Source organism: Garra rufa, chromosome 6 (assembly GCF_049309525.1).
Source record: "Garra rufa chromosome 6, GarRuf1.0, whole genome shotgun sequence".
NCBI lineage: Eukaryota > Metazoa > Chordata > Actinopteri > Cypriniformes > Cyprinidae > Garra > Garra rufa.
This window is the reverse complement of record NC_133366.1, coordinates 15,312,552-15,384,640: the sequence shown is the minus strand read 5'-3', so window position 1 is coordinate 15,384,640 and position 72,089 is coordinate 15,312,552. Positions and strand designations below refer to the sequence as shown.

The following is a 72,089-nucleotide window of genomic DNA, read 5'->3' as shown; positions in this document are numbered from 1 at the left end:
AGAAATAAAGAAGCCACAGTACATTGAAAAACATTGGTGTAGAAACAGTTTTCACTCAGAAATTGCTTGTAAATTTCAGTTGAGTACAAAGAATCGACAGGTAGCACATTAAACTGGGCATAAAGTTTTGAAAGATTGAAATGGTCTTTTCTTGTTAAACATGCTTCAATAATCTCCAACAATACAACTTTGAAAAATCATTTTTACAGTGCCCTTTGGTCCTCCACCTTTATATTTAGGGCCAGTTTTACTTAACAGGGCAAATTAGTGCGAGGAAATTTTGACCAACGTAATATACCAAGCGCATCGCAAATCAGCATAGTCGCAAATAAAGAATGAAGAAATGAAGCCACAGTACGTTAAAAAAAAAAGACGGAGGCCAAAAAAGTTAAGGTTTGCTAGAGGTTTTGATAGTCCTCCTAGTGACTCTTATGGTGCTTTTCCACTACACAGTACCAGCTCGCCTCGGCTCGACTCGGCTCGGCTCTGTTTGGTTTTCCACTGTGTAAAAGTTGTACCTGTACCGGCTTCCAGGTACTTTTTTTCGTACCACCTCCGGCGAGGTTCCAAGCGAGCTGAGGCGAGCTAAGGCGATACTAAAATGTGACGTGAAAACACAGCAGACTGCTGATTGGTCAGAGAGAATCGTCACTATTCACTTCGTCATCATTGCACGCGCCAGCAATAGTATCCAGAATAACCCCGCCATTTTTAAAAAGTTTGGCCAGAGATTGCGTGACATATCCAATCCATTACATATTATGGCAACTCGGAAGAATACGCCGTGGTCAAACGAGGAGGTGCAGACAGCGGGTGTGTGTCGCGTAGAAGATTACGTCACGGCAGTTTCCTGCAGCGTCGCTATGACAACCAGGTACTATTGTGGAGGTACAGGTACAACTTTTACACAGTGGAAAACCAAACAGAGCCGAGTCGAGCCGAGTCGAGTCGAGCCGAGGCGAGCTGGTACTGTGCAGTGGAAAAGCGCCATTAGTTGAGGGTTCCAAGTCATCTTTTATTTCCTGAGGAAAATAAAAAAAAACATGGTTTGGCAAACAATATGTTCAAATAATGTGTTCTGGCATTCCAAATAAATTAATACATGTTGAAAAAATCCTGTCCCTTCTACCACATGCTCTTCATTCTGTGTGGTGCCTCCTCCTAGCAGCAATAATTGCAGCCATTTCAAGCGCAAACTAGTTTAATACATGCTTTTTGGGGCATTAAATAATGGCGCAAATGGCAGTAATTTGACAAGCACAAATGTTAGTAAAATGCATTGCATGATTCATTTGAATACTCTCCTCAAATTAATTTTGCGTCTGAAAGGGAAACTCCCACAAGTGCATTTTTAATAAGGTCAGTGTCCACGCCTTTCCAGCATTAATTCTTCACTGCACATCTTTAGTAAAACCTGACAGTACAATTTTAATGTTACTGAAACTGGGTTTCAGTGTTTCAGTACAACAATCTGATTAAAAAGCTTGTGGTTTCTGTTCTAAAAGATAGTAAACTGCATTTTTAGCATTTTAGATAACTTGCGACAAGTAGACTACCCGCCCTTGAAAAGCGGTGGCCGTGGTTAAGTAATTGCTGTTGTAAGGTCATTATCTTTACTGGCTGCATATGTTTTCTCATTTTGTGGACTGGTGAGCCAAGCTAGCCCTCATGATCTTTTTAGCCTTACTTGGTAAGCCATTAGTTATGTTTATGCAATATTGTCCCTCCTTGGTTGCCCAAACCACATAACGCAATGAAAGATTTGTGCAACAATAGAACAGAAATGTAATGCAATTCTTCCTCCAGGTATTCCAGTGATCGATCATTTTATGCCTAGATTAACTGGTCATATTGATAGTCATATTTAAGATACTTGATTGTCCACCCAAAATTACCATGTCAGCTCTTCAGTCAAGTCTGAGAGTGAGTCATTAGTTGTCTTTGTGAAGGGCAGTTATGGTGAAGAGGGTGTGTTCTTGTGCGTCTCTACGAGCTCAATGAGCGTGGAATGTCACACAGGGCAGAGGAGATTCATTATGAAGCCAAAGCTATTGTGTGATGTTTGAGTCATACAGAACAAGTTGTCCACGCCTATGATGCATGACGCGATTTGCTCTAAGATGTCTTTGTTTAGAGCTGTATGTGTGTGTTTGTGTATTTAGGTGTGTTTGTGTGTGTGTGTGTGTGTGTGTGTGTGTGTGTGTGTGTGTGTGTGTGTGTGTGTGCACCTGGTATTCATCACGTTGTGGGGACCAAATGTCCCCACAAGGATAGGAATACCAGTAGATTTTGACCTTGTGGGGACATTTCTCAGGTCCCCATGAGGAAACAGGCTTATAAGTCATTCACAATGAGTTTTTTTGAGTAAGAAAAAGTGTGCACAATCTCCTGTGAGGGCTAGGTTTAGGTGTAGGGTAGGTGTAGGGCGATAGAAAGTACGGTTTGTACAGTATAAAAACCATTACGCCTATGGAATGTCCCCATAAAACATGTAAACCCAACATTTTTTTTCTTTGGGCACAAAAAGTATTCTCGTAGCTTTGTAAAATTACGGTTAAACCACTGATGTCACATGGACTATTTGAACAACATCCTTACTTTCTAGGTCTGAAAAAGTTCTCTGCAGGGTCAGAAAGCTCTCGCATTTCATCAAAAGTTGTGTTCTGAAGTTGAGTGATGGTTTTACAAGTTTGGAATGACATGAGGGTGAGTAATTAATGACAGAATTTTTATTTTTGGGTGAACTCATCTCATTAAAGAAAGCCAAAGCCTCACATGATCTGCTGAATATACTCAGTTATCTTGTATTTTTGCACAGTAAATTCAATCATAGGTGACATGATTTCTGCTTTGGCAATTTTCGACATTTTCACTGATGAAAACGAGTTAACTAAATAAAACTTGTTTTGAATGGCAAAAACTGTGACGAAAATCTATTACATTTTCGCCAACGAATAAAAACGAGAAAAATATTTATGGAGGGATGATTTGGGCAGAGATTCATTCAGAACGAATCTTCTGCGTGTTTAGGTGGTTAGATGCGTACACTGTAGCATAGTAAATTGGGTCCTTGAAATCCTTGAAAAAAATGTTGTGAATCTGAAAAAAATTTCAAGGCCCTTGAAAGTTTATGAAAATAAATATACATAGCTACAGGTCCTGGAAAGCGCTTGAATTTATTTTGTGTTATTAAGGTTTTTTTTTTGGAAAAAATTCCATAATATCAGGGCTCGAAATTAACTTTTTTACTTGGTAGCACTGGTGCTCCCAACTTCAAAAAGTTAGGAGCACCAAAAAATTTTCAGGAGCACCTAATTTCTTTTTAGTAATGCGCCGATCTTGATTCTTCATGGTCGATTCTGATTGCAGATGTTTTACAAGCAAATGGGCTAATTCTGAAAGCCTTTTTTGTATATTTATTTTACATCTTAAGCAAAGGAACAAGAATGAATGAAAATATGAGTACATGAACAAGATGTTTGTTTTCTCTATTATAGGTACAGCCATTTAAATTAGAGGCAACCACTGCATTTTTAAACAATCTACAGTAGGCTATAAACAACAAAAATAAACGACACTTCTTTCTTAGTCGTGTAGACAATAAATGCAGGCATGATCAAAGTGAGCTACTCTTTCAATATTCAAAGTGCAAATTACCGAATTTTTCAGATACAGAGACCCTATACAACTTATTAAAGCCCACATACTAATAACAGCTTCGATATTTTATGTAGCCGAATTTGCACGCATTGAGGAGTCGCTCTCTAAACGTGGGGTATTAAAATTGCTTTTGAATGCGCGTGCGCGTTTTACTTTTGGTTTCGTTTTAACGATCCCACAAAACTCTCGACGGTGCGGAGCGTGCATTCTACAATACAAGAGATTACTTTAACAAAACCATTTGAAAGTGGGAGGACACCAACGGGATTTTCAAAAGTGTGTCACGAGTGGAAATTACTCCCCTGCGTGAGTGGAACTCTGCTGCTGAGTTATCATTTGATGTGAATGTATGCCGAGTTGTACAGTACATTGAGACGGAGGCGGCAGAATTGTATCTGACAGAATGTACGCTGTAGACGCTGTAGATTTCTTCAAAAGCAGATTGTGGAGACCTTTTAAATTGTCCACAATCAAAAGAGAGAACGGCGAACCTGCCACTGCATCAGCTCACAGCTGTCTGTGCAGTAGTTAGGCTAGCGAAAGTTTTGTAAGGCCAGGCAAGGCAAGGCAAGTTTATTTATATAGCACATTTCATACACAATGGCAATTCAAAGTGCTGTACATAAAAGGAATTAAAATCATAATAGCATAAAAATCATAAAAATTTAAAATAATAATCACAACAATAAAAACAGAGAATTTAAGAGCATTTAAGATGATTTAAAAAAATGATTATACATAAAATAATGCAGTCTGTTCGGACGTAGCACAGTGCTCATTCAATAAATTCACAACTGAACAGATGAGTTTTGAGTCTGGATTTAAATGTGGCTAATGTATTAGCACATCTGATCTCTTCTGGAAGCTGGTTCCAACTGTTTTGTGTGAACCCTTGATACTACTAACTGACTCGATCCTAGTGATCTGAGTTGTCTGTTAGGTTTATATTCAGTGAGCATATCTGCAATGTATGTAGGTCCTAGGCCATTGAGTGCTTTATAAACAAGTAAAAGTACTTTAAAATCTATCCTAAACATAACTGGAAACCAGTGTAAGGACCTGAGGACTGGTGTGATATGCTCTGATTTTTTGGTTCTAGTCAGAATCCTGGCAGCAGCGTTCTGTATGAGCTGCAGCTGTCTAATGGTCTTCTTGGGAAGGCCGGTGAGGAGACCATTGCAATAGTCCACCCTGCTGGTGATAAAGGCATGAACAAGTTTCTCCAAGTCTTGACAGGAAACAAAACATCTAATTCTTGCAATGTTTTTGAGATGATAGTATGCTGATTTAGTTACTGCTTTGACATGGCTACTGAAACTGAGGTCTGACTCCAGAATCACACCCAGATTCTTGACTTGATTTTTTGTTTTTTGACCCCTAGCATCAAGGTACGCATTTACCTTATGAACTTCATCTTTGTTTCCAAATGCAATGACTTCTGTTTTTGTAAAGAAATTAAAGTAAGTCGCTCCACAACAATTTCTCGCACTCGCACAAATGCTTCCAAATATAATTTTAGGTCGCGTAGATTAAATTTTGGGAGCATATGCGACCAAAACAGTCGCAATTTCGAGCCCTGAATATTCCCTCCACACGAAACTACTACGATGGTGCCTCAACATTTCACAGACACACCGTGAAACATTGCAAAAATAGGCTGAAACCGGTGAAACGTGATGCCTGGAAAATGCAAGTTTTAAGATATTTGACTCACCAAAGAAGATTAAAATGAATGTCTTGCCAGGGGTCCAAAGGACCATCATTTGGCTAGATGCAGAGCCCGTGGATAGGATATATCTTAAAACTTCTGAGCTCTTTTCAATAAAATCCATGTAAAAGTTAATATCAGATAATTTTAGAATACAGGATGTACCGAATATTCTTCAGTTTTGTGCAAAACATAGTTGTGTTTGACACATGAATACTGTAACAATGTATCTTACAAGGTAAGACAATGTAACCTTGCTCTCATTGGAAATGTGTCCCCACATTAACTCCTTGAATGGACCTGGAAAGTCCTTGAAAGGTCCTTGAATTTAAAGTTAACCAAGGTGTGGGAACCATGTATCTATCTAGCGGGTCATAAGCTAGCATACACTTTGCTGCAAAACTCATAAAATGATAAAAAATGTCAATATCTGAAAGTAAGAGAGGAGCAGATAAATGGATAAATATGATGACGCAAAAGAGAACTTAATTCGGTACGATTTTCTGAGCGCAAACACCGAAGCATGAACAAAAGTGCTTCTCACACAATGCATGAGTACTCTTTCGCGTGGCATGAATGGAGAAATACACACAAAATGATGTTGAATTGTCTGTTATATGATGAGTATTCATATAAACACAGCTGGTTACATCTTAAGTGAACATAAACAGTTGGGAGAATATCAGACATGTATCAATACATTGCATCCGTGCAGCCTAATTCAGTTGCTGTTGTTTGTGGCAATGATGTTAATCAAGCAACAAAAGAAAGACAGAAATTTACTTTAGTAGCCCTAATAAAGATGAATCTAAAATTAGTTATATAAATATATATTTCAGCTTGAAAGAATGAAGCATGAGGTAATCAAGTTGTTACAAAGAATTAAATTAGCCTGTATAACCATTGGTATTCCATTGTTTCTTTATGAGTGGTGGTTTTATTTCATTTTAATGTAGTGGCATGTTGTGTGTCACAGCAGTTAAATCTGTGTCTATCATGATAAAACCCTAATATCAAACCTGTATATGAGTTTGGTTTTTTTAGAAAATGCTTAATAATAAATGCATTTCACTATAACTAAACCCATTCGATTTTAGCCGAGTAAATCTACTGTGGATTTAGTCAACTAAAATCTTATGATAAAATTAAAACTAAAACTATGCCAATTTAGTCAAGACTAAATTAAAATAACTCTGCTTCATCCACACCAGTAGGTGTCAGTATAGAGTTTGAAATAATGTCTTTCCAGAGTGTATTTATAGCAATTCCTTCAAGTACATCAGATCTGAAATGTTGTGACATTTGCAATAAAAACTGACATTACAAATTCAATGCTCCTGAAAACTGCATTGATCAAAATTACAGTAATATTGTGAAATATTCTAACTTGCTTATTTTAATATGTAATTTATTCCTGAGATGAAAGCTGAATTTTCAACATCATTACTCTAGTCTTCAGTGTCACGTGATCCTTCTAATGCTGATTTGCTGCTCAAGAAACATCGCATATGTTGGCTGCTTAATATTTTTGTGGAAACCACAATACGATTTTTTGATGAATAGAAGGTTCAAAAGAATAGCTCTTATTTGAAACACATTTTTGATCAATGCAATGCGTATTGCGTACTTAAATAAAATTATAAAATTCTTTAAATGGTAGTGTATATAAAATAATGCAAATGTTCACCAGCCACTGGAATGGGGAAGAGTATTTTGCACATGGTGTGAAAGGTCATCAATGAAGAATGTAGGTGATTGTACAGACAGCGAGATTGAGGTTTGGAGGTTTGGGTTTGAATGCGTGTGGGGGAAGGGAGTGTGTGATTGACACTGTGCTAAGAGCTACAATAACCACACTTATGCTGCTCATCAGGAGAAGAAAGAGACAGATGCAGCAAACACAGTGCTGTTATTGTATTCAGTGACTACACACACAGACAGGCACACTCAGTTTTTCTATGCCATTACCAAGATGATAAGGCCTTTTCATCTCATATTATTTCTATATCCAGTGTCCAATTTTTTTTAGCTTTCTGAGTGAATATGTATGCTTCAAATCCATTTTAAAGGGCCGAGGGCTAAACTGGAGATGATTTAAAATGTTACAGTGACAGTGAATTAGTCATATTCTAATGCTGTTTTGCAAACCATGAAATCTGAGGTTCTTATAGCAGTGACTTTGAATTTTGGAGATTGTTGTGGCTTGCTGCATTGTGGTTGTGCTGCACAGACGCTGCATTTTTCTCTTGGGTGAAGAGTGCAATTTTTGCGCCACTACCGGCACTAAAAGGAAATGCAACAGTAAAGATGCAAATCAGAGAAACAAATGCTGAATACAAAAAAAAAAAAAAAAAAAAAAGAATGATGATGGCAGTAAACTATTCTGATGTGAATGAAGATCGTGCTTAATCAGTTTTATTAAAGGTCATTTTCAGAATGTCTCTCAATCCTGCTGCCTTTCACAGATTACTGCTAGGTTCAGGATGTTGCTGTTGTGTTTGTTTGTGACTGCACTGCGTCGACTGACCGGAGATGAGAGTGTGTTTGTGTTTAAGTGTGTGTGTGTTTTCTTGGTCAGGGGGGCCTGGATTCATGCGCTTGTTAATGGTTCTTTTGATTGGACTTCTCCTCTGATATGAATGCTGCCGTTGTCCACAGTGTGTGTTTACTTTGTTTAAAAAGGTTTCATCTTGGACTTTATTTTTAGCTGTGGGTTATCTTTCTGTTTTTATTGCGCACTCCCTCATGGAAGAATGAGTTTAATATATGTGTGTGTGTGTGTGTGTGTGTGTGTGTGTGTGTGTGTGTGTGTGTGTGTGTACCTGGTATTCATCACGTTATGGGGACCAAATGTCCCCACAAGGATGGGAATACCATTAGATTTTGACCTTGTGGGGACATTTCTCAGGTCCCCATGAGGAAACAGGCTTATAAATCATGCACAATGAGTTTTTTTGAGGAAGTAAAAGTGTGCACAATCTCCTGTGAGGGCTAGGTTTAGGTGTAGGGTAGGTGTAGGGCGATAGAAAGTACGGTTTGTACAGTATAAAAACCATTACGCCTATGGAATGTCCCCATAAAACATGTAAACCCAACATCAGCGGTAAATGCCATCAGGTGCGTGATTTCACGTTGAGCCGTATATACTACACACAGCCGTTGTTTACCGACGAGCTGCGCAAATCAATGTTCATTATCAGTGTGAATGTGCGCAGCTCGTCAGTGAACAACGGCTGTGTGTAGTATATACGGCTCAACGTGAAATCACGCACCTGATGGCATTTACCTCTGATTACAGAACCGGCTTTACTGACAAAACGCGCAAGTGATCGGCCGATACGTATCGGTGCATCCCTACTAAAGACATAATGCTACAAAAGATTTCTGTTTCAAATAAATGCAGTCCTTTACTGAAATCCTGAAAAATCTAACACGGTTTCCACAAAAACTATTAAGCAGCACAACTGTTTTCTACATTAATAATAAGAAATGTTTCTTGAGCAGCAAATCAGCATATTAGAATGATTTCTGAAGTGACACTGAAGACTGAAAAAAAAACCTGTAGTACAGATAAATCTGCTTCGACTTTCCAGAAATATATTTTAAAATATATTAAAATATACTTATTTCAAATTATAATATTATTTCACAATGTTACTGTTTCACTGTGTTTTTAACTAAATAAATACAGACTTCCCGAGCATAACAGAGGTTAAAAACATTAAAAAAAATGCTACTAACCCCAAACTTTTGAATGGTGGTGAATTTAAAGTTTTAGGCACTTGTTAAAAGGTTAACAAGATCCACAATAAGATCGGTCTGTCAAAAGAACAGTATTTTTAAGTATGTACACTACCAGTCAAAAGTTTTTGAACAGTAAGATTTTTTTTAATATGTCTCGTTTATATAATCCGAAGTACAACAGAAACAGTAAATTTGAAAAATCTTTAATATTTAAAATAACTGTTTTCTATTTGAATATATTTTAAAATGTAATTTATTCCTGTGATTTCAAAGCTGAATTTTAGCATCATTACTCCAGTCACATGATCCTTCCGAAACATTACAATAATTGATTTGCTGCTCAAAAACATTTACTATTATTATTATGCTTTTTTTAGGTTTCTCTGATGAATAGAAAGTTCAGAAGAACAGCTTTTATCTGAAATAGAAATCTTTTGTAACATTATAAATGTCTTTATCATTACTTTTGATCAATTTAAAGCATCTTTGTTAAATAAAAGTATTAATTTCTATAAAAATTAAAACCTCCCAAAACAATTTATACTGACTCCAAGCTTTTGAATCATAGGTTTTTTCATAATGGCTGCATAAGGTTTTATTTACCTTTCTATTCATCAAAGAATCCTGAAATTAACTTTTTAACTGTTTTAAATATTGATAATAATAATGATAAAAAAATTCTTGAACAGAAAATCAGCATATTAGAATGATTTCTGAAGGCTCATGTGACACTGAAGACTGGAGTTATGACACTAAAAATTTAGCTTTAATCACAGGAATAAATTACATCTTAAAATATGTTCAAATAGAAAGCAGCTATTTTAAATAGTAAAAATATTTCAAGTTTTTACTGTTTTTGCTGTACTTTGAATCAAATAAATGCAGGCTTGGTGAGAAGTTCTTTAAAAAACATAAAAAATCTTACTGTTCAAAAACTTTTGACTGAGAGTGTACTAATTTTCTGCTATTCCAGTGGTTTCTATGTAACTGTCACAGAATTGTTTTATTTTTTCTCTGTCAGTCTGTTATTCTGTTATGGTCTGTTATGGTTTCACATAACCCCGCCCCTAAATGGCACGTCAAAACAAAATGAGCTGTGGTTTCTTCCTGTCTAGTTGGCGGTTCTTGGCCAGAATAGCTTTCAGTTTAGACCAGACCTGTAGATGTCTGACTATGTGAAACTACAGAAATAGGGTTTATTTCTGTTCTAAACGACATTTATCTGTAATTTATCCATGAACGTGTGAGTGTTTGTGTATTTCTCTGTCATCCGTCCATTATACTATACTCTAAATATAATGCAGCATTCCCTCTCTCTCTCTTTAATGGCTTTAGTTGTGGCTTAGCTGCTCCGTTTGTGTCTGTGGTTTGTTGTAGGATGCATAGACAGCTTGTTGTTGCAACAGTACAAAACACACAGTTCACAAATGCTGTACAGTCATTTTTCGTCTTGGTTGTATTCAAACAGCTTGCTTTGCACACAAGCTTGCTTTGCTCGTCATCCCCTATTTATGAGAGTATGAGGTGGCATTGATCTAAGACTGGAATACCCTCAACAGCTTTTGCCCCGATTTACAGTCTGGACGTTGTGTCAGTGCTAGTTGCCAAACTCAGACCTAGTCTGCAGATTTTAGGCAACTGGAGTTGACAGATTTTCTCAAGGAATTTTCTGTTGTATGATTAGCACAGGCTTAGATTTAATTGTATTTATTTATTTATTGCATCAGACTATGAATCCAACCAGTTAGAGGAACTCAAACATGTTTGATGTTTTGAGCCAATTTTAGTAGGTCGGAATTAATCAGAATGAAACCTAAACTGTGATATGGCTTATTGTGATTATCGGATTGCAAAGGCTGCAATTTTAGGGCTGTTAATAATGATTTTTATTTTTATTTTTTCAGATTTTTTGATTAATCTAAGTAGGGATGCACCGAAATGAAAATTCTTAGCCGAAGCCTAACAAAATTAAACACTTGGCCGAAGGCCGATTATCGAACACGGTTTTTCGATTTTTTTTCCCCCATGTATTTTTTTTTAAATTATTATTATTTATTTATTAAACATTTTTTTATTTATAACTTTTTACAATAGAGCCCGAGATCTGCCCATATAAACGAAAAAATAAAATAAAAATAAATAAATAAAATAAAGGAGTACTAAAAAACAAAATAAATAGATAAAACTCCCCCATGTATTTTGACAATTTTTTTCACCATTGCATAAATTAAATAGCCAAAATGTGCATTTTACAGTTTTGTCTTGCCTTAAAAAAAAAAAAAAAAAAAAAATCTATTACAAAACAACAATTTAAAAATATTCATTTAACACTGAACATTTTCAACATTCTAGTAGACATTATAGCCTACTAGCAAAGCACAATTTAACTTAAAATGAATAAGTAAATAGTAAAATAATATTCTTTGGGCATTTTTAAGACCCCCCCTTCTTGGATCATGCATTTGCTTTTAAATGTACAAATAAATGCAGCCTTGCTGAGCAAAAGAGAATGTTATAATAAATGTAATAATAGAGCTGTTTTAATAATTGTTATCATCATTTTTGTCTTACTTTTTATTTTATTTTACAGAACAACAGTAAAATTACAATACTAACATTTATGAATGTTGACTTTTATTTTGGCAGAAACCCACAAGAAGACCGCAGTACTACTTTACTATTTTCGGATCATTTTGGTTGCCAAACATTCGGTGCATCCCTAAATCTAAACATTATTTTCCTTTTGGTAAATCTATCAATTATTTTCTGATTAGTTCATTAATCCTTTGTAAACTGTAACTTCTGCCATTAATTTTCAACGGTTTATTCATTTTACTAGAGTAAAGTTACTAGAATTCATTTATTATTAATACAGATGTCAAATTTGTATGAGGACAAATGTCCAAAAGAAATCCAGCAGAACAGCGACTAGTACTGATTATAATCAGAAATGGACTCTTTTATTTAAGGTACATGTTAATTTTGCTTACTCAAGTAACACTTGTTGTTCACAAGTGTTGATCCATAAGTTTAGTAAGTACTGTATCATTCAACATGATTTCTGTGGTTGTTTATTTCACGCTGTTGTTGTAAAGAGCAAAAGATGATTAGTTTACATTTGCTCCAAGCAGCTGCTTGAACTGAGGCAAATACTCTTTAATGTCACACCTCATCAAAGCAGGTCAAAACGGTATTTATAGTTTAATTTTCATGATAAAATTGACTGAATATGAAAGACAAGACCGAAATAGCTGCCCTCAGAAATAACAGCTTGACAGCCGTCACAATACTAGAGCCCTCTCATCATAATCATTGAGTGATTAATTAGTTAATCACAGCAGCCATACTTGAAATCTCAATTCTTTTTTTCAATTACTTATTACCCTCCTTTCCACAGATTAACCCAGTCCTGATAAACACGTCTTTAAGGAGGCCTGTCTACGTCCACGGCGCCAAGACCCCTGTAGCATCCTTCCACGTCCCCACGTCACTGCTTGACTTTTCCTGTCCTGGGTTCCTCTGTCATGTCAAGCCCTAGCAGCAGCCCAGAGAGAGAGGGAGGGATGGCAGGTTCCGTTCAGCTGGAGGACCTCAACTCGCCTCCCGGACTGGAGACTGACCCTCCTTTAGCTGGCAGTCCAGTGCTCAGTCCGGATTCCAGTTCCCATGATGCTGCGCTCTCCGCCCCGGCAGCCTCCCCGGCTGACTCAGAGAACCTCAGTCCAGATGAGCTCGAGCTTTTGGCTAAACTGGAGGAACAGAACAGGTAAAACAAGTGCAACATACTGTACATGCAAACAGTTTGCCAATATTTTTTGTCCATACGGTGGAAGTCAATGACCAAAACTATTTAGTTACCAGCATTCTTCAAAAGACCTTTTTTAAAGGGATAGTTCACCAAAAAAATAAAAATACTGTCATAAATTACTCACCCTCATGTTGTTCCAAACTCATAAGACCTTCGTTCATCTTCAGAAAACAAGATATTTTTGATGAAGTTCAAGAGTTTTCTGACCCTGCATAGACAGCAATACAACTGAAACATTCAAGGCCCAAAAAGGTAGTAAGGACATTGTTAAAATAGTCCATGTAACATCAGTGGTTCAACCATAATGTTATGAAGCTACGAGAATACTTTTTGTGTGTAAAGAAAACAAAAATAATTACTTCATTCAACAATTTCTTCTCTTCTGTTTAACAATGTCCTTGCCACGTTTTGGGCCTTGAACGTGTCAGTTGTGTTGCTGTATATGCAGGGTCAGAAAGCTCTCGGATTTCATCAAAATATCTTAATTTGTGTTACAAAGATAAATTAAAGGAACACTCCACTTTTTTTGGAAATAGGCTCATTCTCCAACTGGGAGTGTAGTTCCTAATCTTATCGGCCTAGAAAATAGCAGCTTTACATTATCCGCCGGTATTAGTACACGATATAACTACAGAAGAGTCAAGTTTTAATTAGGACAAATATTGAAACTTGTTGGTCATTTTTGAACGTGATGCTATTGGTCTAATAGGATTCAATGATCTATGCTAAGCTATGCTTAAAGTGATATCACCATAACCGGAGAACGGCTGAATGGATTTCAAAACGGTAAAACTCAATTTATTAACTCAGGGGGAGTTGGAGAATGAGATTATTTCCAAAAAAAAGTGGAGTGTTCCTTTAAGGTCTTAGGGGTTTGGAACGACATGAGGGTGAGTAATTTCATTTTAGGGTGAACTATCCCTTTAACATTACACAAAAGAAAAAAAGTCATACAGATTTAGAACGACACTTCACGATGCCATAGAAGAACCTTTTTGTTTAAATGGTTTCATAAAGAACCTTTAACATCTGAAGAACCTTTCTGTTTGACTAAAGGTTCTTTGTGGCGAAAGAAGGTTCTTCAGATTATAAAAAGGTAAGAAAGAGATGGTTCTTTAAAGAACCTTTAACTGAATGGTTCGTTGTGGAACCAAAAACGGTTCTTCTTGGCATCGCTGTGAAGAACCTTTTAAAGCACCTTTATTTTTAAGAGTGTGGAGTTCACCAAAAAATTGAAAAACATGTAAAAAACCATGTAAATTTTTCTCACCCTCGTTTTTTTTTTGAAAATTACATTTTTTTTTTTGAATATCCAGGCTTTCCAGATAATGAAAAGTAATGAGGACCAGAATATCAAGTACCAAAATGACAAAATTTTGACCTCATAATTCTTAATCAAAATATCATATCGCAATCTTCCAGTCAAACAACAGACTCATCTCTGGTGACGTATGCTGGACTTCTGCAATAATTTAGTCCACTTAAATTCAGTTTTTTACAATTGACGGCAAGCTCACATTCAGATCTGCCTCCATCCAACCAACAACCAATGGTTAGAATGAATTCCTTGCTTTACTTTTTTTTATTCATTGATAATCCGTTCACTTGGATATATACAGTCAAACCAAAATTTATTCAGACGCCTTTAAAATTTCTCACATTATCACAGTTTATTTGCTGTAGTTTAGAAAATTGTAATAAAATATGACAGGAACTCGAGAGTTAAACTGTGTCAGAACAAATTCATTGTGATGTAAGATAACTTTGATAAAAATGTATGAATTAAAACCGGGTCAAGTCAAAGTCTCAAATCAAATTTTTGGTCCCAAATAATTATTAGTTTTTCTAGTAGTCCACTGCATGAAGAATTTTTAGGTATAATATGTCACAGTTTACATTATTTTTCTATCCTCACTTACATAAATGAACTACAGTGTCTTGCACCTACTAAAAAATATATAAAAAATTATATCTGATGTCTGAATAATTTTTGGTTTGACTGTAGCATAAAGTTGTTGCCACTTTTTTTGTCATTATTCCCTGGAAATTGCTGTAGCTTTTCTTGGCATGACCATGAGAGAAGTAACAATGTCAGGATTGTTCTTGGGAAACTGATTTTATTTCAATAATTGAGTTGTTTTAGTATTATTTGTCCACAAATCTGATTTAACCAGTTCTAGGGTAAACTTATTAACTCAATGGTCTGGTCTCTGCGGTTAACAGCTTACTGAACAGGAAGAATGACAACCTACATTTTTTATTTATCACACAAAGCTATCATATGACTTATATAATGCATATAGACTTTTAATAGATCCAGTCCTCATTCACTTTGAATATATTAGAAAGTAGTGGCCAGGATGCTTTTTAAAAAGCACAATTTGCATATAATGGAAAAAAGTTGTTCCAAATCTGTCTGGAAACATGTGAGTATTTGAAATGACATCAGGGGTGAGCAAATGGGCAACTGCGCAGAGCAAATGTCAAGCGAGAATCAAAGCGCAACACGCTATGTGCGTGTGATGTGCAGACACGCACATAGCATATTGCTCTTTGATACTTGATCACTCTAAAGGTAGCATCGCCTCAACAAAGGGAACACTTTGCACGCTTGAGACAAAAAGCTACGTGTGTGTGGTTTATCATTTGACCTGTGAGTGGCAAACTCATAGCAGTTAAGCTTCTCTTCCTGTAACAGCTGATATGCAACAAGCTTTCACTATAAATCAGTTGTGGTGGTTACCTGGCAATAACAATAGCAGTTACCAAACTGAATGTAAAACTTTAATGGAACATTTAAGAGGACCGCAGCTGCACTTGAGAAATTTGTTTAAACATTCTCTGTGCTTCTGTCAGACAGATCGCCAGGATTCCTTACGATTTCACAAAACATTATTTATATTATATTGTACTATTATTCAGCCGATATAGTCTGACTGGAATACAGTATTTTGAATTCAAGTGGTGGTGGAGTCAACAGGCTTGTATAAGGAAGTATTTGTATTGTGTTTAGTGGTCTTTGCCAAGACAACCATCACTTACTATTACTCATTCTTAGACTAGGAATTTGAACAAACTTTGTGTCCCACAGAGTGTGTGCTGTGGACATTTGACATACTTTAGGAGTGATCAGACTTACATATTCATTTATGGTTGCCGTCTAGATGATAAAACAGAGAAAAATACAGTATCTCATCCACTAAAGGTCACAGTTACCATTGCTTGATGAAATTTCGCAAGCGAAATTCAGTCATTTCAATTAGGGATGCACCAAATGTTCAGCAACCGGAATAAGCAAAAAGGCCAAATAAATTATACCGAACATTATGACATGACGCGATCAAATAGAGGCACGCACTAATGCAGCAAACATGTCGGCAGTGTGGAAGCATTTAAAACTGTCCGAGAAAGATGCTAAAATCATTACAAGCACAGACAGTGACAGACTGATTAGAACCGTATCGCATGTTATGATGAGAAGAGAAAGGGCCCTAAAATCTTACATTCAAAGGAGGAACCTAAGCCATATCTAGGGGCCAGAATATCTTAGAGCTGGCCTCATAGGTGGGCCTTTTGACATTGAAACTATTTAGCATTGCAACTAGGGCTGGGTTATTAGATTTCTCAATTTTTCTTGATTCTCAATTTAATGAACGGTACTGATTCTTAAATCCCAACAATTGTTCTTTTAGTCTTGGCTGTTTTCAGTTGATGTGTGAACAAAACTTCACTGCACATTACTTGTAGCGCACATCTCATCCAGTAAATCACAGTAAGTTCTGTGCTTTGTTACTTTTGAGATAAGAAAACTTCATCTAATGTTAATTTAATAACAAAATTTAAACAATGTCAAAACAATGAATGTTTTGGCCGTCTTGAATGGGCTGTGACAGATCACTGTAGCGTATCACTTCAAGCAAAGTGACAGTACAGCAGTTTTCTTTAAAAAATGAAAAAAAGTGTTAAATGATTTTTAACTCTTATTAAGTCTTATTAAAGGATAGTTCTTTTATATGTACACTGCCGCTCAAAAATTTGTGATCTGTAAGATTTTTTATATTTTTCATAAAAGTATCTTATGCTCATCAAAGTTCCATTTATTTTATAAAAAAAAAGAAAAGAAAAAAGAAAAAAGTAGCTAATATTATGAAATATTATTGCAATTCAAAAAAACAGTTATTTATTTTATTTTAATATACTTTCTATGATGCAAAGCTGAATTTTCATCAGCCGTTCAGTCTTCAGTGTCACATGATGCTCCAGAAATCATTCTAACATACTGATTTATTACTTTTGCTATCAGTGTTGGAAACAGTTGTGCTGCTTAATATTTTTTGGAACCTGTTTTACTTTTTTCAGTATTCTTTGATGAATAAAAAGCTAAAAAGAACAGCATTTATTCAAAATATTTCAAAATTATTCAAAATCTTTTCTAACAATATAAGTCTTTACTATCACTTTTTATAATACATCACATCACATGTTCCAAAAATATATATATATTAAGCAGCACAACTGTTTCCAATACTGATAATAAATTAACATATTAGAATAATTCCTGAAGGATCATGTGACACTGAATACTGGAGTAATGATGCTGAAAATTCAACTTTGCAACACAGGAATAAATTATATATTAAAGTATATTAAAATAGAAAACCAATATTTAAAATTGTATTAACATTTCATAATATTACAGTTGTTTTTTTTCTGTATTTTTAACAAAATAAACACAGCCTTGATGAGCAGAAAAGTCTCCTTTAAAAAGCATTAAAAATCTTACCAAACTTTTGAGTGGCAGTGTATATGACTTATGGCTTTCTTCTCTCAGACGAATACAATCGAAGTTATATTAAAACGTACTCCATAGACTCCAGGGGGTTAATAAAGGCCTGCTGAATTGAAACGATGAGATTGTGTAAGTAAAATATCCATATTTAAAACTTTACTACTTTTTAAAAGTAGAAAATGAGGATTTGTAAAGAAATGGATTTCGGAGGATTTCGATATAAGCCAAGAGGTTTTACTTTGCTGTAAACAAAACGTGGTTCTCGCGAGACTAGCATATTCTCACTGGAGCTTACACTATGCATTACTTTGATTCACTTCAGTAGGCCCTTATTAACCTCCTGGAGCCGTGTGGAGAACTTTTCATGATGGGTGGACACACATTTTTCTCTTCAAATTCTCAACACCCATTCACTGCCATTATAAAGCTTGAAAGAGCCAGGGCAAAACTTTCAGCAGCCATTACTACTTTAGTGTCATATGATCCTTCAGAAATCATTCTAATATCATTATTTGGTGCTCAAGAAACATTTCTTATTACAATTATTGTTAAAAACTGTTGCTTATTTTTTTGTTCACACTGTTACATTTTTTTCAGGATTTTGTAATGAATATAGAACATTTAAAAGTACAGCATTTATTTGATACGTAAATGTCTTTACTGTCACTTTTACTTTCTTCACAATCACTGTCACTAATTTAATGTGCCCTACTTGAATAAAACTATTAGCTTCTTTGAAAACAATCTTACAAACCCTAAACCTTTGAACAATAGTATAGGTTTAACCTCCATTGCAGAATTTGAACCCACTTCCTTTTGGGTAGCAGCCTAGATCTTTAACCACTAAGCAACACTATTGTGATCTCCGTGTATTGTGTTGCATTCAGGTTGCTTGAAGCAGATTCCAAATCCATGCGCTCAATGAGTGGATCTCGGAGGAATAGCGGCTCCTCTCTGGTATCGAGCTCATCTGCATCTTCCAACCTGTCCCATCTAGAAGAAGACACTTGGATCCTGTGGGGGCGGATTGTCAATGAGTGGGACGAGTGGAGACGAAAGAAAGACAAACTTCTGAAGGTGATTGATTGGTCCATTTTTTGACGATGTGTTAACCCACAATATAGACACTCCAAAAATGGATCTGAAACTTGTACATTCATTTTCTGCTGTACCCTCTCTCTATCTGCAGGAGCTAATAAGGAAAGGCATTCCTCATCATTTCCGAGCAATCGTTTGGCAGTTATTATGTAATGCCACTGACATGCCAGTAAAGAATCAGTACTCTGAACTCTTAAAGATGTCCTCACCATGTGAAAAACTCATACGCAGAGATATTGCCCGCACATATCCAGAACACGACTTCTTTAAAGGCCAGGACAGCCTGGGACAGGAAGTTCTGTTTAATGTCATGAAGGTGAGAAAGATGGAAAGGGGTGGTGAAAGAAAGAGAGTGGATCGAATAAAGTGGCAAAAAAAAAAGGGATTACAAAAATGTATTAATTAGTTACCCCCCCAAAAATAGAAAACTGTCATATTCCTTCTGTAGATATAAAGAAGAAATTTAGCAGAATGAGGCTAATGCTTCAGTACAATAAAAGTCAGAGGTGACCAGGAAATAATACAAAACATGAAAAATACAAGAAAAGCTGTAATACTGTGAAATATTTTTACAATTTAAAACAACTATTTTCAATTTTAATATATTTTAAAGTGTGATTTATTCTTGTGATGGCAAAGCTGAATTTTCAGAAGCCATTTCTTCAGTCTTCAGTCTGAACAATTGTTTAACTATAACTTTAACCTGCATGTATGTTTCTTGATCTCACAGGCATATTCTCTGGTTGATCGTGAAGTTGGTTATTGTCAGGGCAGTGCCTTCATAGTAGGATTGCTGCTTATGCAGGTTCGCTTCTGCGTTTTGCTTATCATTATAAACTAAAGTAACGTAAAAAGAAATGTCTGTGAGCCAGACTTTGCATAAACCAAATTCATCATTCATTGTGTGTTTGTAGATGCCAGAGGAGGAGGCTTTCTGTGTGTTTGTCAGACTGATGCAGGAGTACAGGCTTAGAGAGTTGTTTAAACCCAGCATGGCTGAACTGGGTTTGTGTATCTACCAGTTTGAACACTTGCTACAGGTAAGGATGAATAGTTTATAGAAACTATAGGATTTAAAGGGATAGTTCACCCAAAAATGAAAATTTGATGTTTATCTGCTTAACCCCAGGGCATCCAAGATGTAGGTGACTTTGTTTCTTCAGTAGAACACAAACAAAGATTTTTAACTCAAACCGTTGCAGTCTGTTAGTGGTTTAATGGCAGTGAATGGGCACCAAACCTTTAAAAGTAAAGAAAAACATGCACAGACAAATCCAAATTACACCCAGCGGCTTGTGACGATACACTGATGTCCTAAGACACGAAACGATTGTTTTTTGCGAGAAACTGAACAGTATTTATATCATTTTTTTACCTTTGATATACAGCCATGTCCAACAACTGTCCCGAGCGCGATCTGTCGCTTGTTTACGACACTCATTGTTTACACAGTGCACAGAGATTGGGTGTATAGCGGCTATTCAAGATGTTAATTACTTGCTTATTCTGATTGTTCAAACCGATTTAAAGCTAAAAGATTACGTTTGCTTGTGCGAACTCATCCGAGACTGTTTCGCCGATTTCCCCTTCCGGCGTTTGCGTATACTACGCCAGAGGATGCTGAGCTGAGGTGGACATTGCTGTGTATCAAAGGTAAAAAATTATATAAATACTGTTCAGTTTCTCGCAAAAAACGATCGTTTCGTGTCTTAGGATATCAATGTATCGCCACGAGCCGCTGGGTGTAATTTGGATTTATCTGTGCATGTTTTTTTTTTTACTTTCAAAGGTTTGGTGCCCATTCACTGCCATTAAATCACTAACAGACTGCACCGGTTTGAGTTAAAAATCTTTGTTTGTGTTCTACTGAAGAAACAAAGTCACCTACATCTTGGATGCCCTGGGGGTAAGCAGATAAACATCACATTTTCATTTTTGGGTGAACTATCCCTTTAATATGTGACCCTGGACCCCAAAACCAGTCAGAAGGGTCAATAAATAAGCTTTCCATTGATGTATTGTTTTTAGGATAGGACAATTTTTGTCCGAGATGCAACTATTTGAAAATCTGGTATCTGAGGATGGAAAAAAATGAGAAAAAGTTGTCCAAATGAAGTTCTTAGCAATGCATATTACTAATCAAAAATTACGTTTTTATATATTTATGGTAGGAAATTTACAAAGTATCTTCATTGAACATAATCTTTACTTTATATCCTAAAGATTTTTGGCATAAAAGAACAACCAATAATTTTGACCCATACAATGTATTGTTGGCTATTGCTACAAATGCGACTTATGACTGGTTTTGTGGTCCAGGGTCAATACAGTTTATTAAAGCTGAATTTTCAGATTTGATTTGCTCCAGTCTTCAGTGTCATATGATCCTTCAGAAATAATTCTAATATGCTGATTTGCTGCTCGAGAAACATTTCTCATATTATCAGTGAAAGCAGTTGTGCTGCTTAGTTAGTACCTTTGTGTAAGCTGCAAAACATTTTGAAGAACAGAAGTAATTTGAAATTTTTTGTAACGTTATAACTGATATATGATTGGCCTAAAAGGCAAACATGATTCAAGTCTTATTTATTGTTGTGATTTTTCCAATGATTAGACACAGGTGGATTCTCTCTTGTTATATATCTCATACTGCATGCCAAGATGCCTGGAGTAATGCCATGTTTGTCCACAAGGAGGCAACAGATTTATAGTGCATAAACACAGTCAAGAGGCAATCCATTGAGATGTCTTTCACTGTACTTTTTTTTTTTTTTTTTTTTTTTTTTGGCTGATATCATGTTTTCGTTTTTGTGATCAGGAGCAGTTGCCGGAGCTGAACGTTCATTTCCGTTCTCAGAGTTTTCATACATCTATGTACGCCTCGTCCTGGTTTCTCACACTCTTCCTTACCTTCCTGCCCCTGCCAATAGCTACACGTATCTTTGACATCTTTATGTATGAGGTATGGACACAAGAGACTTTGTGTGCATCTATGCATGTTACAGACTTGACTGCTAACTGTTCACGGAAGTTAGCAAAATCTGAAAAACTCAAATGAAAAGTGTTTTTGTGTCCTGATCAAACTAAGCGTACAAAGAAACATTTTAGTATTCTATAATTAAAATATAAAATGTTAAGGTTTGTAAAAAGGTCAAAGTAAAGTCAATACTATGACAAGATTAAAGTCAATGGAAAGTCCCTCCTATGAAAAATACTGTAAGCATTATCAAGTGCAGAATTTGCGTGTACTCTATGTGTTGCATGCAGTTTTTTACAAAGGTGTGAATGCATCTAGGGTGTTATAAGAACTTATTAGAGACAAGAAGATACTAGGGTGTGAGAATTTGTTGGTGTTGTTAGTCTGTGATTGTATGAGTACTGTGTTGTTTTCTCAGGGTTTGGAGATCATATTCCGAGTCGGAATAGCGATATTGCAGTACAACCAGACAGACCTCATACAGCTCGACATGGAGGGAATGTCACAGGTTAGGGGAAAATCATCAATGTTTTACACATGCGACAACATAAACAACAGCAATATGTAAACTGATGTTTGTTTAATAATCTCACCGCAGCACTTTCAGAAGGTGATTCCGCATCAGTTTGATAGCTGCCCGGATAAGCTGATTTTACGGGCTTATCAAGTCAGATACAATCCCAAGAGAATGAAAAAGTGAGTTTTGAAATGTAAATAAATGATCTGTGAGCAAAAATTAAAACGAGATTCACAATAAATAAAAGAGAGTTTAGTTCTTGTCTAGATTCAGTCGTTGTATTTTTATCCACAGGTTAGAAAAGGAATATACCACTATCAAGAACAAAGAGATGGAGGAACAGATTGAAATTAAGGTTTGTATGTGTGTGTGTTAAGATACAATGTCACATATATTGTTTAAAACCTAGACTTGGTTCTTGGTTGGCTAGTTTGATGCCTAACATGTAAATTTAGTTTGAAACACACAATTGACTTTTTCATCCTATGATATTTCACTTGAGCTTCGTCAAGGATTATGTACACTGCCTTTGAAAAGATACAGAAAATGTAATATTCTGTATGATTAAAATGTTTTCCTATTTTAATATACATTAAAATCAAAAGCTGATCAAAGCTGAATTTTCAGCATCATTACTACAGTATTCAGTCACATGATCCTTCAGAAATCATTCTAATATTCTGATTTATTATTAATGTTGGAAACAGTTGTGCTGCTTAATATTTTTTTGGAACCTGTGATACTTTTTTTTCAGAATTCTTTGATGGATAAAAAGTTAAAAAGAACAGCATTTATTTAAAATAGAAATATTTTCTCACAATATACACCATCAGTCAAAAGTTTGGGGTCAGTGATTTTTTTTTATTCTTTCGTTCTTTATTCTTCTTTTTTTTTAAGAAAGTAATATTTAGCAAGGATGTGTTAAATTGCTAAAAAGTGATAGCAAAAACATGTATTGTTAGAAAAGATTTATATTTTGAACAAATGCTGTTCTTTTTAACTTTTTATTCACCAAAGAATCCTAAAAAAAGGTTCCAAAAAACATTTTGGCAGCAAAACTGGCCAAAATAGATCATTCTAATTATAAATCAGCATATCAGAATGATACACTTAAGACTGGATTAATGGCTGATGAAAATTCAGTTTTGCATCACAGGAATAAATTATATTTGAAAGTATTAAAATAGAAACAACTATTTTATACAGTAACAACATTTCGCAATATTACTGTTTTTTTCTGTATTTTTGATCAAATAAATCAAATAAATGTCTTACTGACTTACTGAGTCTTATTAAAGTATTCAACATTTTTGGTAATTAAAAAATATTTAAAAATAAAATAATAAAAAGAAATGTAATTTTTTTCATCAAATTGTTATGTCATTGTTTTTTCTATTTTAAATCATTTGCTTTTGAAATAAAAATATATTTTAAATACTTTCCCTTTCATTTTAACAGAGACTACGTACAGAAAATAGACTACTGAAGCAGAGGATTGAGACACTGGAAAAAGTGAGATGGTTTCTTTTAACCATTATGCCTGAACCTAAAATAGCCCTGATTATGTTGTGTTTGCATAAACAGTGTAAATATCTTTATTATGTGAGTCATGTCAAATCTTAGAGCAAGGCTCAGCTGTATTGCCTCCTTCCTGATGGTAAAATATTTAAAGTCTCATCTCCTTTCTTTTTCTCTGCCTTCCTCTGTTGAAATTACTTCCCCCACAATTTTCACCAAACACACACTCATTGTGTTACACTCAACTTTTACAATCCTTCACCACTTGACTTTTTACTATCAAACTTTTAAAATTGTTCCCTTTTTCTTCTCTTCATGTGTGTCTGTGGTTTTCAACACCTTTTTTGCTTATCTGTTGTTTCCCTCCTATTACCCCTGTTCTTTCTTGTCTATATTTTCAACCTTTTCTTTCTTCTCTCTGTACCCTTTCTTTCCCCTTTTCTTCCTCTTTTCTTGTGGTGTTGTAGGAGAGTGCTGCTTTAGCAGACAGGTTGATTCAGGTACAGTACTGTCAAGCCAGCTGCTCACTAATCCCTCCTGCCTGTCCTCCTCTTATTACTCAATCATATGCTTCTTCTCTTCGACCTACCTCCTATAATCCGCTCTTTTTCCTGCCCCGGCGCTGCCTCCTCCACACAATTCTGAGAATGGGCCTGTTGCATGAAATGTGGTTATTTGTTTTTCTGTTTCTCATCACTGCCTTGACAGCTCATTTGTCTGTATGGCTGTAACAACATCTCAGAGGTACTCCAAATGAAAGTTAACCCTGACACTCTCTGCCGGCAGTTACGCCTTGCATGTGGGATGCGGAAGCATAAGTGTGCATCAGGGCTCCGTATTAGGTCCGGTGACATTCTCATGTAATTCATCAAAATTCAATGGGATTCTTTTGATTCTCTAGTCAGATTTCTTCTTTGGTTTTATGATGCAGATGTATCATTGCATGTAGCCCCTCTCATTACTTTTTGATTGGAATGCCATACTTATCTCCCCTTAACCACAAGTTAAAATGCAAATCTCCCAACAAAAAACTTACGCCATTTCTCTTCTTTCAGGGTCAGGTGACTCGAGCCCAGGAGGCAGAGGAGAACTATGTTATTAAGCGCGAACTGGCTGTGGTTCGGCAGCAGTGTTACACGGCCAGCGAGAGTCTGGAGAAGGCACAGGACACCATACGTGAACTTCAGCAACACAAGGTAACAGCAGATGTGTAGCTACAAGCTGACCTAGCAGGAATATTGCTAAAATGCTAAGCAAACCTTTTTATTTATGAAACAACATGAAATGACTTAGGTCAACCGCTTACCCATTGTTTGAAAAAGATGTCTGCCACTGCATGTGAAACATGTGCCACAGACACTCAAAGAGCACTTTCCGTTCAGCAAATCTGATTGAATATAGATCATTTAAAAGAATAGTTCACCCAAAAATGAAAATTCTGTCATTAATTACTCACCCTCATGCTGTTCTAAATCTGTAAGACCTTCGTTCATCTTCGGAACACAAATGAAGATACTTTTGATTAAATAAGGTATCTAAATTTTAAATAAAGTTGTTTTTGTTTTGTTTTTTTGGTGCACAAAAAGTATTTTTGTAGCTTTATGAAATTACAGATGAACCACTCATGTCTAATTCATAGATGTTCTTGGTACCTTTCTGGGCTTTGAACATGGAAGGACCCTTGCTCTCTATTGAGGGTCAGAAATCTCTCGGATTTCGTCAAAAGTATCTTAATTTGTGTTCTGAAGATGAACGAAGGTCTTACAGGTTTAGAACAGAATGAGGATGAGTTATTAACCCTCCTGTTACCCTAAAATCCGCTAACACCTTTTTCCCATTGGGGTCAATTTGACCCCAAATTTAAAACCTCTAGAATATGATATTTTTTTGCTAAAAGGTTAGTGTCAGGTAATTGATGTCTTTGTTGACTACTTAACAACACTCTGAAACACACCCTCACTTTCACTGTCAAACACCTGTGAAAAAAACTCACTGACAGAAAACCTTTGCGTAGAGGCCATTTTCGATTGAGAGAGCAATTCAATTGACAGTGGTTCTCGCAATACTACAGGTATGGTTGTGTTAGTTTTTTATTTAATTTTTATTATACTTAACATATAAAATTATAGTGCATATTATAAAATCATAGCATGTTATAGTGACCTCAATATCACCCAAAACAAATGTGTGTAAATTTTTTATATTTCTTATGTTTTATACAGCTAAAAGAACCTGGGGTCAAATTGACCCCAAAGAACACCGATGTGACAAAATGTGTACAGGACATTGAACAAATAATATCATGTTACTTTTATGTTTACCAAGTTTTCCCCATTAAATTAGGAAAAGTCATTCAATCTGAAGCAAAAAAAAAAAGTCAATTATATATGTACATACGTTAAACATTGAATGGGGTCAAATTGACCCCAAGGATAACAGGATTAATGACAAAATTGTTCATTTCTGGGTGAAGTTTACACTAATCATATATATAATTTATGGCTGTTATTCAGTGAAATAATCAATGTAGTGTAAGCTTTGAAACACTGTCAGTGTGAAAGCACTGCAAAGCAGGCCCATTCGTCCAGTTATGCTTTGTCACTGCTTATGTGTGCAGTGTGAAACAGACACAACAATCACATCCCTTGACTGAAAACAACAAAAGTTTATAACTATCTGAAAATCAGTTTGACTTCATCCCTTTGAAGGTACCTACTACTGTTAAATTGAAACGTAATAAAGCAGTTGATTATGAGGAAAGATTCTCTCTTTTTTGAAGTCGCAGTGTGCGATCATGCAGTTTACCACAAAACTGAGCAAAGTCACATGTCATATAAACATTTTTTCATTTTTTAAACCATCATTATGCTGTATGTATGGCTGCAGGCTGTTCTGAGTCAAAAGATCTGCTTTCACATGGCAGAATTACCCTGAACTGGGTCACTGACAGGTCAGAGATTATTTTCTTGTAAGATTTATGAAAATGACTGGTAGAACCAAGTTGACTGTTTGAACCCACCATTAGAATGTAAATTCTTTCATCCTTACAAGTTAAAAGAATGGATGCTAAAGCATCAGTATCTTTGAAATTCTCTTTTTTTTTTTCTTTTTTTTTTTTCATTTTGGTGTGAATGGCGTTTGTGAGAAAATGTTGGGGTGTGGTGTGTGTCATGTTGAGTGTGAGTGTGACCCCGTGTGACATGTTTCACACTCAGAGCAACGCTCTCTGGTCATGTGTATTTTCCTGTGTTACACTCAGAATTGTCCATTGTCCTTTAGCGGTGCTGATGTCAACAAAACAAGTGTACCATGTGCAGCTAACTGCCAACCGTTTGTGTTACTTGTAGCTAGGGGTTAAACGGCTTAAACCTAGTTTAACCATCGTAAACTGATAAACTAATGATTTCTAAGTCTTGCCAATTTCAACATTTAAGTGATTTTAAACCATTCAACCACAAGAAGAGGCAAAAGAGAACTTTGATAATCGTTTTCTGTGCACGCACACTCAGCGCACATATGACTGCATTTCAGACACACAAATCGAAATACTCATACATCACTTCTTTTATAAAAGTTCTAAAGAGTTGCTAATTTCTTTATTTTTATAATTTCCTGTAAAATAAAACAATTAAAAAACGCTCAAATTTAGATCTGACAGGGATTTAGTATGTATAAGGGCAAGTATTTCTGCTCATTCGACCTAAATCTGATGAATCTGGTTTCATTACCCGAAGCAGAGGGTCTCGCTGTGGTTGATATGAAATGTTATTTGTGGTCTACATTTCACATCCTCTTTTAAAGCACACAAACACATATGTGCATACTGACCTATAAGATTTCATTTTAAATGAAGTGTTCGGTAAAATGTCACAAGTAGAGTCTGGATCTCTGCCAGTGCTTGTGTTCTCTTGTGAAATTTCCGCTGTGCTTTGCTAATTGGAAAGGAGAGCTTTTGGTTTTTTAGTTAAAAGTCCAGTCCCTTCTGCTAACACTTTTCAAGTACACCAAGGTTGAATGAGCGAATGTCTCTGTGATTGAAACATCTGAGTAATACGGGTATGATGAAGTGACTGGAAAGCATGGAGGGAGGTAAGAAAAACAGAAGTAAAAGTCCGTGGGAACTAGTCTTCACACAAGTCTCCAGGGCAGGTCACAGCCCCCTCTGGTAGGCCACAGTATATGCAGTACACAACAAAAGCACAGTCACATCAACACTGCTGCTTCAGTGATAGATAATGCTAAAATTAACTAAATAAATTTCCAGATGCACATCTGTTGCTATGAGTAGGCATATACGGTATGACTGGTTGTTTTTCATACATAATCTGAAAATTATTTGGAAATGCAAAAGAGGCTGAAATTGTTATTTTATAACGTAAGGGTCTAGAGGTCTACTGAGTTACAGTAATTTTACCATGATAAGGGCTTATTACTTTAAATATAATGGTGGCAACAGTCTTATTACTAAAATAACACCAATGCTCAATAAACTGACAAACTTTTACTGTATCAATATTCCACAAAGTAATAATGTTCATTAATCTAACTATTAACTCTTAATAGCTAGCCTTTTTACTTAAATGTTTGGCAAAATATTAAAATATATACACTGCCGTTCAAGTTTTATTCTTTCTTTTTTTTTTAAAGAAATGAATGTTTTTATTCAGCAAGGTGTTAAATTGCTAAAAAGTGATAGATAATTTATATTTGGAATAAATGCTGTTCTTTTTTTAACTTTTTAATAAACTATCACAGGTTTCAAAAGAATATTTGGCAGCACAACTGTTGCCAACATATTAGAATGATTTTTGAAGGATCATGTGACACTTAAGGCTGGAGTAATGGCTGGTGAAAATTCAGCTTTGCATCACAGGCATAAATTGTATTTTAAAGTGTATTAAAATAGAAACTGCTGTTTTATATTGTAATAACATTTTAAAATATTACTGTTTTTATCTGTATTTTTGATCAAATGTGATCAAACTGTGGATTACTTCAAGAAACCACTGTATTCTTTGAAGAAATGCCTACAGTTTAGCTTTATTTTACATGTGTGTGTGTGTGTGTGTGTCTACCTGCTATTCTCTACATTATGGGGACGAAATAGGGACTCCCACAAGTATGGTAATACCAGTAATTTGACCTTTTGGGGACATTTTTTGGTCCTCATGAGAAAACAAGCTCATAAATCATACAAAATTAAGCTTTTTAAAGATCTAAAATAACAGAACGTTTTGTGTGAGGGGTAGGCTTAGGGTAAAGGGATAGAAAATACTGTTTGTACAGTATAAAAAACATTACGCCTCTGGAATGACTCCATAAAACAAAAGAAACCAGTGTGAATGTGTCTACCTGGTATTCCCTACATTATGGGGACCAAATGGTGACCCCCAGAAGGTTAGAAATACCAGTCATTTTTGACCCTTCGGGGACATTTTTGGTCCCCATGAAGAAGCAAGCTTATAAATCATACAAAATGAAGTTTCAAAATCTAAAATAGCAGAAACAGTAAGGGGTAGGGTTAGGGTAAGGGGATAGAAAATTCAGTTTTGACAGTATTAAAACCATTATGCTTATGAATATCCATATACAGCATGGAAACCAGTGTGAGTGTGTGCAGAATCCTCATATTTGTCACAATCTTTTTAGCCTTAAGTGAATGTGATGTAATAGCAGCCATTATAGCCTACTCTGCAGTCTTCAGTGTTTCAATCCATTGTGTCTTTCTGTCTGCAGTATACAGAGGAGTTTGTGAATGGGCTGCAGACCCAGTTGGAACAGTCTCGTCTACAGGAGGCTGAACTGCTTGGTGCTCTGAAGGAAATGCAGGACAAAGTGCTTGATCTGGAGAAGGTGTGTGCATGTGTGTCTTTGACTCTTCAATAAAAATGTTGTGTATGAAATCTAAGTTCTGCATCAGTGATGATAAGATCACTCATTGGTGACTAATACAGCTTGTGCACATACAAATTATATTTCCCATCAAAGCTTTTACTATATGATACTAAAGTGTAGTGCTTAATTGAATACTGTCTGTGTGTTGTAGAGGAACAACTCTCTGCCTGATGAAATCAATGTAGCTCAGCTGCAGGAGGAGCTGAAGCTGGTGAAACTGAGAGAGCAGGAGACTCTGCGCTCCTTCAGGGAGATGCAAGAGGCCGTTACTGATCTCAACCACTGCTGGCAGGTGCAGAATCTCTCTACAAGCTTACCTAACCCAATTGTTTTGGCATTCATAGAAAAAATAATGAATTTCTGTAGGGAAAAAATGGATCGATGAAATTCCTTGCTGTGGCAAGATACTTTGTTGTACCCTCTACTGTTCCACAAATCTAATTCTTTGCAAATCTTATTTTCTGTCACAGCATCATATGTCTCGTAGCGGAGGAGGCCACTGGAAAGAGTCTCCTAAAAAGAATGCAATGAATGAGCTACAGGACAAACTGATGAGTCTGAGACTGCGAGAGGCTCAGGGTCAAGCTGAACTCAAAGAGGTCAAACTTAAAAATCTGCAGCTGGAGAGCCAGGTTAGAGCTATCATCATTTATGTATATACACAGTCATGTGAAAATGTTAGGACACCCTATTGAATTCCATGCTTTTCTGTATCAGGACATGATCAAAAATGACCTATTCCTTGGTAGGCCTTAAAATTTGGAAAATAAAACCTCAGGTGAACAACATCACATGACATATCCCACTGTGTCATAATTTATTTAACAAAAATAAAGATGGAAAAGTTATGTGTGACAAAGTTAGGACCCCCTATGATTCAACTGCTTGTATATGCACTTTTAGCAGCAATAACTTGAAGTAATCATTTTCTGTAGGACTTTATTAGTCTCTTACTTCGTTCTGGAGGAATTCTGGCCCACTCTTCTTGATAGTGTTGCTCCAGTTTATTGAGGTTTGTGGGCACACAGCTCTCACCACAGCACTTCAGTCAGAATGAGGTCTGGACTTTTGCAACTGGGCTATTGCAACACCTTGATTCGTTTCTTTTTAGCCGTTCTGTTGTCGATTTGCTGGTGTGCTTGAGGTCATTGTCCTGTTGCATGACCCAAGCTTTAGCTGTCGAATGGACATCCTCATATTTGACTCTTGAATACTTTGGTATATAGAGGAATTCATGGTCGACTTAATTACTGTGAAGTGCCCAGGTCCTGTGGCTACAAAACAAGACCAAAATCATCAGCCCTCTACCAGCATGTGTGACGTTTGGTATGAGGTGTTTATGCTGATATGTTCTTTAGATTTTTGCCAAATATGGCACTGTGCATTACGGCCAAACATCTCAACTTTGGTCTCATCTGTTCAAAGGACATTGTAGTTGTATCAAATTTAAGGCCATAAGAAGTCTTAAATGGTACAAGAAAGTATTAATTATGATTTCAAGACGTCTTAAATTTGCAGTTTTCGCGAAAACTGCAATATTTCTGCTGTTCCGAAAGCACCACCTGCTGGCAGAGAATGAATTTGCATTTCCACGAAGGCCGTCTGCTGTTTTTGTTCTGACCAAAGTGAAAATCAACCAAAGATTTTACACTGCAAACATGCAGAGTTGTAAATGTATAACAAAATAACAAAAATAACAAAATATATTTATATGTTATTTAAATAATATAATAATTGATTGATTTTTTTTATTATAATTAATACTTTTGACATAATTTTACACAATATTTTGTTTTTGTGAAAACCAGTATCTGAACTGTAAATCATACTGTAAATCATTTTACAGTTTAACATGTTACCATAGACATTGCCCTACCCTGCTATATATAAATTTTACTTGTGCAGGTCTTAAAAAATGACTCAAAAAGTCTTACATTTGAGCTAAAAAATCCTGCAGATACCCTGTATACAAGTCTTACAGTTTGTTCAGATGCATCTTTGCAAATCTATAAACATGCTGTTGTGTTTTTTTAGATATTAGAGGATTTTTTCTGCCAAGCCTTCCAGTCATGTAATTTTTGTCCCAGATTCCTACGTCACCAGTAAGGGTGTTCTAACTTTGTCACACATGGCTTTTCCATTTTGGCTTTATTTTTGTTAAATAAATAATGATGCAGTGCAATATTTCATGTGTTGTTGTTTATTTTTCAAAATGTATGACCTTCCAAGGAAAAGAGAATGTTTTATTATGTCCTGATACAGAAAACCATGGAATTCAATAGGGTGTTCTAACTTTTTCACATGACTGTATATATATATATATATATATATATATATATATATATATATATTAGGGCCGGGACTTTAACGCGTTAATTTAGATTAATTAATTACACAAAAATAACGCGTAAAATTTTTTTAACGCATTTTAATCGCACTTAGTTTTGCACCGCGGAACGTTTCTCACTGGATGAGATTCGGCGGACCGATTATACTGGAGCACCAACTAGCGTTCAGACAAGCTGCGTCCGTCCTAAAGAGTATTGTATGTCCCAAATCGTAGTATGTTTAAAAAAAGTATTCCAAAGATTCCCAGATGGTCTACTACTTAACGATCAATGCACACTCTAACGGCTAATATTGCCCACAACACACTGCGCCGTGAACGAGGATTCGATTAGAACTACAAACATGCATAAAAATTGTTAAAAAACTACAAACATGGAGGATATACGCGACCAATGGACAGGTAGAGAAAGGGGTTTGAGTTAGGGCTGGGCCGATAAACGATATCATATCGAATCGTGATAAAATTTATGTTAATAACGATGATAGGCTCTAGACATTTTTTGCTCGATATGGATTAATCTAAGAGCCAATCACACAGTAGAAATATGCGACAACAGCCAATCAGCGTACAGCGTGCGTGTGCACGTCAAAGTACAAAGTTCATTTCCTACCGCACTTTGCGAAGCAAACTTAACACCAGGACGACAAAAAAAAAGAGAGAGAGTGGAAGCAGCGACGAAAGTGAAGCTAACTTCGAGTTATTATCCAAAGATGTTGAAATTCTCTCAGCTGAGAGTTTGGCGCGATTGTTAAAACTGAAACCGAAAGCAAAAAACGCACGCACATTCAAAAGCAATTTTAATCCCCCCAATGCACGCAAATTAGGCTACATGACATATCTAGGCTGTTATTAGTATGTAGGCTATGATAGGTTGTGTATGTCTATAGCTCTGTATCATGCTTGAAATATCCGTCTCTATTTGCACTTTGAATATTTAGAGAGTAGCCTACTTAGATTATGGCTGAATTGTCTGCACTTAATACGATTAAGAAAGAACTGTGTCGTAATTTTTTGTTATTTATACTGTAGATTGTTTCAAAATGCAGTGGTTGCCTCTAATTTAAATAGCTCAACCTATAATAGAGAAAATAAACAATTGTGTTAATAATAATAATAATAAATAAATAAATAATTGTGTTACAAATTATGTTTTTACAATAATTTTGTTTACATTTTGTACATTTACTCTCATTTACCATACTCTGTCACAACTTTTATTTTTTTAATTTATTTTAGTAAGTTGTTTTAATTTTTAAGGCCAAATCTGTAATCTGTTTTTGTTAATAAACTATACTTTAAATGTAATTTAATGAACCCTTTCATTTTTGTGGCTTTAGTCATTGTTGGGATACTATTTTAAAGCTGGCAACATCAACAGCTTATATCGAAATATATATCGTTATCGTTCAATATGGGGAAAAAATTATCGAGATTACATTTTTGCCATATCGCCCAGCCCTAGTTTGAGTGATAAATAATCAGTGTGTAACCTGATAAAAAATATTTTTTAAATGTTATCCGTGTTATATTCCATATGCAGCAACATTTATAATGATAGGTTTGGTCATTAACATTTAAATGCATAATTAAGCAAACACAAGAGCAGAGTTCTCAGCATGAAAGACTCGTTAAAGAACGTGTCTCTTCATTTCTCTCTAATACGGTAGGAAATTAAATTAAACGAAATGTAGATAATGTTAACTGTGATGATTGACAGGGCAGTTTAAACAGTGACAGGATTCAGGTAACTAAGCAACAGAGCGTCCATCAAAGAAGCAGTTATGACGAAGTAGTACGTCCCAAAGCTTGCCTACTATTCTGCTACATACTCAAAAGTATGTACTTTTCTTCACAAAAAGAGTACATACTTATAGGGCATAGTATAAGTAGGCGAATTGGAACGCAGCAAAACAAACCACAGTGAACATGGACAAAAAAGCTGATGGGACCGCTTTGGTTGGCCCTGTGGATGGGAAATTTTGTTATAAAAAACGAATGGATGGAAGCGTCGATAAGAGCATGGTTGTGTGCAAGCTATGCAACAAGGAATTCGCATATCACTGTAGCACATCGAGCCTATTGCTTCAATTAATGGCAATATTGCACTGGTCTGTTGGACTTGGTTGAACAAAAATAAACAATATTTTGTTGCTTAAGCTTATGTATTCAGTCATTATTCAATGGTATACTAAAAATCCATATAAAAAAACTTTTCACTGTTCTCAGGTCAAATATTTATATGCGATTAAAATGCGATTAATTTCGATTAATTAATTACAAAGCCTCTAATTAATTAGATTAAATTTTTTAATCGAGTCCCGGCCCTAATATATATATATATATATATATATATATATATATATATATGAGCAATATCATACAACCCGATATACAGCCATATCGCACGGCTACTAGTGTGATATTGCGTTCATACAACAGTTCTATTAAATACTACTATTATTTATAGAAAATATTATTTATTGCTAGGCAATTGGTCAAAAGTACAAAGGCAGTGCTCTGATATACAGCATTAAATGTACATGAAATATAATGTGATAAGATTTTGCCCTCAGCCAAAACAATTGCTCTCAAACAAATAATAGATTAACGAATTATATCTCATGTTTAACCACTATAGAGATATCAGAGCCAAAAGCAAATTCCAGAATATCTGGCCGAAGTTAAGCTGCTCTCGGCGGGTTGTGAGCACTGAATGGCCGCTGACGCCATGGAGCTCACATCTCCGAAAACAATGATGAGCAGATGAAATCTTTAAACAGACATTATTATTAACAAATCGCATATTTGAAGCCTAAACAAGTACATTCTCACCTAAAAACTCTCAAAACTACATTCTGTGACACAAAAACAGTATTTATAAAATTATAGTGGATTTGGGTGTCCACCATGACACACGCTGTAAGAAATACCACAAGCAGAGTGATAACTAGAATATCACACTCCTCTCAGCCAATTCGATTCAAGGACCAGAAACTGACCAGAAACATAACTGTTGTAAAATTATAATTTTATATAGTGTTTTTAAAATAGTAATGATTCATTTTTATTTATTCATATTTAGTTATTTTAGTACTTAACAAAATTGAGAAATGTTTCCTTTTGGACTAGCTGAAATAAAATAGTTACTATAATGTTTTTCTTTTTTTTTTCGGATTTATTTTTTATGGTTTTAATTTGAGGTAAATGTGGAATTCGTAATGTAACAGTGCAAATAGCAATATAGCATAACAGTATACATGAACAGTATATATGAATATATATCATGCAGTCATACTTATTTGTATGTAAAACTTGTATGCTAAAATCATGATGCATTAGTAAGTTTGCTAAGTAAAGTTGTTTGTTGTTGGAGTTCAGGGACCAAACAAATTCACTCAACCTCCTCACACTTTTCTCTGTGTTTCCATAGAACCAGATCAACTGTAAACTAGTTGTCAGACATGAACAAGAGAGTGCCAGCTTGCAGGAGAGACTGCAGAATGCTCTTTCTCACAACAAAACACTACAAAGCCAGCTCAACGAAATGAAGAGAAAGATGTCCGAGTCCGACTGCAAGGTGCAGTGCATTCACAGCCATAGAAAACAGGAAGAACAGATAACTGAATAATCAATGAGATAAACTGTAAATGCGATGCGTCATATATCAGTGGAGTGTCGGTTATTGACTAACATGAGACATTATTTTGTAGCGTTATTGGTTGATATTTCATTTCCTCTATTTTTACCCCATTTACACTGTAAAAATATTTTTTTAAGTTGAAAATTAAAAAAGAATACATTTACAGTTTGCTTTACAAGAAAATACCATTTAATTTTTTCTACTACAAAATAAACTTTAGCAAAAAAAAAAAAATCTGTGTAATCTTTACAGTCTTTAATCTCTAAAAGCCATTAATAATTTAATAAGAAAATCCCATCCATTCTTCATATTGTATTTTACAGTCAAACCAAAATTTATTCAGACACCTTCAGCATTTCTCACATTATCACAGTTATGCAATAGTTTAGTGACAAAAAATGGCAATAAAATATGACAAGAGCTCAGAGTCAAACTGTGTCAGAACAAATTCATCTTGATAATGTCAGATAACTTTGATAGAAAGGTATAAAGGTAAAAATTTAGACAACTGTTAATATGACAGTGTTTACACAATTGTCAATACTTTGTTGACCAACTACCAAGCAATTCTTAATTTTGTTCACTCTGTGGTGTAAAAAGAAAAAAACACTTGTTTCAGGTGAAAGTGTTTGATTTATTTTTGGTCCCAAATTTTGATCAATTTTACTGGTAGTCCACTGTATGAAGAATCTTTGGGTATAATATGTCACAGTTTCACTTTATTTTGCTATCCCCACTTACATAAATAAGCTATAGTGAAAGTTATATCTGGTGTCTGAATAATTTTTGCCTCGACTGTATCATGTCTAAATTAATTTTCAGCATTAAAAAAAATGATTGCTCTTAGTTTTTATTGCTTTATATTTTATTTATTTAGACAAAATAGCGTAACATGTTTATCTGCCATTTATCTTTTATCACACACCAGACATAGACAAATAATTATCAGTATTATCAGCCTTATCAGTATTAGCCAGAATTGTAATATCAGTACATTCCTAGTAAATAGACTACAACTGAATTAGCGCTTATAGATTAATGCATGAATTAGAATGTAGAATTTTGTATAAATATTTTGAAAAAAAATGTCTTTCTTTCTTGCTCTCTTTCTTTTAGAGCAAAGAAGAGGTGATGGCGGTCCGTCTCAGAGAAGCTGACAGCATGGCAGCTATGGCTGAACTCCGGCAAAAGATAGCCGAGCTAGAAATACAGGTGAGAAATACAGGCCATTCATAAAACATTACAACAGCCATCATATCAGTATAATTAAGTGTAAGTGTGTGTGCATATATTGCCTACAGAAAGAGGAGGGATTGATCCAAGGCCAGCTGAATCACTCAGACTCCAGACAGTATATAACTCAACTGAGACAGCAGATCGCTGAACTCAAGACCGAGGTGAGGCTGTCACAAACAAACACACATGTACATGCACTGTAGTCTGCAAGTTCAGCTGCTATCTGTCACAATCTGTGCGCTTGCATCGTAATCTGCGATCAGAAAAAAGTCCACAACATTTACAACCCACACAGTTTTTGGTAAAAAGATTTCCCATGATCCCAAGTGTTTGTGTTTGACTACACAAACCTAGTTTCTCCTCTTCTTAAATTAGCATTTATTGCTGTTAGCATAGCTCTTTTTCATGTTTGTTGATCTTAATCTGTCTGTCTGCACTTTGCCACCGTTTCTGTTAGTACGCTTTGAGCGGTTACCTATGCGTTTTAAAGTGGTATTGTAGTGCTTTTCTTGGCATTCGGGACCCTCCCTAACCACAATCAAAACCACTCGAAAATCTTTTTCCCCATTCCCCCCATATGCCCTCACACACACACAGACGGCTTTGATGGTTTGATACTGTGGTGCTTACCCACGCAGCCAGTCACAGCTCGATCTCACGCACTTCATGTGATGATCTTGCTCATTTGTAGAGAAACCTTTCGTGACAGGGGGGTGTGAGAGTGTGTTGACATTCTCTTTTTTCTTGTATTTATTTCCCTACCTTTCACCTCTCTGTTCACGTATCACTCTGTGTGTCATCTCTCGTTTTCATCGCTCTTTTCGTTTTGATTCTGTCATCGCCACTCACGTTTCCTCTCGCTCGATTTCTTTGCTTGTGTCAGTGTTTACATACAAATGTGAAGTGATTATGCTCCAGTTTCATGGTTACTGTAATCAGTTGAGTTGAGATGCATTGTGGGCGCTTTCAAAGGACGGATTTTACATCAGCGCTTTAAAAGTGCTCATATTCTGCCACAAAATCAGGTCGCCATATGTTCAGTAGTGCCAAAGATTTTAGATCATCTTTAATCAAAACAAAACTTGAAGAAGCACCTAATCTGATATAACAGAATGATTTTTTTTCAACAGTATAAAATAATTGATATTTTAAATAAATATTTTATATTTTATTAGTATTCTATTTGAGGTAAATGTTGTCATATATATTTGTACTAACTAACTCAGTTTTCATTTACCCAAAAACTTTGTGCAGTTGTGATATATTGTGTTTATTAGGGCTGTCAACTCATAATGATTAATTAACTTGCATTTCAAATGATATGCAACTTAATTAGTCCAGTTGTTAAGAACAATTTATAGCATATATCAATATTTTTAAAACAAACATTATATATATATATATATATATATATAAATACATAAAATTGGTATTATTATTATTATTATTATTATTGCTAATATTATATATTGGTATTAGTAATATTATATTTATTTTATATTTAATAATAATAATAATAATATAGACATACATACAATTTTTATTATTTTTATTTTGTATTTTATTAAAAAAAATAATATTAATTTTTGTCAATTAAATGTAATAATTTAATAAAACATTTTTTTCGTTATATATATATATATATATATATATTAAAATGCTAAAATGATGCTGAAAATGTAACTTTGATCACATGAATAATTTACATTTTAAAATATATTCAAATACAAAGCAGATTTTTTAAATAGTAAAAGTTTTCACAATATTTCAAAATATTACTACTTTTATTTTGTATCATATAAATGCAGGCTTGGTGAGCAAAATAAATTTCTTTAGTAAACATTAAAAACATTTGCATGTTTATTTGTTCTCTGACATTGGTTATGGTCACATGACATGCAGGTAAACAAAAATATTTCATTTTTTTAGTTTTTTTTATGATTTATTTTAATCTAACTTTGTTTTGTTTTTTACTTATTAGCTTTGCATTAAACTCACAAACCCCCTGCAAATCTTTCACAAACTCCAGTTTGGGAAACCTTGACATAATGTAAGGTTTAATGCACTTCAAGTTGTTAATAACAACAAATGTAATGTATTTTATTACTCTTTGTATTTTTATGTCAATATAATGCAAGATTATCCTATTTAAATCAATGTGATAAACGAGTTAGGTGAAAAGTAATCTGATTACATTACCTAAAATATGTAATGTACTGGATTACATTACTAACTACCATTTTTACTCATGCAATTTGGAATCAGTAATGGATATCTACCTAAGTAATCTATCTAACTCTCTCTCTCTCTCTCTCTCTCTCTCTCTCTCTATATATATATATATATATATATATATATATATATTATGTCTTTTCATCATCCAGGCAGTCCATAAAGAAAGTGTTTTTGTATTCCTATTTTTATTTATTGATCTTTGTACATGTGTAAATGGAAGTCCTTTGTGCACTTTGGCACATCTTGCAGTTTATCAGTATTTCAGCATTAAGTGTGTTTTTCATTACAATTTCTAAATGTTTCATCAACCGTACTTTTAAAAATCTCGGTGATGTCCTAATTCGGAAGTGCTGTGCACTGACTTTTTGCTCTGTGGTTTTGGCTGAAACGAGATCAACCAGACAGAGGAAGTGAGAGGTGGGGCTTGTGTAGATGATTGTCTCAGGAAGCTTTTCCATTGGTTAACCACAGCCCCTCCCACTCCCACACTCGCAAATTGCTAAAGCACTTATTGGGAAACCCATGACGTTTCAGATCTGAGATTTTAGCATAATACCTGTTTTAGGCTCTCACGAATGTTAGAACGCACACACACGCAAACACACTCACTTGTGCTCACTGACTCAGAAGGGAAGATCTGAAATGAGAGCAAAAAATTGTGGTCCATTTCTGTCACGCAAGAAAATCCACTGTCTACATGATTCACACACATCCAGAGTCGCGAAACATATTTACCAGCATACATGCAGATTTAAACCCATAAATCATGCCACAAACAGCCTTGTTGGTAAATAAAATAGATAAATAAATGAAACCACTAAAACTCTTGCATTTTTACTGTAACATACTTCATTATTCTTACTTTCAGTGCAAACTTTTATCAGATGATTCGTGATTTTTTTATTATTAACCCTTTATCTTCTTATTTGCTGCCAAGTAATCTGTCTAACATCAAAGTCTCAGTAAAAACACTTCTTAATCAATTTAACCGAAACCACAGCCTGTTTAACACAGAAATAAGATTGACAAAGTGATCTCAACCACAGTGCATGTTTATACTTTGCTCAAACCTCTCTAATATTCAGTGCTTAAATTCTACATTAGTGCATATTAGTAATCACCACTTTTTGCTATGGAAACATCCAAACCTGTTGCAAGCAGTTTAGTAAAAATACTGTGACAATTCAAGTGAAAAAAAGGATGGTTTAGACAGGTAAATGTAGTATGTAGTGGGCTTTTAATGTTAGTGTTTACATTCTACAGATAACTAAAGAAATCTGATGCTTAGAAAATTTGGAATCATAGGAAATATTTGGAATCCTGGTTCTGGAAATGACTCCGGAGTTCCTTACTGTGTTTTTTTTTCCCTTTATAAATGTATAAATTTATAGAAAAACTTGTTCACCTAATCTCACTGTGACTACATGATATTCCTTTTTAAATTTTTGTAGTATTCAGTTATTCAGTTATTGTCTGCATCTATTGTCACTTCATGTAGTACAAAGCCATGCTCATAACCTGCCATTTTGGAGAACAGAACAAGCCATTTTTACTCTTCAGGCTAAAAACTAGTTTATTATTTTCATATACTTTAGACATACTTTAGACAGCCTGTTTGTGTTTAGGTGGAAAACTTATCCGAGATGTTGGCTAATCAGTATTTGTCAGTTGTGTTATTGAACATGCAGGATCACAGAATGAAACCGTTACAACAAACCTCATTAACTTGAGTGAAAGGCAATAATCAGCTATATGCATTCACACATTGAATGATTCAGCGTGACATATCATGACACATTGAAGAGTGACTGCAGACATTTTTCTTTAACTGTTTTGAATCGGTTTGCAGAAATAATTTAGATTACCCATTACTATTAGCAAGGGACCAAGAGGCAAATTAATAATTAGCGCCACTGAATTGAAAAATCTATTAATAAGGAGCCTCTTTGATTGAATAAATTTCCTTTACTAATTATTTTTTTTATTCAACTCCCATTTCTACAAAAAAAATAAATTACAAATTCATGTTATGAACATTTTCAGATTGTATTATCAGGTCAAAAATGAGTCAGTGTTTTAAGATACATTTTAGACTATTTTGCTAGTTTTTTATTTATGTTTTTTGTAATATTGTTGTAGGCCCTTGCTGGAAAAAAATGGCATTGTTTTCATAGTATATATTGTGTTTTTTTATACCTCCCAGGCTTTTTAATTAGCTAAGTAATCTATACTAAATTTGTCAATCAGCTTCACTAACTAAGTTTTGCAAATGCTATGGCCCTATAATTTCCATGACGTGGAAAAAACACAGATGGAAGTCCAGTCATAAAACTGGAATTTACTTTATAACGTGGAATGTCGCAGAATTTGGCCATTTTTTTTTTATAAATAAATCAACAGTGTGTCAGTACACTTAAATCAAAATGCGAAATGGACTAGTTTCTGTGAATATTAAGCTGCAAAATACTGTTGAAATGTGACCCAGGACCAGTCAAAACCAGTCATAAAGGTAAATGTTTTGAAATTCAGATTTATACATTATCTGAAAGTTTAATAAATAAGCTTTCCAGTGATGTATGGTTTGTAAGGATGGGCCGATATTTGGTCGAGATACAACTATTTGAAAATCTGGAATCTGAGGGTGCAATAAAATACAAATATTGAGAAAATCACCTTTAAAATTGTTCAAATGAAGTTCTTAGCAATGTATATTAATTATCAAAAATTAAGTTTTGATATATTTATGGTAAGAAATTTACCAAATATCTTCATGGAACACGATCTTTACTTAATATCCTTATGATTTTTGGCATAAAAGAAAAATCGAGCATTTTGACCCATACATTGTATTTTTGGCTATTGCTACAAATATACCCATGCTACTTATGACTGGATTTATGGTCCAGGGTCACAAATGTGAATTCTATGTTTTCTGCTTGTTTCTGTGTGAATGAATGGCGCAGATGCACGGTTTTGTTTACAACACACATACTGAAGCACATGTGGCTTTTGTGGCGTTTTCAGCCTCTGCTGCCTCAATATGTTTACATGAACACACAAACATTATCTCTAGAACAGCTCCGAGAGTCACTTCATGGGCATTTTACTGTTTCATTCAAGAAAAACTATCATCATATCATATACAAACTGAAACTTAAAGTCTTTACAGCAACCCGTCAAAATAAAGGTTTGGTTTGACTTGAAGAAACTGTGACAGAAATATAACACTTATAGTCGTGGCCAAAAGTTTTGAGAATGACACAAATATTAGTTTTCACAAAGTTTGCTGCTAAACTGCTTTTAGATCTTTGTTTCAGTTGTTTCTGTGATGTACTGAAATATAATTACAAGCACTTAATACGTTTCAAAGGCTTTTATCGACAATTACATGACATTTATGCAAAGAGTCAGTATTTGCAGTGTTGGCCCTTCTTTTTCAGGACCTCTGCAATTCGACTGGGCATGCTCTCAATCAACTTCTGGGCCAAATCCTGACTGATAGAAACCCATTCTTTCATAATCACTTCTTGGAGTTTGTCAGAATTAGTGGGTTTTTGTTTGTCCACCCGCCTCTTGAGGATTGACCACAAGTTCTCAATGGGATTAAGATCTGGGGAGTTTCCAGGCCATGGACCCAAAATTTCAACGTTTTGGTCCCCGAGCCACTTAGTTATCACTTTTGCCTTATGGCACGGTGCTCCATCGTGCTGGAAAATGCATTGTTCTTCACCAAACTGTTGTTGGATTGTTGGAAGAAGTTGCTGTCGGAGGGTGTTTTGGTACCATTCTTTATTCATGGCTGTGTTTTTGGCCAAAATTGTGAGTGAGCCCACTCCCTTGGATGAGAAGCAACCCCACACATGAATGGTCTCAGGATGCTTTACTGTTGGCATGACACAGGACTGATGGTAGCGCTCACCTTTTCTTCTCCGGACAAGCCTTTTTCCAGATGCCCCAAACAATCAGAAAGAGGCTTCATTGGAGAATATGACTTTGCCCCAGTCCTCAGCAGTCCATTCGCCATACTTTTTGCAGAAAATCAATCTGTCCCTGATGTTTTTTTTTTTTTTGGAGAGAAGTGGCTTCTTTGCTGCCCTTCTTGACACCAGGCCATCTTCCAAAAGTCTTGGCCTCACTGTGCGTGCAGATGCGCTCACACCTGCCTGCTGCCATTCCTGAGCAAGCTCTGCACTGGTGGCACTCCGATCCCGCAGCTGAATCCTCTTTAGGAGACGATCCTGGTGCTTGCTGGACTTTCTTGGATGCCCTGAAGCCTTCTTAACAATGCAGTGGAAAGTTTTTTTCGGGATTAAGTTAATTTTCATTGCAAAGAAGGACTATGCAATTCATCTGATCACTCTTCATAACATTCTGGAGTATATGCAAATTGCTATTATAAAAACTTAAGCAGCAACTTTTCCAATTTCCAATATTTATGTAATTCTCAAAACTTTTGGCCACGACTGTATATATATATATATATATATATATATATATATATATATATTATTATTATTATTATTTTTTTTTTTTTTTTTTTTTTTTATCGATAAATTAAAGATGCTTTTTTTCCCCAGAAAATTAATGGAAAACAGAATTTGGTAAAAATAAAACTAAATTTAAGGGAAGAAAAGGTAAAACAGAATTTCATAGGGCCTTAGAAATGTAATTTTTATTAAACCTTTAATAAACTGCTGTTAAATTGTGTAAGTTTCATGATTTCAATTAATTAGACATGCTTTTTGATAAATATTTATTTAACCGTTAAAACCAGGGTTGCCAGGTATGTGTAACAAAACCAGCCCAACTGCTACTCAAAAGTAGCCCATTTATGGCCAAAACTAGCCCAATTGCCTTCTGGGGGTTTTCGCTTCAACCCGTGGACTAAAAAACATCCCACAGCACCAGTATAAAAGTAGCCCAATTCAGCTGGAAAACCACAGACTTGGCAACACTGATTAAAATAAAGTCTAGAAGAATTAATCAGAGAAAAAAAAAACGGAATCTGGGAGAAAATAAAACGGATTTCAAAAGGCTCTAATATGCAGGTCAATTTACTAGACAGGAACTGATTCAGCATTCGTGAATTCTTTTATTCAGATCTGTGTGTTTTTAAGAATGTTAGCCAGAGTATAGTGTTTGTTAACTTCCTTCTCTTAAACATTTTAGATCAGGCAGCTGCGTGGACAGCCTTCCAAGTTCCAGAACACCGGTGGTGGCGTTTATCCGGACCTATGTTTGGAAAGCCCAGCATCTGCAGAGGGTGATTACCTCAGTTCGGACGAGGACCCTCTTCAGAGCCTGCCTGTGAGCTCCCTGTACCCGCACCATTCATCCCCTCGTCTGGACAGTCAAGGCAGCACGGACAGCGACGGCGAGGAAAGAAACCCCATTCAAACTCCCTGCCAAGACCCTCTGCCTAACCAGCAGCAGCTTTACCCAAGTATGGTGTGCACTGAAGGATTAGAGAACTGAGATTGCTTGAAATGGTGAGACGGGATGGACGGAAACCTTTAGGAATAGACTGCACAAAATGCACACATATATAGCGTGAGAGAGATTATGTACATCCACCCAGAAGCTGTCAGAGGTAGGGCAGGAAACCGATGCATAGCGTGACACTCTCATAGTATACTTCGCCCTCATTCAAGCTGTGTCCGAAACTTGAAAAACACACTCGTTTTTGGTGATTGGACATAAAATGACATCTGATGAAATGATTAGAAACACAAGAATTCATAAATGCCCAATTTGTTATTATTTGAAATATTTAGGTTTACATTTCTACACAGAAATTACATTAGCCACTTTTCCATCATTGGGCCATTGGGAGAAGTTCACTTCCAGAACGAAGATTTACAGGTAATTTACTCACCCCCTTGTCATCCAAGATGTTCATGTCTTTCTTTCTTCAGTTGTAAAGAAATTATGTTTTTTGAGAAAAACATTTCAGAATTTCTCTCCATGTAGTGGACTTCTATGGTGCCCCAGAGTTTGAACTTCCAAAATGCAGTTTAAATGCAGCTTCAAAGCACTCTAAATGAGGGTCTTATCTAACAAAACTATCTGCTATTTTCTGCAAAAAAAAAAAAAAAAAAGACTGTTATAAATGTTTATATACTTTTTAACTTCAAATGCTTGTCTTGTTTAGCTCTGTGTGAACTCTGTGCATTCTGGTTCAAGACAGTTAGGGTCAGTCATTTCATTTTCTCCTCCAACTTCAAAATTGTCCTACATCGCTGTTTTACCTTTTTTTTGTAAAGGGACGTTTGATCTTCTTTGCATGTTCACTTTATAAACACTGGGTCGGTACTTCTGCAGCTATGTAGGACAATTTTGAAGTTGAAGGAGAAAATGAGATGGGAGTTTATCGACATACCCTAACTGTCTGAAATATTTTCCTCAAAAAACAATTTATTTACGACTGAAGAAAGAAAGACATGAACATCTTGGATGACAAAGGGGTGAGTAAATTATCCATAAATTTTTGGTTTGGAAGTGAACTTCTCATTTAATAGGATAGTTCACACAATAATAAAAATTACCTCATGATTTATCACCATCCTCAAGCCATCCTAGATTTATATGACGTTCTTCTTTCAGATGAATACAATCAGCATTATATTAAAAACAAAGTCCTGGCTCTTCCGAGCCTTATAATGGCAGCGAATGGGTGTTGAGCCCAATAAAGTGCATCCATCCATAATAAAAAGTGCTCCACACGGCTCCGGAGGGTTAATAAAAGCCTTCTGAAGCGAATTGATGCATTTGTGTAAGAAAAATATCCATATTTAAAACATTATAAACCATAATCTATAGCTTCCACTAACTGTCGTACACATTCAGGAGAGTGGTGATCCAGCGGATGATGTAGGATGTAGACGAACACAGTGATAAGTGTGGAAGTGCAGAGGAGAGAGCAAAACAAAACTAATTTAAAATACGAAACTAAATTGTGAGAAAAATGTTAGCCAAGAGGAGACTGGTTTGCGTTTGCCGTAAACAAAACTTGCTTCTCGCAAGACTAGCATATATATAGAACGCCGTTCTCTCATTAACATGCGTACGAGTTAGTGGAAGCTAGAGATTACTGTTTATAAAGTTTAAAATATGGATGTTGTTTTATACACAAACGCAGCAATTTGCTTTAGAAGGCCTTTAATAACCCCCCAGAGCTGTATGGAGCACTTTTTATAATGGATGCATGCACTTCATTTTGCTTCAGTATCTGAACAGCAGCTATTTACCATCATTATAAAGCTTGGAAGAATCAGCACATTTTTTAATATAACTCTGATTGTATTCGTTTGAAAGAAGAAAGTCATGCACACCTGGGATGGCTTGAGGGCAGGTAAATCATGGAGTAATTTTCATTTTTGGAAGGTGGTCCCTTTAGACAAATACACGGCAGCTGCTTTCGGTTTCGGACACAGCCTCTGTGTTTCTCTCTCTCTCTCTCTCTCTCTCTCTCTCTCTCTTATACTTTCTCTTTTTCTTTCTTTTACTGTTTTTTTTGTCAGTGTGTCTGTTGCACAATTCTTAAACGTATTGTATTTCTTCCCAGGACTGAATTCGGAGTTCTGTGTAACAAAACATACATGCATACAGACGGCAAACTGTCCTCTTCTCAGAGTGCCAGAAAGTTCGGCCATTTTTGCCATTTTCTCCTTTCAAAGAAAACAGCGTGGCCTTGAAACTACCTCTGATTTAACCAGACACTCATTTAATCTCTGTGAGCATACCAACTTCACGAATACAACAGCCATGTGGCTAGAAATGAGGTGACAGAAGAGAGAAAAAGCAAGCAGGATATACACCTTCGGATAAACAAAAAGTCTTTGTCACACTCAGTTGGTGTCAAACGTAGAGACCATCTCTACTGTTTCTTTCGAGGAAAGCAGCAGATTTGATGCCTCTCTCAGCCTGGATGTTCTTCGTTTTGTTTCTGTCATGTTCCTCTGGAGAGGATGTGCACCTTTGTATGTTTAGCTCAAACGCAACAGACACTACAATCACTTTAATGAGAGCTAAAGGCTGAAGGCGAGAAAATACGAATGAACAAAGTCTTATTATATAACATAATAGGGATGTTAATAGTTACATACATAGATGAATATTACCGTAGCTCATCCATGTATTTGTGTGTGTTTTATACAAAATGAAGAAAGGTGATCAAAATTTTCAATGGAAAATATCCATTGCAAAAGAAAACTATTGTGTCAACATTGCCAAATGTTTTTTTTTATGTTATTTATATGTTTATTTCTTTTATGTTTTTTTTTTAAATAATGTACATGTACTTCATGCAGAGGCCAAACTATTTAATTTATACTATTCTTCTGTGCCAATCCTGAAAAACAGCATGAAGCTGAAACAACAGGGTCTCCAGAAAAGAGATTAGTTTAAAAAGGGTAAAGAAAAGAAAAACAACTGCTGCTATGACATATCTAGTTAGTTATTTTATTATTATTAATTTTATTCTTTTGAATCCCTCTCCCATGTAAGGTAGATTTATAAGTCCAAGATATACTGTGAAGTTATTATCGACTTGACGCTTATCAGCAATGAGTTGCCTAGACCTCAAGCAACTATGCGATATTGATTTGCATTTCACAACTACTAACCATCTCAAGGCAGTTATTAATCCTGAGTTGTATAAGTTTGTGCTGATTCTAAAACAACTTCCTGAAGACTAGCTCTTGGTTGTTATTTAAGAAAGTCGTCTTCATTTGTAGTGCTAAAGCTTGCCTGCATTTGACTGAACTACGAACGGTTTACAAACAAACGTAACTACTCAACTAAATTAGTTATTTCACAAAATATTGTGAGATTGTGTATATATATACGTATGTTATACAAATATTTCATACTTGTAACAGTTTTCTTCCTTTTAATCGAGTTTGGTCACTTTAATTTTTTACCCACAATTTCATAACCTGTATTGAAGACTTCCACCGTACTCAGTACTGTCTACGATGCCGTGTTTGTCTGACTGCACATGGTGCATCAATATCATTGCCTTTCCCCACCACTGCCTCATTTTGCTAAAGCTCATGGGGCGTTGCATTTATCAAACATTTTACATGTTTACATGACTTTCTGAGAGCGATACATTGCCGACATTTGCACCCTTTAATGTTTATCGACAAAAAGCAGTGAGAAGCTGCTCTCGTTCATATCTCTGACAGTATGATGCATTACAAGACATTTGGGAGAAGTATTTACAGTATATGACATGAAAACCATTTACAGTTGAAGTCAAAAGTTTACATACACCTTCAAAAATCTGCAGAAAAATAAGAAGGAGCATACAAAATGCATGTTTTTGTTTATTTAGTACTGACCTGACTAAGATATTTCACATAAAATATGTTTACATATAGTCGTGTTTTGTTTTGTTTTCTTTTTTAGTGGTAGTACTGTTCTTGAGTCCCTTGTTTGTCCTGAACAGTTAAACTGCCCGCTGTTCTTCAGAAAAATCCTTCAGGTCCCACAAATTATTTGGGTTTTCAGCATTTTTGTTTATTTGAACCCTTTCCAACAATGACTGTATGATTTTGAGATCCATCTTTTCACACTGAGGAAAAAATGAGGGTCTCATTTCTTGAACTTGAGGATCAGGATAAAATGAACATATTTTGTCCTCCGGGGAAACGTATCTTCGGTAGCTTCAGAAGTTTAGTACTAAATGAAAATAATATTTAGGCAACATCTTCATTCTGTTCAAAAGTTTTCACCCCCTGGCTCTTAATGCATCGTTTTTCCTTCTGGAGCATCAGTGAGCGTTTGAACCTTCCGTAATAGTTGCATATGAGTCCCTCAGTTGTCCTCAGTGTGAAAAAATGGATCTCAAAGTCATACCGTCATTGTTGGAAAGGCTTCAAATAAACAAAAATGCTGAAAAACAAAGAATTTGTGGGACCTGAAGAATGTTTCTGAAGAACAGCTGGCAGTTCAACTGTTTAGGGCAAACAAGGGACTCATGAACAACTATCACTAAACAAAACAAAAAAAACTGCTGTGTATTATTCAGGTATGTAAACATCTTTTGTGTGATATCTTATTCAGGTCAGTACTAAATAAAAAATATCATCAGTTTTGTATGATCCCTCTTGTTTTGGCAAAACAATTAACATTTTGCAAATTCCGCAAGGTGTATGTAAATTTTTGACTTCAACTGTAAACGTGTTCATAAAGCTCATTTTGAGTGCTTAAGGTGACCTGGGGTTGCTGTTTTAACGTACCACAGTGTTGTATTGACTGACAATTGTTATCAATGACAAAAGTGTTATCAATGGTTTGTGTGGACCAGCTTGCTATTTCCCCCTGTGTGAATTAGACCAATACTGATATTTTATGCATATGGACTTGAGATTTTAATACTCTAGCATCATCTCTGCTGGGGCTCTGATTTAGCACATCCTTCCTGTTCCCCAGTGACCTCAGTAACATTTAAAACCATCCACAAACCAGTTTCAGTAGTGTGTACCGTTTATAAACTGTGTTCTTTACAAGAAAAGCAGCCTGTAAAGGAAGTTGCTGTGCCCCTCTCATTTCTTGCTGGTCTTTAACCTCAGAGGGTCCCTGAAGCTGAGAAGCTTTATCGAGAAGTTGTTTTACCAACATTTGTTCTGGTTTGGGACTGTTGGATTTCAAATAGTCAAAGGAAACTTTCTTCACAACTTGATTACAAAACAACGGTTTTGTGGTGTGAGTTTTAGCTTCTGAAGAATATTTGCTAATAGGAAATCAGAAATGGCTGTTTTGAAATGAACTTAGAGTTGCTCTTTAGTGGCTAATCTGGTCAAGCACATTTTTGTTTCACATTAAGCTCTAATTTCAATCACCTTTAAGAATGGCTGAATTATGTTCTAATCAGTGGAAGAAGAAAAAAGATGAATGAAAAATGTTCTGGTGATAATAATATCAGTACTTTGTGGTATTATGAGTCAGTTTTCCCTGTATAAAGTCTGTCACATATCTCAGAACATTGTGTCGCCGTTTCAGCTGAAGCTGGATGCTTTTATATACTGTTATCCGTTATATTTTTTCATGCCAGTTTTTAGCTCTTATTCTTTCTGTTATTGTTGTTTTAAAGGTTGCCATGTCAGCGATAATCATAATGAAACCCTAAATGGTTTCACGTAAGATATGTTGTAGTTACAGCAGACAACCTAACTACAAAAAAGCATTAATGTACACTTTTATGCATGAGCTTAAAAAATCCTTATAAAATACTTTATTGTATTATTTAATGGCTCCATTACTTTCTTTTTTTATATTGCAGTATACTACATCATTACAAACAGGTGGCTGCATAAATTGGGGGAAATAGTATTTGTATATAGCGCATGTAATCTCATTCAATTGTTACAAGCATACAGAAAATGTGCTTGCTGTATGTACTGTAGTTAGTGTTTTCATTCAAATGTTGCTATTTCAAACACTGTGTGTATCCAAACAGCAACCCCAAAAGCCGATAAGGTCGATATTTCATACACATCACATTATGCTTTCAGGTGTAGCCATATGAAATAATTGGCCAGTGAGTTTTTGGCATAAGGTCATATCGCAGAGGCTGATGGGACATCACCTCCTCTATAGTGCTCCAACAGCTGCCTTACCTCCTTTCACCAGTACGTAAATGTCAAGTAGTCTCCCCATGACACCCATCAGATCACATCTTCTCTCTCCTACAGTTTTGATGTGTTATTAAGAATGACAGTACTAAAGATTATATAAATGGCAATGTTATCAAATGATGATCCAGTGTTCTGTATTTGATGATAAATAAAATGTATTTAAAAAAAAATAAACATTTATGCTATACATTCGCAAAGGTCAAATTTTGGTCTCATGTGTAGGTATTATTTTGCATGAAAGGAATAAAAATTAAAAATCAAATTAATAAATCACTGTCAAAACAGGACGATAAATGTAACTTTTAAATGTAATTTTTTTTATTAATATTTAGTATTTTTTTATGGTACTAGACAATATTAACCCTAAAATAGTGCAGCAATTGTCTATATAAAGAATATCATAAAAATATAGTAACCAAAAGGGATGTAACAATATCAAAATCTAACGATACAATAATATCACAAAGTCCACAATATGATATTATTCTGATATTGGAAAAAAAAAGAAATGAAGAAAAATCAAATTGTGTACATTTTAGTTCAATTCTTCTATCTAATGCACTTTGAGAGTTCTAAATTAAAGGAGTAGTTCACTTTCAGAACAAAAATGTACAGATAATGTACTCACCCCCTTGTCATCCAAGATGTTCATGTCTTTCTTTCTTCAGTCGTAAAGAAATTATGTTTTTTGAGGAAAACATTTCAGGATTTCTCTCCATATAATGGACTTCTATGGTGCCCACGAGTTTGAACTTCCAAAATGCAGCTTCAAATGGCTCTAAATGATCACAGCTGAGGAAGAAGGGTCTTATCTAGCAAAACGATCGGTTATTTTCTAAAAACATCTATAATTTATATACTTTTTAATTTTTACAAAGAGTACACACAGAGCTAGAAGTATAGAAATTGTATTTTTTTTTTTTTTGGAAAATAACTGATCTTTTTGCTAGATAAGACCCTTCTTTCCTCGGTTGTGATCGTTTAGAGCCATTTGAAGCTGCATTTTGTAAGTTCAAACTCGGGGGCACCATAGAAGTCCATTATATGGAGAGAAAACCTGAAATGTTTTCCTCAAAAAACATAATTTCCTTACGACTGAAGAAAGACAGAACATCTTGGATGACAAGGGGGTGAGTACATTATCTGTAAATTATTGTTCTGAAAGTGAACTACTCTATTAAGAGCTTCAGGCCATGTTCTTAACTAAGAAAACTTAAGTCAGAAAAAAGTCAGTAAAAACTTGTACCTGAACTCTAAAGTGGATTCAACTCTCTTTTTAGCTGTGATATACTGTGTAATTCTAAATTAAATCATGCGCAATAAACAAGTTCACTGCATGCACTGTGAACTGAGCCGTTCTGAGGCACGGAAAACACCGGATCACGAGCTGATCGCCTGAACGAAGTGCCCGTTTGGCTTTGAAACGCACAGCAAAAACAGACTTGAAGAAGGGATTAAGCCATATTGTGCAATAAGAAATTGTTGAATAAAGTCGTTATTTTTGTTTTCTTTGTGTACGGAATGTATTCTCGTAGCTTCATAACATTACGGTTGAACCACTGATGTTACATTGACTATTTTAACAATGTCCTTACTACCTTTCTGGGCCTTGAACGTGTCAGTTGTGATGCTGTCTATGCAGGGACAGAAAGATCTTGGATTTCATCAAAAATATCTTAATTTGTGGTTTGAAGATGAATGAAGGTCTTGCGGGTTTGGAATGACACGAGGGTGAGTAAATAATAACAGAATGTTAAAATTTTTTCGGTGAACTAATCCTTGAAGAACCACCAGAGTATAACAGAAGACATTTTGAAGAATGTTACAAAACTTGAGTCCATTGACTTGCATTGTATGGACAAAAAATATTTGAAAAAAAAAAATGGTGTTTTACAAGGTCATACAGATAAGTACAGATGGTAATTTGACGCAATGTTTATTTTTATTAAACTGCTCCTTCGAATCTCTGCATGGATGTAGCATCATGCAAAAGTAATTGTTTTTGGTTAGAAATTCAGCTGGTCTTGTGACCTTGTTATGCTTCTTATCTTGTTTTACATTGAATAAAACAAATTTAAAGAGATAGTTCACCCAAACCCAAAGATGAAACTATTGTAATCATTTACTCACTCTTAAGTTCTTCCAAACCTATATGCATTTCTATATTCTCTGGAACACGAAAAAAGATATTCTGAAGAAAGTGGGTAATCAGACACTTGCTGGTAACGACTGACTTCTGTATTTTTATTTTGTATTTTTTCATATATGGAAGTCAGTGGGGACCAGCAACTGCTTACAGTTGTTATCCACATTCTTCAAAATATCTTATTTTATGTTCAACAAATGAAAAAAAAAAACTTAAACTTTACAACTTTAGGGTGACAGAATCATTTTTAGTGAACTTTTCACTTTAATTACACTACTTAAAGAGATAGTTCACCCGAAAAATTAAATTCCTCTTATTAATTACTCACCCTCATGTCATTCTAAACCTGTAAGACCTTTGTTCATCTTCAGAACACAAATTAAGACATTTCTGATAAAATCCAAAAGCTTTCTGACCCTGCATAGACAGCAAAGCAACTGACACATTTAAGGCCTAGAAAAGTAGTATGGACATTGTTAAAATAGTCCATGTGACATCAGTGGTTCAACCTTAATTATATGAAGCTACAAGAATAACAAAACTGTCAGTTCCGATTTCATCAAAAAATATCTTAATTTGTGTTCCGAAGATGAACGAAGGTCTTACAGATTTGAGACGACATGAGGGTGAGTAATTAATTATTTATTTATTTTTTGAATGAACTATCTCTTTAAGTCTTCATCTCATATGTTTGCATAATTTAAACATTTCAAATGTCTTGATGTGGAAAACACAAAAAAGCTGTTTTTTAAACACATTTCTTGCTAAACTGCAGCTTTTAGACAAACCCAACGAAGAGTCGTTTCCTATTTGTCTTTCCTATAGCACAGATGTCATGTTGGTTGGCCTAAATGTGAGGAGTAATGGCAGTTATTTATATGGTTTTAAGGCATGGGCAAAAGACCTAAGTCTTGTTGCACCTCACACAACCACACTCTCCACAGTTTTTCTACAGTCTCATCACTTTTCCCTCTCCTCCGCTTTTCCTCGTCTGTCTGCATGGGGTCTGTGACTGTTTCATACATTCAGGGCCAAAAGCCAATCTGAGTTAGAATGACGTGTCACAATCACACCATCAAAACCATATCACACTATTAAGCCTACCTATGGTTTACATTTGCACTGAATGACTAAACTGCAGCCATTTTTGCAACGAGAACATAAAATCACCACAGCGCTTTATTATTAGTCACATCCACGGATAAACTTAATATAGGTGCTCGCGATGTATTTTAAAACAGGAAATGTTTTCTTCTCGATGAGACCACCCTGATTTATTTTGCTGTTTAGTTTTCACTCGCACTGCAGCAGCAGCAGCAGCAGCAGCAGCAGTTACGGTTAGTACAAGTCTGGTTTGTAACAGCTCGAGGCAGAGCGCACGGCGGAAACTGACGCGTCTGTGGTCGGCCGGTGCTGTGAGCGCGCGTTACCGAGGTTTCAGTTTTGCTGCGCTTTAAGGAACGCGCACCTGTCCTCAGTGATTTATTACTGCTGGTGACACAGACACAACACGATATCTCGGCCTAATCTATTTACAGTAAATACAGTCAGATAAAAGTGAGAGTTAATCTGCATTTAATGTGAATGTTATTATAGAAAAACTTCGTGAAACTATTGGCTGGTCTTGGACGCATTTACTGGTAAGTCCTAACAATTTATTTAACAAGAGACGTTTGAATAGCACTAATGGCAGTAAACTGAGTTTACAGTGTCTATTTCACAAAATATCACTAAAACCACCTGTCCTCACAGCATATAACTCAATACTTTATATAGATTAAATTATAGTCTGTATTAAACCTAAAAATAAAATATGAATTTTTGAAACACTGTCCTGAAGGACGGGATTAAATATACTTTTTAGGATACTTTTTGTGTTCCTACACACTGTTAGATATTTATGAAACATTTTTAAACATTATGTAACATCTTCATCCTGACGATCCTCTTTCCACATTCATTGCTTGCTCTTAACAAAATCACAAAGTGTCTGGAGAAGTTTAACTATTATAATTTGAAGTAATCACACAAGTTTAAAGGAAATTGATTGGTATTTTTCTCCCATTTGTACTTGTAATACGAGAAACACAAAAAAGTCAATTTAATATATCTGTGATATAAAAATCTATTTTTTAATCAACGCCATTAGATGTCACTGTAAGATTTTCTGTCTGGTAAAACAAAAATAGGCGAAAAATCAATTTGAAAACAGTACTGAAATAATGACCAGATTAGCTTTTTATAATTTTTATCAAATTTAATTTTTGTTTTAAGCTTTGTGGGTCTGCTTTTGCCCAAAAACACACAAATGAGTTAAAAGCAAAAGTTTTTCTATTTTTTAATTTTATATATTAGTATTTCATTAGTTTCTTGACTAAATTTTAAAGGATAATTAACATGGCCAACATCTTAAAGATTTACCACAATTATTAACAATTATCATCACTGTTTGAATTTCACTTAAATAGTACGTTCAGCATTTAATGAACTCTATTTAAAATCAATACATTGAATGTTACACACATTTTTTGCTTATTATGCTGTGAAATATTTCGGTACACCAGATACAGCCATTAAAGTGTTATTTTCATGTTTTAAATAATATCAAGTAAATTATTTCGAAAATTGCCACAATATTTAAAACTAAATATATATTTTTAACATAGACCTATTTACAACATTAAAGCAAGAGTAATTATAACATTGCAGGTGCTATAAAAAAATTCTATATTCTTATTTAAATATTGATCATCTTAATTCATTTCATAAAGTGGTTGTAAATAGTGTTTCGACAGGAATATGCTGTCATGAAGCTGCTCTGATTAGCATCTGAGAGTCTCTGACTTGCAAGATGAGAACACATTTCCGTTTACTATCCTGAGCTCGCATTTCATGAATTAAAAAATAAGCATTATTATTTTCACTGATGAATATGTGCTTCCCCTACTGGGCAAAAAAAATGTAAAAATAAAAGCTTTTTTTATTATATGTAATAGGCTACTCATTTAAATGTATACATATGTCATGTATTTTCCTTTCTCTGTTTTTAGTCCTGCAGAACAATCTTCTCTGTCGCTGGTTCTAGCTCTCTCTGTTCATTATGCCTCGTTCGTTTCTGGTCAAAAAGAGTAAGAAGGGAGGCTTTCGTTCCTCTCTTCCCATCGCTGACGTGCCCTATCTAGGCCTAGTGGGCTGGTCTGTCCCCATAAAAGTGGCTACACTGACAGAGGAATCAGGCCAAGAGATACAACCATATTCTCCAACCATGCCGCAAAACAGCACACACAACGGTTTCGATAATGACTGGAAAACAGGTAATCAACTAAATTGATTTTTAATAGGTGTCAAGGATCCCTTTTTATTTTTGTATATTAATTTTCAGATCCTCTCATGTGTTTGACACTTATTCTTAACTGGGTTTCTGCAGATCCAGCAGGTTTCCGGTATGGCCCTCCGTCTCCAGTGCACTGGTTACCTGTCAACTCCAGAGACATAGCAGACATGCAAGGGCTCAACAGCAGAGACAGTTCACTGGACTGTTCTCTGATAAGTCCTCGGAGGGATTTAGGCTCAAAACATTGCAGCTTATGTGGAAAGGTGTGCCTTTTGTGTAAAAAAAAAAACCCAACAAACTCAATGTTATATGCTTATGTAACACTAAAACAAATGAAGCAAGCTATCCTTCAAGCCGTTTTTGGACGATTTTGTTTGTTTAAATACAAATCCACTCACTTGACCAGCTTCTCCCGTCCGTAAATCTTGCTCACCAACAAACAGAAAACGAGACGTTTTCCTTGAGTAGCGCTTTCATTGAATTTCGCTTTATTTTGGCCTAATATGGAAAACTGTTCACTTCCTGAGACGTTCTATAAACAGTTGTTTTGAATTTTCCATTAGATTTTCTCATCCCTTGCTCGCCTGGAGGCTCACGTGTACAGATCTCATGGTAGTCATCATGGACGGTCTTTGGTATTCCGTGACAGCAAGGATTCCGTGATGCCATGCAGGGTAAAGGTAAGACCATTAGTTTGCAATGTTCACGGTAAAAGGAGTTATTTGTCTCCCTCTGATGCTGAATAGTATAACTGCAGCGTTCTCTTTTGTATTGTGTTTTTACGTACGGTATGCTTTTATCTCTGCAGTTCCAGCTTGTTTGTCATATTTAGTATGTAGTTTAGTAAGCGTTTATACTTTTTTGTAAGCAATTATTTCTACAATTTACTATTACTATACAAAAATGACAATGATAAGTAATACATAATTTTGAATTTTAGGAACGAACATTCGACTGTAAGGAATGTGGGAAGGTATTCAAACGCTCATCCACTCTGTCCACTCACCTCCTGATCCACTCGGACACACGGCCATATCCCTGTCAGTATTGTGGCAAGAGATTTCACCAGAAATCCGACATGAAGAAACACACCTTCATACACACCGGTGAGACTCAGAGATTTGAAACTTTGAAATAGGGGGAAATGTCCCTACTGCCATTGTATTCTACGCTAATTACGTTTCATTCGCCTTATCCACCTTTTTTCTTGGAAATAATGGGTGAGACTTCCGGTTCATTAGCCAATAGGGAAATAAGAATAACAACTTGCAGTAAGGTAAGGCGACCAATTTTCCGAGGGACATTTCCTAGTTCCATGGTCAAAATATCACTGAAATCTCACTTGTGACTATCTACAAATTAAGAAAAGGAATGTTTAGTTGTTGTTTTTTTGGTTCCATATACAGTATCACAATGGATACAGTGATGTTTGAGGGTCAAATTTACCATAGTCTTTTAATACAATAATAGAACATATCAAAACAGTATATAACCAAATTATGGTTTTAGAAAAACATTAAAAACAATAAATATGAGAACATAAGATGAATAAAACTGTATTTAACAAATTGTATTTACCAGTTTCAACAACTATGAGTTATAGCAGAAATAATTACAAATTTTGTGTTGATGCGTTTGGAAATTGATATTCATATTATTTTGCATTTTAGGCTAATTTTGCACAACTGTGTTTAAAGTTGGGGATTTTGTCCTAACCACTTTCTATTTTTGAAACGGTTTCTATTTCTGTGATGTCGTGACAGCATACAAACTATATGACACTTATAATCTCCGATACTGATTATGTGCTTTATTCAATGTTAAAAGTGTCTAATGTGTGTTTAAATATCATATTGCATGACATTTATAGCCATACTGAAAGCAAGAATTGATCATTTGTTACCTCAGATCTTGAAAATTAATTTAAGCCTACGGTAAAACTGCGAACTCAATATGAACAAACAAGAGTTTTCCATGACAAAGATAGTATCAGTCATGTAGCTTTAATAATGTTAAAAGGAATTAAATTATAACTAGTCCATTTTGTTGGGACTGGGAGTGCAGTACACTTCTGCACTTCTGAATGGCAGTATATTTGCAGGTTGTTTTGAAAGTGCTGTAAAACGGGGACAAGACACCAAAAACCAGGACTGTCCCCAGAAAACAAACGTCTGATCATCCTAAGGTGCAGTAAACGGTCAAACCGTTGCATTACAAATCAGTGTGCTCATAATTAAGATAATACATTAAAATAACATTGTAAGACACACCAATGTTACTATTAAGCAGCAAAACGAACTGTTTTGTACAGATAAAAATAGCTGGAAGCAGATGAGACCGGAAGCCATGACCCATAAAATGTATGAATGTCCACACCCACTCTTATAGGAGGAAAAAGGTGGATATTAAGTGCATGTTTTGTTTTGATTGCTCCCCATTTGACAAGGTTCATTTTATGTTTTGTTTAGGAGAGAAGCCTCATGTGTGTAAAGTGTGTGGTAAAGCCTTCAGTCAGAGCTCCAACCTGATCACACACAGCAGAAAACACTACAGACCCTTCAGCTGAGCGTACACTTCCCTCCACAAGGAACTGAATGCCTACCCAACTAAAACCTTTGTGAATGTACATAAATGAGCTTTAAACACAAAGTATTATAAATTATCATATTTTCTTCTATACGTTTAAACCAAGTCAGTTCTTAGGAACAGCGTTACATGAGATATAAAAGAAAATGTCGTCATAGCTGTACATCAGTATTAACAATTAAATGCAAAGAAATATATAGAGCACAACTGAACGCAACTTTGACTCATATAGACGGATCTGGTAATACAGAAATGAGTCAAGCAGCAGTGCAGCTGATGGCTGCAGGTTCATTTGAGTCACTGCAAAACATGTTTGTTTATAGCCGTTCCGCACAAGTTGAACTTGTGCATAAATTCAGACAGCAACAATCAGACCATTTTCTCAGTCCAGCTAACCAGATGCTATTTTAAATAAAACTATATCATAAGAAAAGGACTGTTTCAAAGCTTTATTTTGCATTTACTACTGAGATTGTGCACATCTGTCAAACAAAAAGAATGATGATTTATTAGTTGGGCTTTATCCAGCTCATCATCCTTTCTCAAGACTTCACATTAGAGGGATCTGGAAAGACAAAGTGCTTTAGGTGAATGAATGCAACCAGTAAAAATGTACAAATGACTAATACAGAAGTTAAAAATAAAACTGTGCAGTAAACATCCTATTAGGAGTCAGAGATGGTTTAAAATAAAAAATAAAACCATAAATTATGGTTGTAATTGCATACTGAGGGAATGAAGTACGACTGACTCTCACCTCCAAAGCAGCCCTCAACACATGGACCATCTGAGGGCAGACAAACCTCCGTTGAACACATAAAATAAATCTGAGAGAGAGAGAAAAAAAAAAAGTTACTATGTTGCATATCAAATTTTCTGTGCCTAGATGACGTATATTTCTAAGCATTTTCAGGGCTGCTTTTTACCTCCTCGTCTGTCTGCAGATTGGCATCTTCAGGCAGGAACTGGAATGTAGTGATTGTGAATCGTCGAACGTGATTGGTCAGGGCTTCTTCTGGTGTGGCAGGAGGTTTATGGGTTGGGGTCTGGTCAAGAAAATTTGGGCACCTAAAGTCAAATTTTTGAAATTAAGATTTTTAGAATGTTTTAGAAAACTTCATGCTCACCAAAACTGCATTTATATGATCAAATATTTGAAATAATTTCAATATATTTTAAAATGTAATTTCTTCTTATTTTCAGTTTCACATGATCCAGCAGAATTCTAATATGCAGATTTCTTATTACATTCAATGGATGTTTGAAAACAGTTGTGCTGATTATTTTGATGAAAGCATTATACCATTCAAATGTTTGGGGTAAAAACATAAACATTTAATCAGGAAGAAAGTATTAAATGGTTTAAAACAAAAAACAAAAAAACAGACAGTATACCGTATAATTATTACATTATTTTTGTCTAAAGCAATAAAGGTGACCTATTATCCCCTTTTACAAGATGTAAACCAAGTCTCTGATGTCCCCAGAGTGTGTATGTGATATTCCAGCTCCTACAAATAATTTTTTATAGTGGGTTAAAATTGCCACTTTTAGGGTATGAGGAATGCAAATGAGCTGGTGCTCCAGAGCTTCAAGAGCCAGCAAAAACAAAACAGGACAAATCTCATGCGCCGAAAGTGTTAGAAACTCTCAGTAGCACTGTTCAGCCTTATATGTTCGAACCAGAATCGGTTTAAAAGTCAATCATCGGATTATACTATGCCTAATAAATGCACATTTATGAAAAGCACAGCCTGAAAAAAATAACGACATAGCATGCGATGGCGCCATGAGACCAGCTATCACAAAGTCAATTCAAGTGGTCGACTCTACACTGCTTTCATATACAATTTAACTATCAAGGCAGTGCCAGTGAAAACAGAACTGAGTCAGAATTGAGATATAAACTCACAATTCTAAGAAATTAATTTAAAACTGTGTGATATAAATTTGCCTTTGTGAGTTATAAAGTTAGATTTGCAAGATAAAAACTCAAATATTCTTCAATTCTTCAGAATTGCGTTTATATCTAGCAATTGTGACTTTTTTCCTCAGAATTGCAAGTTTGTATCTCACAACTGTGACTTTTTTCCCCTCAGAATTGCGTTTATATCTCGCAATTGTGATTTCTCCAAATTGCATTTATCTCACTAGTGACTTTTTTTCTCTCAGAATTGAGAGTTTATATCTTTCAATTGTGACTTTTTCCTCAGAATTGCGTTTATATTTCGAAATTGAGTTTTTTCTCAGAATTGCGAGTTTATATCTCGCAATTGACTTTATTCTTAAAATTGCGAGTTTATAACTTGCCGTTCTGACATTATAACGCACAATTGTGAGTTAAGTCAGAATTACGAGATATTACTGAGAACAGTCTTTTTTTCCACTCAAAATTGGACTTTATAACTCACAATTGTGAGTTCATCTCACAATTCTGATACAAACTCGCAACTGCAAGAAATAAAGTCTTGTAAAAACGTTTGTATAAATTGTATTGCAATTATATCTCGCAATTGCAAGTTTATATCTCACAATTCCGAGATAAAAGTCAGAATTGCGAGTCTGTATAATGCAATTCCGAGAAGAAAAAAAAAAGTCTTTATTACGAGATAAAAAGGTCGCAATTACTTTTTTTATTCAGTGACAGAAATTGATTTCCATGCACCATTATAGGCTGGTTGTTTTCACACACTGTGGCCACACAACTGTGTTCAAACACCTTATAAAAGTGATTTTTGCATAATAGGTCCCCTTTAGGATTTCAGTTTATTCCCCGTTAAACTATGCTAAAAATATGAATGCTTTCATTCTTGTTTAATGCTAGGTTAAAAAAAAAACTAAAAACAAACAATCAAAACACACACAGACAGTCTCATACCCATCATATATAAGAATCCAGGCAGACTTTGCAGAGCGTGGGTATGCAACACAGTAATGCACCAGCAGCATAGCAGTGGGGTCTGGAGGATTTAGCAGACGCACTTCCAGGTAAAGGGGTTTCCCCAGCAGCATACGCAGGGGCTGGTGGTATTGTGGGTAGAAATCATCGTAGAGCTCATCTGAATGAAAAGAGGCTGTAGTTAATGCACAAAATCTTATAAATCACTTTTTTGAGACTATATGAAGCAAATTCTTAAACCTTTTGCAATCCGGAGCTGAACTCCAAACACCCCCTGAGCTTTGATAGAAGGTCCGAGAGAAGGGCTTTTCACCAGATAACCCACACTTACCACAGATCCGGGTAAATACCGACACTCAACCAGTAGCCTGGGACAACAGGAAACATGGAGTCTCAGCATGCTGCTTGGCAATTTGTGTATGAGTGTAATTGTACTTTCATGTGTACCTTACAGGCGACTCTCTAGTGATGGTGCCGTAATTTAGACTAAGGGGCTGCACTCTATTCAGGATCTCCACCATGTAGATGACCATTTTGCCCACCTCCTGGAAACAGTTTAGTTAAACATGCATGCAAACATTCTCTCAGATACATACCTACTGCGAAGAATCTACTCACATATCTGTGCACTCCACATTCATCCAGAGGGATCTTGAAAAGGGCCAAGGTAGGAGTAACTTTTTGGGGTGTGCAAGAGCTGTCACCAGCAGTGACGAGGCTGGCGGGGGACAGGGGTGGATCCGCAGCGGATGCGTGAACAGAGAACACAAAATGCCGATCCATTGTGCATTCTGATAGGGATACACACACAAACATGTACGTTACATGGAAATGTTCTTGTTCAATTCTGAGAAACACATTTAAAGGGTTACGAAACCCCCGTTTCAGCACTTGCTACTCTCACCACAGTTTTGAAAAATGCTGCAGAAGTGGGCGTGGCGCGTTCACAGCGCTGCTTGGAGAAGAGAGGGGAGATCGGGGAGAGAGACCACACAGACAACTTTGGGTTCAGACAGTTTCATTTCGCTCCCCACGAGTTTAAAACACAAATAAATGTACATCCTTTTGCACTATGCATCGAAAACCTATATATGAACACACTGTTGAACCACTAATAACTGTTAAGGCTTATTTTGGCGCGTTTATATAAGCCTTTTGATGGGTTGCGTCAAAGAAAAACCGCTTACACTTACTTTGTGAATGAATCGCGTGTGCCAGACTCTTTCACTCATGAACTTTCCTCTCAGTTAATGTAAGCGATCTCAGAGCCATAGAGAAACAAACGGCTCTGGGCGATCTCATAGACTGAGACTGAAGCGCCTGCCACAGCAAATCAGCACGTGCTGTCGTGAATAATTAAGCGAAATGGACTTGTCATAGGATAAGAACATGCAGCAGCATGAATATTTATGAGACACCGACGCGTCATCGATGTACTATAGTCCATCGCCGCGTCACAAAAGGTGACGTCAGGACAATGTAGATTTTAAACCCGGAAGATGAAAATAGCGCAAAAAAGCTCAAAATTAACCAGTTATCTCTAACAATTAATATTAACAGATGCCAACGTTGCTTTCTATGATGTGCAACACAAACACTTCTGCTAAAATCTCAGGAAAAGTTGCCTGGGGTTTCATAACCCTTTAAGGCAAAATTTGTACAAACAAAAACAATGCAATTGTAATTTAACTGCAAAATAAATTTAACTATAATCTGTTATAGTTACTTAGAAAAATATTTAAAATGATTTGTAATTAAATTAGTTACTTATGATAATATTAATGATTACAAAGGGGTTACATCGGAATACTACTTTTATCATCATTTACTATTTCTTATGATTTTTAATGAGTATTTAACCAGAAGAATCTCAAAGTAAAAAGAGGTGCTAAAGGCTGTGCTTTAAAATTCAATTATTATAATCTTAAACCAAGTGATGAAGGAAGTCTGGCAGTAATCAGTGTTGCGTACTACTGTAAGGTTAACCTTCCCTGGTTTAAATGCTTGAAAATGATTAACAGTAATAAAAAAAGCAATCAAATGTGATGTTACATTACTTTAATCAAGTAATTGAAATAGTTACACTACATTTTAAATAGTAAAGTAACTTGTAATCTGTAACCCATTATGTCCAAAGTAACCTTCCCAAACTGTAGTTTAATAGGTTTTGTATAATTGATAAAACGGATTGTTCAAGAGGTTTAAAAAAAACAACTAATTTGTTCATGCCTTCCAAATCCCAATGCTACTAAAGGCAACAATAGATTGACTTATAAATCTACTTTTTGTAATAGTAATTAATTTACCTTATAACCATATACAAGTAAACTGATTACATTATGATTTAAAGATTGTTTTTTGCTCAAAATGGAACAGCTTCTTTCAAAATATTTACTGAAAATAAAACACTTTTATTTTAAGCCTTTCTATATAGTCCACTATAAAATACATTATGCCTTTTATTGTAACCTTACCATGCATTTTATGACCTCAAAGTATATTAAAACACATGCCAGAACCAATTTCAGATGTAACAAGGAATCTGCAAATGCATTCACTTTAATTACAAATTATTTATAAAACTTATAATGCATTAAAGTATATATGCATTATACATAAAGGTTTTAAGTGCTGCCAAATTTAGTTTATAATTGCAGGCATACTTAGATAATTACTTTTGAGATGTATTGTTAAAGGGATAGTTTCAAAGAGAAAATTGTTAAATAAAGTTGATATTTTCATTTTCTTTGCACACAAAAATATTATTGTAGCTTCATAAAAATCACGATTGAACCACTGAAGTCACATGGACTGTTTTAATGATATCCTTACTATGTTTCAGTGCCTTGACCATTGTAGTACCCTTTCTGTCTATGGAGCATCAGAGAGCTTTAGGATTTCATCAAAAATATCTTAATTTGTGTTCCGAAAATGAATGGGAGTCTTACAGGTTTGGAACGACATGGTGAGTAATTAATGACAGAATTTTCATTTTTCTCTCTTTAAAGACCACACAGTACAGTCGTGGCCAAAAGTTTTGAGAATGGCACAAAAATATTAGTTTCACAAAGTTTGCTGCTAAACTGCTTTTAGATCTTTGTTTCAGTTGTTTCTGTGATGTACTGAAATATAATTACAAGCGCTTCATACGTTTCAAAGGCTTTTATCGACAATTACATGACATTTATGCAAAGAGTCAGTATTTGCAGTGTTGGCCCTTCTTTTTCAGGACCTCTGCAATTCGACTGGGCATGCTCTCAATCAACTTCTGGGCCAAATCCTGACTGATAGCAACCCATTTTTTCATAATCACTTCGTGGAGTTTGTCAGAATTAGTGGGTTTTTGTTTGTCCACCCGCCTCTTGAGGATTGACCACAAGTTCTCAATGGGATTAAGATCTGGGGAGTTTCCAGGCCATGGACCCAAAATTTCAACGTTTTGGTCCCCGAGCCACTTAGTTATCACTTTTGCCTTATGGCACGGTGCTCCATCGTGCTGGAAAATGCATTGTTCTTCACCAAACTGTTGTTGGCTTGTTGGAAGAAGTTGCTGTTAGAGGGTGTTTTGGTACCATTCTTTATTCATGGCTGTGTTTTTGGGCAAAATTGTGAGTGAGCCCACTCCCTTGGATGAGAAGCAACCCCACACATGAATGGTCTCAGGATGCTTTACTGTTGGCATGACACAGGACTGATGGTAGCGCTCACCTTTTCTTCTCCGGACAAGCCTTTTTCTAGATGCCCCAAACAATCGGAAAGAGGCTTCATCGGAGAATATGACTTTGCCCCAGTCTTCAGCAGTCCATTCGCCATACCTTTTGCAGAAGATCAATCTGTCCCTGATGTTTTTTTTGGAGAGAAGTGGCTTCTTTGCTGCCCTTCTTGACACCAGGCCATCTTCCAAAAGTCTTGGCCTCACTGTGGGTGCAGATGCGCTCACACCTGCCTGCTGCCATTCCTGAGCAAGCTCTGCACTGGTGGCACTCCGATCCCGCAGCTGAATCCTCTTTAGGAGACGATCCTGGCGCTTGCTGGACTTTCTTGGATGCCCTGAAGCCTTCTTAACAATAATTGAACCTCTTTCCTTTAAGTTCTTGATGATCCTATAAATTGTTGATTTAGGTTCAATCTTAGTAGCCACAATATCCTTGCCTGTGAAGCCATTTTTATGCAACGCAATGATGGCTGCACGCGTTTCTTTGCAGGTTAACAATGGAAGAACAATGATTTCAAGCATCACCCTCCTCTTAACATGTCAAGTCTGCCATTCTAACCCAATCAGCGTGACATAATGATCTCCAGCCTTGTGCTCATCAACATTCTCACCTGAGTTAACAAGACGATTACTGAAATGATCTCAGCAGGTCCTTTAATGACAGCAATGAAATGCAGTGGAAAGTTTTTTTCGGGATTAAGTTAAATTTTCATGGCAAAGGAGGACTATGCAATTCATCTGATTACTCTTCATAACATTCTGGAGTATATGCAAATTGCTATTATAAAAACTTAAGCAGCAACTTTTCCAATTACCAATATTTATGTAATTCTCAAAACTTTTGGCCACAACTGTACATTTTGAATTGAGGTTTATGATTCTGTTTGAATGCAATAATGTAATCTAGCTCACCATCCATGGGGTAATAACATGACTGTGTGTCTGCAGAATAACAGCAGCCTCTGTCAAGGCACTCTGATGATGATAATGTCCCAGACCCACAGACCAACTGCTGATCAGGTGCAACATTACACTCTACAAAACAAAAATAGTTTAGAAAGTCACAATGTTTCAATCTACTCATTTGAAAGATTCATACCGTACCTTGACTGAACATAGCCTGACACGACAGCAAGGACTCAACTGTGCGTCCTTTTGGTGTCTGATATTTTAATATTATTCTGTATAGCCCATCCTGATTAACAGAAACAAATATCCATGAAATCAGAGTTGCAGTACAACATGTATAACAACAAATGACATCACAGACCTTCTGATTCATGTGACAGGAAGAGTAAGGCAGGAGGATGTTGATGGTACCATCTTTACCCCTTTTCACAGAGTACCCACAATGACTTGGAGCCTCCAAAATAGGAACAGCTTCTGTTTTGATCCCATTGGAAGGAGCTATAAAAGAAGTCAATTTAAATTTTATAAGTGTTAAATTTGCCTTATTTTCATGGGAATTGACAAAATACAGCATTATGTCTGAACAGATCTCAAACTCACCCTGTACGAAGAGGCCAGATGTTGGTCCAGGTGGCAGTTTTACGCTCATATGTTGGCTAGTGCACAGCACCTGAAATTTAGGGGGTGGTTGAGCAGCTATGGGTTTGGGTTGTGCGCTTGTATCGCCAATGTAGTGACACTGGAGCTCTAGGGTTCGATATCGCAGTTGAGAAAGATCCCAGAACCTGACAGACAGAGAGATCACTGTGGAAGACTGTGAAGAGGTAAAAAGAGAGAATAAAAGCAGAAATAATTGAGAGAGTCATACACAATACCTGATAAATGCTTTACTAACTTGAAGCTAAACAAAACTAATTTAAAAGAAACATTTTCTACTCATTTTAATTAATGGTCTCATTACAAAGTTTAAAAAGGCATAAATTACAACATTATGCCAACATAACATTACGATGTTCAAGCAATGCCATAGAAGAAACATGTTTGGTTCCACAAAAAACTGGTCAAAGGTTCTTTAAAGAATTCTTACTTTTTTTATAATCTGAAGAACCTTCTTTCACCACAAAGAACCTTTTGTGAAGCAGAAAGGCTCTTCAGATGTTCAAGGTTCTTTATGGAACCACTTAGACAAAAAAGGTTCTTATATAGAATCATGAAGCAGCTTGATTTTTAAGTGTGTATTTCAATTACTTTATTAAAATAATGTACCTGATTTTAGAGATTAATTTTATAAATTTAAATTTCTAGTTTTTTCTAAACTGTTTTCATTTAAAACAGGCAGGATTAACTTTACAATAGTAATCTACACTGATTACTGTCAGACTTTCAAAATCCTTAATCACTTGAATTAAGATTATAATTTAATTTTAAAGCTCAGTCTCAAAAAAAAAAAAACTTTATCGTTCTCAGGTTAAATACTGACTTTAAAATCATACAACAGTTTAGTTGTGATACTGTTTTTTAAATGTTTGTATAGCTATGACAGGAAACCCTGGCATCTAACAATGCCTTGGGAAAAAAATGCAAATACACAAACCCAAATATGAAATAAAACAGCGATCAAATAAACACTCTCCTGAAATACTTGGAAAGAAATCAATCAAATCTGTATGTGTGAAAATTCAGATGTAACCACTTTTTAAACCGTTAACATTTTCATAAATAATTGTAAAAATTCAGTAACTGTAACAGAGTACAGTTACATTGAATTAAATTATGTAATTCTGTTACATGCCGTTTTGGGGGTAATGCATTACAAGTAAAGCGAGTTACGTAATAAGATTACTTTTTCCACGTAACTAGTAAAGTAACATTATTTTTTAAATTTACAAGAAAATATCCAAGTTACTTTTTTAAATAAAGTAATGCCAGTTACTTTTTTGCCCCATTTATTGATTAAAAGCTCTGTCCCCATGTTGAGAGAAATCAGGACTAAGATGTTACTTCTAGAATAAATGTGAACATTCATTAATTCATCTCACTCACAAAAAACTTATTCAGTATTCCTCAAAATGAATAAAAACAGTGAAATTCAACTCAGAATATGAGGCAAACCTGCAATAATTAAATGTTAAATAACACAAATGTGTGTAAATGTGTACATTTTTGTGCCTTTTTTTTTGAAAACGAAAAGGGTTCTACCTACAGAAGTCTATGAAACCCAAAAATCTCAAAACTGCTCAGAATGCAGATAAAACCTTATAATTCCAAGGCGACGATTTGTTTTCTTGAAGAATGCTGAAAAGTTGCTTTTTTTTTTTTCTTCTGCAGTCTACTGTGCAGGTGTAAATTTACTTTTCTCTAAGCCTTTTGGTGTGAAATGGCTTTTACTTGTCAAAATAAGAACTTTTTTTATTAAAAACAAACAAGCCCTGCCCAGATTAAAAAAGCAACGCAAAAGTAATGTAACACTTTACTTTCTATAAAAAGTAACATAATTAGTTACCTTTTTTAGGGAGTAACTCAATATTGTAATGGATTACTTTTAAACAGTAACTTTCCCCAACATAACAGCAATATATTGATTTATAAAACCATAACCATTTCCATAACTGCCCAATTGAATACTGAATTTATACACATTTACAGGCCATATTTTCTTAATTTACTTACAATTCTAATTACTTTTTTAATCATCTTAATTTAATAACTGATTATTCAAAAACAGATAGCAAGCTGCTGAATCTGCACACTGTGGGCTCACCAATTTTTTTGTGTGGCAGGAAGGCAGTGGTGAAGAGAGCACAACAGTGCTGCCTCTGGTGTGGAGTCTGTAATTACAGGCTGCTGGGACAGATGCAATGGAGATCCAGGTATTTGTATTCGTATCTTCAAACATTACCCCAACAGAAGAGCAAAAAAACAAAACCGTTTTAAAATGTATAATATGCGCAAAGAAAATACACAAATGAAATATTAGTTATTACAATCAGAAATCTTAACATAGAGTGGTTAGGAACCACTGGTATACCTCACCTTTGACTTTAATGGAGTCTGCTCTTGCTAAGGGCAAAGTTGCCATTACTTTATCGTTTGTGCAATTAAGAGACGGAGACATCTTGAGGGGTTCTGCAGGGGGAGTCGGAGGAAAGATAGGGAGCTGAGGGAACAAGGTGGCTTGTACAACCGGAGGAGGAGGTTTGTATGCAAGTTGAGGAAATGTCCATGGCATTGGCTGGATGGTTGGTTGTGAAGCAGTGGTCATAGCTGGCTGATGGTACAGGATGGGGTCCTGAGAACAGAATCTCTCAGGGTAAGGTGGACAGGATATAGGGTACGGTGAATATTGTGGAGGGGGAAACATTGGGTATTGGGGTACTGTCTCTTCATGTGTTAGTGGTATTTGATCTACAGACAGAGACAGATGTTGTTGAACAGAAGGTTTAGGAGCGTCAACAGGAGGTGCTGGATGATGATACATGGGATAAATGTGAGAAGGCAGTTTCTGGTGCTGATAAACACTGGGTATCTGATGTATGGGGTCTGTACCATGAGAGGTATGCGGTTGTTTGTCGGGGTCAAACTGCACTAATCCAGGTTGTTCAAAAGGAAGGTGAGGGATCACAGCAGGTTTAGCTGTTGCAGGCTGTCGAGTGGTTTCAGGAACTGCTGGGAAAGCAGGAACATGTGGGATAAAAGGCACTTGCTCCTGATCGGGTTGCAATTGTTGGTGGAATGGGTGAGAATGAAGGTAGGGAAGAAATCGAGACAGGTGATGAGGAAACGGACAAGACAGGGTGAACTGCTTTCCATCCAAGATGACAACGAGGATGTTTTCTTCGTCCTACAGGAACACAAGTGAAACTTGTTGAACTGAAATATGACTCATAATGACTCAGTGACTTTTAAAATGGACCTTATGTGACATTGAGTTATTTTAGTATTTGTTTAGAAATGAAAACCAATCAATATTGAGGTGAAAACCATTAATTGTACATGTACTGTTTAATCATATACATCCAGTCAAAAAATTTATTTGATCCAAAGTACATTAAAAAAAATTAAATTCTGAAGTATTTTTTTAGTATTTAAAAATCACTGTTTTCTATTTGAATATTAAAATGTAATATATTCCTGCGATTTCAAAGCTGAATTTTCAGCATCATTACTCCAGTCACATCACCCTTCAGTTACAAGGTTAGAGGTGTAGAAGGACAGCATTTATCTGAAATAGAAATGTTTCATAACATTATAAATGTCTTTATCCTTTTGAATGGTATATAATGTTACTAAAACTTTATTTCTATTAATCAAAGAATCCTCCAAAAAAGTACTCAGCTGTTTTAAATAAAAATGTTTCTTGAACAGCAAATCAACATATTAGAATGATGTCTGAAGGATCATGCTGCAGACTTTAAAAAAAAAAATTATAATAAAAATGTGTGCATGTATTTAAGTATTTTTGGGAGTATCTGTATTTACTTTAGTGTTTATATTTTTCAGCCTATTTTTACTTTTACTCCACTACATTTCCTAATTAATATACTTTTACTCCAATACATTTCCCTGAAGAATATTTGTTACTTACTACAAAATAGTCAGAAGCCAGGATCTCAGTCAGAATTGCGAGATGTAAATCCGCAACTGAGAGAAAAAGTTCTTAATTTTGCAAAACTGTATTAAAAAAAAAAAAAAAAAATCTCACAAAAGTGTTTGCTCACAAAAATATTGCCTTTCCCTCAAAAAATGTTTTTCTTTCACCTCATTTTCGTCACAAAAGTCTTATAAACACATAATTCTGAATTTTTATATCTGAAAAAAAGAATTGAGAGAAAACTCACAATTCTGTTTTTTTTCCTTGCAAATGCAAGTTTTTTCCACAGAATTGCGTGAGGCAAACTCAATTCTGACTCTTTGTGAGAAATCAGAATTGTGAGACATAAACTCAAGTTTAAATCTCGCAATTCTGACTTTTTTTCTCTCTGATACAAGGTTGTGTGATATAAATTGTAAAAAATAAAAGTCAGAATTGCAATATAAACTCATAATTCAGAATTTTTTCTTGGAAATGGATGATATAAACTCACAATTGGGGAAAAAAAAAATGTTTGACTGGTGTTGTATGTAAAATGTATGACATTATGTCAGCTATAAATGCCCATAATATTGTTCTAGTATGTTTAGTATAAGCATCAGTATCGATGTCAGTAATATTTTCGAAATTATACAGAAGATCCAAAAGTATTACCCATGTGACAATATAAAGTGAATAATGTTTTACATTTTGAATAATGTTATAGATATTTATAGAATTGCATAAGATGACAAGGAAAATCTAGACATTTACAGCTAAAATAAGTGCATATAATATTAATTAAAAGGCTGAAAATCTTGGGATAAGTGTTTTTTAAATTGTTAATAGTCAAATATTCTTAAAAAAAAAGTTCATTTAGTATTTTTTTTGTGGAAAAACATTTGTCTGGAAACCAAAGGGAGTGTGGCATATACGTAAGACACCATTTTGTTACGACAAGAAAACCATGAAACAGTGGTTGAATTCAGAGTAACAATGTACTGAAGAATAAATTATTTGTGTACAAACACACACACACAAATTCACAAATGTGATTAAGACACTCAAATCATCTACATTTTAAATGTCTTTTTCTTACCTTCACGGTCACAC

At 35.3% G+C, this 72,089-nt stretch overlaps 1 protein-coding gene across 1 annotated transcript; it reads left to right on the top strand.

Annotated features, from left to right (window-relative positions):
* Nucleotides 1-12,636: 12,636 nt before the first annotated feature.
* evi5l (ecotropic viral integration site 5 like) lies at nucleotides 12,637-59,386 on the top strand. The gene is made up of 23 exons (XM_073842854.1): nucleotides 12,637-12,878; nucleotides 18,597-18,786; nucleotides 18,899-19,123; nucleotides 19,538-19,612; nucleotides 19,722-19,847; nucleotides 21,626-21,769; nucleotides 22,203-22,292; nucleotides 22,383-22,480; nucleotides 22,596-22,656; nucleotides 23,760-23,813; nucleotides 24,287-24,319; nucleotides 24,875-25,015; nucleotides 29,556-29,672; nucleotides 29,866-30,006; nucleotides 30,185-30,346; nucleotides 35,495-35,641; nucleotides 36,821-36,916; nucleotides 37,006-37,101; nucleotides 44,345-44,549; nucleotides 56,391-56,560; nucleotides 56,861-56,977; nucleotides 57,238-57,403; nucleotides 58,766-59,386. Exons 1-23 carry the CDS (start codon nucleotides 12,637-12,639, stop codon nucleotides 58,861-58,863), a joined length of 2,994 nt encoding a protein of 997 aa, XP_073698955.1. The 3' UTR covers nucleotides 58,864-59,386.
* The last annotated feature ends 12,703 nt before the right edge of the window (nucleotides 59,387-72,089 follow it).

What these genes read in the sequence shown, in the direction of transcription:
- evi5l (XM_073842854.1), top strand. Translation starts at nt 12,637, where the DNA reads ATGTCAAGCCCTAGCAGCAGCCCAGAGAGAGAGGGAGGGATGGCAGGT. An exon ending in TTCTGTTTAATGTCATGAAG is followed by an intron (nt 19,124 to 19,537) that starts GTGAGAAAGATG and finishes TTGATCTCACAG; the next exon opens with GCATATTCTCTGGTTGATCG. An exon ending in TCGCTGAACTCAAGACCGAG is followed by an intron (nt 37,102 to 44,344) that starts GTGAGGCTGTCA and finishes TAAACATTTTAG; the next exon opens with ATCAGGCAGCTGCGTGGACA.